General features: G+C 41.8%; 2 protein-coding genes across 2 annotated transcripts; one reads left to right on the plus strand and one right to left on the minus strand.

Moving 5' to 3' along the window:
* Window positions 1-28,547: 28,547 nt before the first annotated feature.
* LOC143218196 (uncharacterized) lies at window positions 28,548-33,842 on the minus strand. The gene has a single exon (XM_076443241.1). It carries the CDS (start codon window positions 33,840-33,842, stop codon window positions 28,548-28,550), a length of 5,295 nt encoding a protein of 1,764 aa, XP_076299356.1.
* Window positions 33,843-36,441: 2,599 nt separating this feature from the next.
* On the plus strand, window positions 36,442-37,521 carry LOC143218197 (uncharacterized). Its single transcript, XM_076443242.1, has 3 exons — window positions 36,442-36,930; window positions 37,105-37,297; window positions 37,409-37,521. The coding sequence occupies exons 1-3, from the start codon at window positions 36,442-36,444 to the stop codon at window positions 37,519-37,521; spliced, it is 795 nt and encodes a 264-aa protein (XP_076299357.1).
* The last annotated feature ends 34,568 nt before the right edge of the window (window positions 37,522-72,089 follow it).

Genomic DNA, 72,089 nt, shown 5'->3' on the forward strand with positions numbered 1-72,089 from the left:
ATTACCAATGGCTTTTGATATGAATTCTTTGTATTGATCGTATCGTAGGATATATGTGTCAGGATGTTGACTAAGAATATGCTTAATTGGTTCTAAAACTTGATCCAATTCATCCATTTCCTTAGAACTAGCCAATTCACTAGAGTTTTCAATTTTTTTTCTCTTTTTCTTAGCTGGCATGTCTGATTTTTTTGCTGAGCTAGGATTTATGAAATTTGCATCAGCTAAATCTTTACCTGAAGTAGTGTTCAAGGATGCAGTAGTGAGTTCTTTGTTAGGTTCCTCCGAGATGCTGTATGAAGTATTTGACGTGGTTGAGCAGAGAGGTCTTTTACTAAGGCCTTTGGTTAATTCAAGATTTTTAGTTTCATCAAGATCAGGAATAGGTTCTTGAGATTCTTTTTGGCTGAATAATTGAGAATAGTTCACTGTGTTCACGTCAGGATCCTCTTCATGAGTCGATAAGGAAGAAGTGTTATTCTGTTGAACTGGATTATTGATAGAGCAATGTTTGGCCACATGAACTTCCTTCTTACACAGGAAGCAAGCTGGACTATCCGTTGAGATGAAAATCCAGTATGACGTATCCTCAAAGTTAACTTGTATTTTCTCGGTAAGTTTGCTTACATCATCTGGATGGATGTAGATTTGTCGACGAAAACTAAGGATATGTGAGAATCCTGGTTCAGAGAATCCAATTCTAATGAAGGACATGGGTGAAACTGTTCTAATTCCCATTTGTTTAAAAGAGTCCAATATCACAGAATGTGGGATACCAGGGCACACATTAGAAAGAATAATGCGTTTAGTTTTCATGATACAAGGTCTAACAGATACTACACGGCCTTTAATATTTATAGAGTCAGCTTTTGACGTGATTTCGGTTACTAAGGATTTCTCCGATAAGTATACACATACTCTATTATTAAAGATTCTTGCGCCAAACCTTATATTGATAGGATTGGTGACCTTTGCAACTGCGTATATGTATTCTTTGATGGTGATGTCATCATGTGCGTCTAGAACTATAGCATATTCTTTCGAAAGGAAACAAACTTTTTGCATTACACTGGCGTATGTAGCTACTGCGTCGTTCTTAACTTGCAGTACATTTTCTGTGGCCATGATTTCTGTGGGAGAGATTCCTGTACACAGGAATATATCTCTCGATTATTACAGTTGAGAAAAAAAAACTCGCGATTCCAACCGTGACGAGCAACGGTATAAGGAATCGCAACACTCACTATATCCAATGGTATACTATAATACGCGTACCTCGTGGAACAAAACAGACGTCTTGACTACTTGAACGTCAACACGCGACTGATCCTTCATCCGTTACCACTGTCCATACACTTTAACTATATAATATTAGTTACTATACACTGCACATTCGCTAATAATAAATAATAATAATAATGGTGGTTATTATACAGGGTGTCCCAAGATTCCTGAACTTCTCGGAAATGGGAGGTTCCTGAGACCATCTGAAGCGATATTTTTCTTTGCAAAAATGTTATCCGCGGCTTTGTTTAGGCGTTATTAACGAAAAACACGGACCAATCAGAGCGGGACCTAGACGCGAGTTGGCACAGTCGGCCCGGCGCACAGTGGGTAAAATCGACGTTCTAGCTGTTCACGGGCTAAAAACTCAAAGTCCTCATATCGATTTTTACCGAATGCACAATGTTTCTTAAATGTCTATTACATTCGAAAACGATAATATTAATTAAAGCTATTAAAAACTCTCGTTACAATAAACGTTCAAAGATCAAACTTTTTCAGATACGATTTATCACCGAAAAATTCCTTGTCTTCATAATGATGTCCTGGAAAACCTACTGAAGATTAAGTGACCAATTTTTTTTTATATGAAGAAAGTATATCTATGCAGAGAACGCAGCAGGACCTAAACAACATTGTTCATAATTTATTATAAAAAAAATATTTAATCAACTAAGGAAAATTGTCGAAGTTTTTCACCTTTGACAAGGGATAAGTTAAAATTCCGGGGATGTCCATGTTCTGACAAAGTGGAACATTTTCGGCAAGATCTCCTCTAAAACATCGTGCAAAATGTAGATCCGTTATAATCCATTATCCGAAGTTATGATAGTTTAAAGCGTCGCGTGACACGCGCACAGTGGTGAGTTCGATCGAAATCGTGGCCAAATTATTCATTATTCACACGAGTTTTCAGACATTTCCGGTGGTGTGACAAAAAAATGTTTCCTACAAAAAGTAATCAGTACACAGTCTTTTACAAATATCAATACAAAAAATTTCAAAAAAAAAATTTTTTTCAATAAAAAATTGCGGTCACCTTCATTATTTATTTATAACTATATATTTTTTATTCAATAATGTTGTAGCTGACGGCAAGACGAATCCAACGACCTATTTAATGTGGTCTTTATGTATTGAAATAATGGTGAAATAGGCGTGAACAGCTAGAACGTCGATTTTACCCACTGTGCGGCGCGCCAACTGTCGATTCGCCGACTGTGCCAACTCGCGTCTAGGCCGCACTCTGATTGGTCCGTGTTTTTCGCTAATAACTCCTAAACAAAGCCGCGGATAACATTTTTGCAAAGGAAAATATCGCTTCAGATGGTCTCAGGAACCTGCCATTTCCGGGAAGTTCAGGAATTGTGGGACACCCTGTATACAAAGTACAAGTATGTTATTGATGAAATAATGTTAATATACTTTTATTTTTCAGTTACCGTATAGAGGACGCAGTTAACAATATGGTAAAGTCAATTACGTCGGAAAAAATAGACGTACAATCAGCTGTGGAATTACACCAGCGAGCTATTGAGTTGGTATTTTTATTCAAATATTTGAGTAACGATGGTGTGCATTTCATTATACTTTTATTGCGTCTTTTATTCGTCTTGCATCTGCCGATGGCCAACACGCTGCAATATTACAAATTCGTGAACGGAGGTTGACTGGCACACTCTCGAACAGCTTGATGTATTCATATTTACTGTCCATCGTAGCAGTTATCCTCTCATTCTCTATCAATCTATACCGTGTAAGCTATCCATATAAAATTAATGGTGACTTTCTGTGTTTTGTCGAAAGGAACGTAATAAAACAGTTGGTAATTATGTATAAAAGGATCCTCCTCTTCGATTTTGATGATCTTGAAACATGTTGTCAGAGACATCATTCTGAACAACTTTTCTCAATACACGTTTACTAATGCTCGGTCTTATTTTTAGTCTTCGAGATACTTACAAAAAGCTATGGTAAGTCCAACCATTTTGGTAGAACTTGCATTTACAGGAGAATAGGGAAGAAACTTTTGGAATAACCTAATACATAATTTGTAATAATGAATTGTAGAAAATCATAAAAATCCACGAAGCTGTTACGATCAGTGAGTTGGACCATGTATATTTTTCACAATTTTTTCATTATTCTAATTACACTGTCCAACCAACGTTTTTCGACGTTTCGATTTTTTCACTATGCGATTCTTATAGAGTTTTCTACGCTAATTCCAAATCTGCCCTTAATTTTCCTCCTTGAAGCACAGTTTTTAAGAAATTTGATTTTGAAAGAAGACAAATTTTTCAACATTAAACAAATATTGTGACGTTATTATAAAAAATATTGAATTGTTCTTTACAGCAAAAGATTCTGTAGACTTTCCCGAATACAGTGATATCCAATATTAATATGTATGTATGTATGTACTTTATTGATTCCCCTTAGGGTTACAATTTTTCTACATTTTCACCTCAACCATATTTCCTACTTTACCCGTTTCCCGTCTTCCTAAAATAACTTATATCCTACCTTATATCTATGCTTATATCTAAATTATATATATATATATATAGCGAGAGAGAGAGAGAAGCAAACTATATACAAAAGACGCTAAGTACACTATTTACAAAGATTTACATACCTTAACCTATCACTTAAGCTTTAAATCTTACATACTAATCTTACATGCTAAAACGGGCCTCCTCTTCCGGTTGCTTATCATTCATTCCATTCTTACCATTCATACCATCCATTCTTTCTCTCCATTCCTCTAATTTCCTCAGCCACTCTTCCCCACCCCCTTCACCTTCTAACACTTTCTCTATCCACTCCTGCCAGCCTTTTTCTTCATCTACTCTCATACATACCTCCCATACATGTTCCCATGTTTCCCTCTCCCAACCACACACTCTACATCTTTTCTCCTCTTCATCCTCCCAGTACTTCTCCCCCCTCATTCCATTGCCTAGTCTAAATTTCGCCATTCTCTTCCATCTACTCTCCCCCCACCCTTTCTTTAGATATCCCGGCAGCCCCTCACCCTTTACCCTCCCATACCAACTATTAAAATTCGCGTTCCTAATTCTTTCCCATCTTTCTTCACTCTGTTTTATCTTCTCCCTTCTTATTATTTCTTCGCTTAAGGACTCTTGCCTTTCCTCTATCAGTTTCGAAATCTCCTCTTCCGTCCACCCCCTCTCCCTAAAGAAATCCCATCTCTCTTTTTCCCATCCGTCCCTCTGCCCTCCCTTTCTATCTCTTCTTCTCAATTCCTCCCAGCATAGGCGCGCTAACTCCCCTCCCTTACCTTGCCCCAATTTATTCTCATACCCCCATGCCCTTATGCCTGCCCTCCCTCTAAGTAGTTCCCTTTGTAATTCCTCCCTTACCATGTACCCCGGCGTAAATTTACCTACTCCTAGCAACCATCTCAAATATCTTTCTTGAAGTCTCTCTAGACCTGCCCTCTCCTTCCAGCCCCATATTTCTACCCCATAGCTTATCACCGCCCATATTAATCTGTCGAATAGCCATAATCTCCTACCCCAATCTTTGGCAAATCTCCTTTTTCCTATCGCCCATATTTGTCCCATAGCTGCCGCCCCTTTCCTTAACCTCTCCTCTACATGAGCTCTTTGACCCCCATCTCTTGTAATCGTGTAACCCAGATACCTGTATTCTTTTACCTCTTCTAACACTTTCCCTTTCCACCTCCAAGACATTTTTTTCCACCTCCCCCCACCTCTTCTGCATCTCATCACCTTGGATTTCTCTGTGTTGAGTTCTAGTCTCTTCCCTTCCAGATATCTCTCTAATACCCCGATCATGCCCCTCATATCATCTTCGCTTTCCGCTAGCATGGCCACGTCATCGGCGTATGCCAGTGTGAAAACTTTTCTATCACCCAGCTTTACCCCACCCCAACACCCCTTCTCTAACTCCTCATCCAAGTCCGCTAGTAGCAGGGTAAATAGTAGCGGGCTTAACGGGCACCCCTGCCTTACCCCCCTTGTAGTCCAAAAGTTGTCACCTTCTTCCTCCCCCACTTTCACCCTACTTTTAGTTTCCCTTAAAACCTCCTCACACCTCTCCACCAACCCTTCCCTCACCCCTCTTATCTTCATTGCCCTTATTAGTACATCCCTGTTCACAGTGTCAAATGCCGCCTTTAAGTCCACAAACAATATAACTAACTTCCTTACTTTTCTCTTCACCTGTCTATTTACTAGATAATTAAGCACGTAAATGTTATCAATACATCCTAATCCTTTTCTAAAACCGGTTTGGCTTGCCGGCAACAAACTCTTCCCTTCCACCTCTTGTCGTAACCTTTCCGCTAACACCGCCGCGTAAATTTTGTAAGCAGTTTGTGTCAGAGTTATCCCCCTGTAGTTCTCTACAACACTACTGTCCCCTTTTTTTGCTACTGGTATCACTACCCCCTCTGACCAATCCTCCGGCCATCCCTCCCCCCTCCAAATCTTATTGCACACCCCCATTAACCACTCCTCTATCTCGCAACCTCCATATTTCCACACTTCATTCGGGATTCCGTCCCCTCCCGCGGCTTTCCCATCTTTCAGCCCCTTAATTACCCTTCTAATTTCCTCTATCTCTATATCCCTTTCCGCGTCCTTTCTTCTTCCCGTTATTTCTCCCCTTCTAACTCTCCATCCCACCCCTCCCAATACCTTCCTAAAATGCTCCTCCCATTCTTCCATCCCTATGTTTTCGTCAACCCTTGTTCCCCTCTTTCTTTCCCTATTCACAAGCTTCCAAACCTGACTTTCTGATTTTATTTCCCCCACCTCCTTTTCCCATTTTTCCCTCTCCTTATTCTTTTTCTCCTCACATAATCTCTGGTATGCTCTTTTCAACTTCTTAAACTCTAATCCCTCCCCTCCCTTCCTTCTCCAATTTCTTAATTCCCCCCTCACTTTCCTTTTCTCTACTTTACATTCTTCATCCCACCATCCTTTCCTCTTTACTTTATCTTTTATATCTACCTTCCCCAGTACTTCCTTTATTTTATCTTTCAATTCCTTCCAATCAGTCTGACTTCCCTCCCCTATGTTTGCCCTTTTCCCAAACTTTTCCCTAAAGTCCCGTATTCCCTCTTCCGACCAGCAACCCCTACCCTTCTTTTTCCCTTTCCCCTCCCTCCCTCTTTCCTCCCCCGCTTCCCCTTTTAGCCACACTGTTATGGGAAGATGATCAGAATCTATTTTGTCCCCTATTTCCATCTTTTCTACTCCTTCTCTCGTTTCCTCGTTCCCCAATATGTAATCTATCACCGAGTTTCCTCTTGCCCCAACATATGTCCATTCCCCTTCTTCGTCTCCCTTTTTGTTCCCATTCATAATTCCCCATCCTTTCTCTCCCAGGTAACTACACAATTTCTTCCCATCCCCGTTTAACTTCGTATCCTTTGAGTTTCTATATCCCCTACCCCCCTCCTCCTCCCCTTCTTCTATCTCTCCTCCTTCCCTTCCCGTTCTCGCGTTAAAATCCCCTCCTATTAACACCCTTACCCCTTCTTCTCTCCGGTCCGTCCACTCTCCTAATTCGTCTAACTTAGCATCTAGGTCTCCGTTTACATATACCCCAACCACCCACCACCATCCCCCCTCCAACTTCACTTTCGTCCCTATCATTCCCTCCTTCATTCTTATTTCCCCTTTTTCCCTCTCTAACTCCTTCCTCACTCCCATTAGCATCCCCCCCTTAGCCCTTCCCTTACTTTCCTCCCTCTTCGCCCACTGCACCTCCCACTTGTACCCCTTTGGAAGCCTATATCTTATTCTATTCCATCCCTTTTCCTCTAGCCACGTCTCTAGTAATATAATCACCTCCCACTCTTCTATCCCTCTCCAAAAATCCTCCCCCTTATTAGTCAGTCCTGCCACATTCCAGAATCCTATCCTATAACCTGAATTATTCCTATTTTCCCAACGTACCCCCCCCCCTGATTCCTCCCTTATTCGTTTCCCTGTTCCCCCTCCCATTTTTCCTCTATTTCATCCCATTTTCTCATTTTTCCATTTACCCATATTTTCATATACCCTACCTGTACATTTTTACCATTCATCCTTTCTTTTTCTGCCTCTCTATCTATTTTCCACCTTGCCCTCCTCTCCTCTTCTGTAAGATCGTCAGCTATCAATTCTTCTTGCCCCCTAAGCTTTTTCTTGCCCTCCATTACCCTTCTTTTGTTTTCTCTGTCGGTCAATTTCACGAGTACCATACCCCTTCCGTCTTTATCTACCTTCCCTATTTTCCTAATCTCCTTAATTCCCTCTTCATTCAGTTCCATCTTTTCCCACAGTCTCCTAATCTCAACTTTTAAATCTTTTCCCTCCACCTTTATCCTCCTAACTATTATGTTGTTCTTCTTTTCCTCTCTTTCTCGTTTGTCCTGCCTAATTTCCAAAATCCTAAGTCTTCTCCTATTCTCATCTAAAGCCTCTTCTCTCCTTATTTCATTACCCTCCCCCTTTTTTCCTATCCAGTCCTCCACTTTCCCCAATTTTCCCTGTACTCTATCTATCCTCTTGTCTGTATTCTCCCACCTACCCTCGTCCCTCTCCTCCCTCCCTAATTCCTCTAGTCTCCCTTCTATCTTTATTACCCTTCCCTCTACGCTTTCTATCCATTTCTTCATCCTTTCCCTATTTAACTCTTCCTCCCTCCTCTCTTCCCTCCACTTTTCCCTTTCCTGCCTCCACTCCTCTAATATCTTTTTTCCTTCCTCCCTTTCCCCCCTAATCTCTTCCCTCATCCTCTTCACTTCTCCCATTAACCCTCTGAACATTTCCTCCATTTCTTTAAAAACCCCTCCCCCTTCACTTTTAGATTCTTGCGGAGATCTTTTCGTCGTGTCACTTTTCTTAAAGATTATATTTTCAACTCCCACCTCTCCCTCTACTTCCCCTATTCCCCTTTTTCTCCCCACACTGTCCACACTTTCAGTGCTGAACCACCTCTCTATAGTGCTATCCTTTAGAATCAACCCCAATCTTCCCTTCCCTTCTTTCCCCTCCTCCTTTCCCATCCCCTTGTCTACCTCTACTCTCTCGCTCATTTTCCCTATACTTCTATCTTCCCACAATTAATAAGACCCTTTTCAAAAATTCCCGCTTCTTACTCTATCTATCTCCCAGTCACACTTTCTCCCACTAGTTAGCGCCACCTCCCTCCTTCCTTTACCCGCGCCCGCCTGTCAACCGCCACGCGAACCTAACCTCCACTTACTTAGTCCTTCCCTACTGCTCCTTCCCTCGCTCCCTCACCCTTAGCCCTATATCCCACTCCTATCCCTACACCCCACTAACCCCTCACTACCACTTTCTCCACTCACACTTCTTTACCTGCTCTCTTTCACACAAAAATCACGCTCAGCTAGTAACTCACCGCAGCCTCTCACACAACCGGAAACGGAAGTCATCCAATATTAATATATTATGAATATTTAAACATGTTCAAACAAACATTAAAGATGGAGAGTCACCACTTTTGCCCCAACCTTGGGGGATATTTTTCAGTTTATCTTAAAAAATAAAAATAAATTTTTTAAAAATACCACGATTTTAACACGGACTAAAAAGTATAAAATAATTTAACTAAAAATATGTTTAAAAAACGGACTAAAAAGTATAAAATAATTATAAATACAAATAAATTTTTAAAAACATATGTTTAAAAAACGGACTAAAAAGTATAAAATAATTTTTCCTAGCCCCGTACAGGTTCCTAACTCCATACAGATTCCTAACCCCATACAGATAGTCCTGAAAATTTGTGACTGAATTTTTAATAGCTATGAAAATACTTGTAAGATCTGAAACGCGAAAAACGTGGGGAAAAAGATAATAGTAAGGAGTGTAGAGAGTAGCTGCGCCCGTTGAGAAAACACACAACAGTTCATATCATTTGCAATGCAATAAAATTGTTAGTGACTTACGTGAACAATTCATTCATCAATTATCTACATATGTATTGCATACGCCCCACGTTTTTCGTTTAAAATTTTTTTTTTTAATTATTTGGTCCCCTCAGGGTTTCAAATCCATTTACTAACTCTCCCTATGTTTCCACTCTCACTACTTATCGCCTTTTCAGCGGGGCCTACAGTTTTTTTTTTGTAAAGGTGGGTTCCGAACCACCTTGGGTCACCACAGTTTTTAAAAGGCACATGGAATATTTCCAGAGGTGCCGGCATCGGGGATTGAACCTGCGACCACGGAGTCAGCAGGCGCGCGCTTCATCCACTGAGCCACTGCGAGCCCTTTCGTTTTAAGTATTACACAAGTATTTTCATAGCTATTAAAAATTCACAATCACAAATTTTCAGGACTATCTGTATGGGGTTAGGAATCTGTATGGAGCTGGGAATCTGTACGGGGCTAAGAAAAATTATTTTATACTTTTTAGTCCGTTTTTTAAACATATTTTTAAAAAAATTTATTACCACGTTTTTATTTGTTCGCTTTCTTGTTTGTTTGTTTGTTTGTTTGTCTGTCTGTTCGGTGGCAAATTTTGCAATTGATTTTAAACTAACTCCCTGATGAGCTAGAGACTTGAAATCGGTTACATGGCTCAGAACTGGATGACACACACACACACACACACAATACATTATACAAAAAAAATTTTTTTTAAAAGTCTATCCGTTTCGGAGAAATAACAATTAAATATTTACCTATTCACCTCCCCGCAAAACCTACGTCATCGCGTTCAGCGATCGCCACGCCGCACAGTGCGGACAAATGGCCTAATATTCGGCACTTCTCTAAATTTGGTTATTAATGTATATATAGGTAATTTTTTTACAGAAAATGATATTTACCAATATAATTAATAAATTTATTAAGAAATTAACAATTTTTATTTAAACAAAAATATATTTTTAAAAACTAAGATATTTAAAACGAAATTAATAATAAATGAACCATATTTAATACTAATAATAATAAACTTAGACAAATTATAATAGTATAAACAAAACTAACAAACTTAACAAAACGCTATTCGCTATCCGAGTCATCCTCGGTACTTTGAATGTGATCCAAAATGAATCATTCAATCCCGTGATCTTGCACATTTCTGATTAAATATTGATGAATTTCAGTAAAATCGCAAGATTTGCTTTTTGTTGTCGTTTCTCGAGATATTTCAATCTCTTCAGATAAATCGTCCACCCTGTATAATTATTGCAAAATTGTATTATGCATAAAAATGATTATTATATGATTATTAATAACAATTTCCACCCTAATACGCATTTTTTGCTAAAGAAATGTATTTCATATCGTGATATACACGAATATTCAATTTTTCTGTGGCGGACAAATGGCAAAATTTTGTACAAAAATCCAAATTTGTTTACGAATGTATATGTATTGTGGTAATTATTCGCAGAAAATGAAATTTAACGATATAACTAATAAATTTAAAAAGAAATTAACGAATTTTCCACAATACAACATAAAGGCAAGGTACGGGCACTTATTAAAACGTTTATAAAATTAAGAGTAGCAGTTAGTTGCAGGCTAAACTATGAAATTCTTAAACTACAACAAGTGATATATCCGAATATGTCAAAATCTCAGGATATTTTTTGCCTTTCTCGAGATATGTTAATTTGAAGTTTTATATGCAAGTAATAAATAAAACCACCGTTGAAAATTTATACAAAAAATAAATCTACTTTATTAAATGTAAAAAGAATGCATATACCTTGGTGAGCATTTTCCATTGTACAGAATTATTATTGTAACACTGATTTACAATTAATGTAATATTATTTGATTTTTTGGACTCTAGAGAGTGCGACACATGGTAAAATTTTTTATAAAAATCTAAATTTGGTTACTAATGTCAATGCAATAGTAATTATTCACAAAAAAAATGTAACAATAAAATTAATAAATTTAAAAAAAAAATTAACAATATTTATGCATAAAAATTATTGTTATATGATTAATAATATCAATTACCACCTAATAAAACGTTTTGCCAAAGGAATTTATCGTACATCGTGATGTACACGTGTAGTGAGATATGCCACGTTTGTCCGCACTGTGCGCCGCACAGTGGGCCAGATCGACGCGCTAGCTGTTCATGAGCTAAAAAATCAAAGTCCTCATATCGATTTTTAACGAATATACAACGTTTCTTAAATGTCCATTACATTCGAAACCGATAATATTAATTAAAGTTATTAAAAACTCTCGTTACAATAAGCATTCAAAGATCAAACTTTTTCAGATACAATTTATCACCGAAAAAATTCCTTTTCTTCATAACGCTGTCCTGGAAAACCTACTGAAGATTAAGTGCCCAAATTTTTTTGTATGAAGAATGTATATCTATCTTGAGAACGCACCAGGAACTAAACATTAATGTTCATAATTTGTTATAAAAAAAAATACTTGGTCAACTAAGGAATACTGTCAAAGTTTTTCACCTTTGACAAGGGATAAGTTAAAAGTGTTACATAGTGTCGTGCTCTAACAAAGTGGAACATTTGCAGCAACGTCTCCTCTAAAAGATCCTGCAAATTTCCCACCCAAATCGAAACAAGAATGGAAATTATGTTGGTTTAAAGCGTCACGTGCACGCAATTCCGCGGCGAGTCGCGTTGCACGAGACGCATTGACGACCAGTGGTCGACCACTTCAGACATTTCCGGTGGTGTGACAAAAAAATGTTTCGTACAAAAAGTAATCAGTAGCAAGTCTTTTACAAATTTCAATACAAAAAATTTCAATAATTTTTGTTTTTTAATAAAAAATGGTGTGCACCTTGATTATTTATTTATAACTACATATTTTTTATTAAATAATGTTATAGCTGACGCCAAGAGGAATCCAACGATATATTCAATGTGGTCTTTATGTTTTGAAATAATGGTGAACAGCCAGTTTTCAAATATTATTCATTATTCACACTAGTTTTCAGACATTTCTGGAAGTATGACAAAAAAATGTTTCGAACAAAAAGTAATCAGTACTCAGTAGTCTTCTACAAATCTCAATACAAAAAATTTGAATAATTTCTTTTTTTAAATAAAAAATTGTGGTCACCTTCAATATTTATTTATAACTATATATTTTTTATTCAATAATGTTATAGCTGACGTCAAGACGAATCCAACGACCTATTTAATGTGGTCTTTATATTTTGAAATAATGGTGAAATAGGCGTGAACAGCTAGCGCGGCGATCAGGCCCACTGTGCGCCGCGCCGCGCGACAGCGCTCCCTACTCCACTACGCGTTCCCACTCTGCCTCATCCCCACTCCACGGACCCACTTCGCCCCAACGAAGCTCAGTATATGAAAAGCGAGCTAATAGTACGTCGCCGTGCGACGATCGGTAGTACATCATCGCTTTGTTTACCAAGTGAAAGAATCGTTACACCTGTCTGTTATAATTTCATCAAAATGTTTAAAATCGATTGAAATATACGTGCAAGAAGGAGAGGAAGCCATTTGACGGTGGGGAGCATGTATGATATAGGCAATAATAATATCGAGTACGAGATTATAATTTAAAGAGTCTATATTTGAAAGTGTCAGAAATAATGTCTACAAAAAAAATAAATTTTTTAAAAATACCACGTTTTTAAAATGGACTAAAAAGTATAAAATAATTTTTCCTAGCCCCGTACAGATTCCTAACCACGTACAGATAATCCTGAAAATTTGTGATTGTGAATGTTTAACATCTACGCAAATACTTGTAAGATTTAAAACGAAAAACGTGGGGCGCAAGATAATAGTAAGGAGTGTAGAGAGTAGAAGCCGTTGAGAAATCTCACACAACAGTTCATATCATTTGCGAAGCAATAAAATTTTTAGTAATTTAGATGAACTATTCATGCATCAATTATCTATTGCATGCGCCCCACGTTTTTCGTTTTAAATCTTTCAAGTATTTGCGTAGATGTTAAAAATTCACAATCACAAATTTTCAGGATTATCTGTACGTGGTTAGGAATTTGTACGGGGCTAGGAAAAATTATTTTATACTTTTTAGTCCATTTTAAAAACGTGGTATTTTTAAAAAATTTATTTTTATTTAAATAATTATTTTCTGCTTTTTAGTCTTGTGTGTGTGAAATTTTTGAATCGATTTTAAACATTTTTATGAGATTATAACAGAGACACGTAGTAAATTTCAGACGGTATTGCAACCCCGTCCTATCGAAAACAAACGCCATGGTAAAATGTCAAAGATAAAGGTTCGACGTTCAGTGGAGTGGGGATGAGTCAGAGTGGGAACGCCTAGTGGAGTAGGGAGCGCTGAACACGTGGACGTAGGGTTTCGCGGGGAGGTGAACAGGCAAATATTTAATTGTTATTTCTCCGAAACGGATAGACTTTTTAAAAATTTTTTTTTGAATAATGCATTGTCATCTAGTTCTGAGCCATGTAACCGATTTCAAGTCTCTAGCTCATCAGGAAGTTAGTTTAAAATCAATTGCAAAATTTGCCACCGAACAAACAGACAAATAGACAAACAAACAAGAAAGCGAGCTAATAAAAACGTGGTAATAAGTACGTACAAGTGTAATTGGTAAAAGAAAGGAAAAATATGATATTAATAAAGTAATTTGATTTATTTGTCAGTAATATTTAAAACAATATTTTCTCGTCAAATAACATGATAATTGTTTATATTTGTTTGTTGTACATGACGAAAATTGTTTAAATAATAAATATTTATTTGTTTTAACAATCGTTTAAGTAATCAAATATTATTGGTTTAAACATTTGATCAAATAATAAAAATTTAACTGTTTAAACAATCGTCTGACGTATCTGGAAACATACGGATGTTATTTGGATGTACGGCTGGATATATTCAGGACGCAGGACATTTATATGAGGTTTATAGGACATTTAAATTTAATTTTAATTTAACATTTAAATTGATCAAAATTCCATTTATTACAAACACATTAGGTACATAGTATAATACAATACAATCACGCATATAGGTATAACACTAATATATACAGTAATACATAACAATATATTTGTAACAATATACTTATCTATATGTATATGTATATTTATCACAATATATTTATCTATATAATTATAAAATATAAATTTTAAATTTTATTATTAATATAAATAAAATAAAAACTTACCTGAAATGGCAGTGACAAGTTTTACCAACACAATACCAAGTCATCGCAAATCAGGAATTGACAGGTTACCTGAAAAATGGCAACATATTGTTACAAACTAGAGGGGTGTTGTTGCTCGCTCGCTTCGCGAGCTTCGCAAGTAGGGTTGTCGTAGCTCGCTCGCTTTGCGAGCTCGCGAGAGGGTTAGTGGTACGGATGTTATTTGGTGTGTGACTCTCCACGAGCCACACAAAGAACTTCCCGATTCGTTAGTTGCAGTATATTATTATCATTATTAAGTGTACGTTTTAAGAAGATTATACGTTTTCAGGGAAATTCAATAGTTTTCTACTTATCAAAATGTTTGCTATATGGCGTCGCATTAAACCAACATCGTAGGCTCGTTGCTCGCTTGGTTCCTTGTTATAGCATACTAATGTTGCAAAATAAATTGTCTTAATTAGTTTTTCGCAAACGATACAACTCCTCATTATCCGGGTTTGCAGTATTGATCTTGGTTTTCTTCGATACTGTTAATTTAAATTGTCCCAAGATATATAAACCGCGCTCAATTTTGAAACTCTGCTCAGTGCTACATACAAAATTTGTAAAGTTCGCCTTTCTGATTTTTTTAAATCCAAACATACTTTCTCGTATGTTTGTCCCTGACTTTTATGAATCGTAATCGCTTCAGCAGGAACCACTGGAAATTGACTACGTGTGATTTGATATTTTTCCTCTCTCGACATATTTACTTGATTCGATATTTTTATTATTGGTGCTAAATGATCAATATTGGCATTTTTCATATAATCACGATAACGAGTTCTTACTTTCACTCCTACTCTGGCCAATTGAAAATCTAACCAAAATATAGACGGAATTTTAGTATTTTCTTGAAAAGTAATAAATTTTAATATTCCGCATGTGTGCTCCATTAACCAATCCGTTTTCAACATCAATGTTATTAATAATTATCATATAGTTTATATTAATTTTCAATTTAATCTCAGTTAATAATTTGTTTTGAACTGATTGTGTTTTTAAAGATTGTAATATACATTTTTTTTGTACTTTCATCGATATTCTTCGAAAATGTATTCTCGGCAGTAGAGATGATTAACTCACTCTTGCATTGGGATAATTTTCGATTATTGTAAGAGTAAAATTCGTCGTAAGACAAAAAAAATTTTTTTTTTTTTTAAAATTGAAAAAAAATTTTTTGTATAATTACGTTTGTTTCTTCGGTGGAAACTTTCCGTTCTCTCGTATAAATTGCATTGTTGAATGAACTTCTTTCGAAAAAAACTAAAAAAACTAAAAAACTACTTGACCAAAATGGACCAAAATCTAATCAGCTCTAAGTTACAGCGGGGCACATCGATTGCATCATTCATCATCCTGATCGCGTTGTTACTTTTTCTGAAAACGTTAACGAAAAATTTGATTACATAGAAACGGCCATACGCACACACACACACACACACACACACGCGCGAACATTTTGCTGAAAATAGTCTAATATGTCTGCAATGACCTTGAAACGTGTAGATCTGCTAAAAAATCGATTTTCGATTTTCGGGGTCATTACAATAACTTCCCTATAAAATCGGGAAGTTAATAATGGAAATTATATCATATCAATAAAATAAAAACTTACCTGTGACAGTGACAAGTTTCACCAATACAATCGTGTGACAGGTGGCTGAAGTTACCGGATCATTCACACACGGTTTTTATATTATAAACACGTGCACAAGCGTGTGCTAAACTAACGTAAGCTTATTTGTACGGTCCCCGATATGTACATAAATTAATATATACATAAATTAATATATATATAAATTAATATATATATATACTTTTTAGTCCGTTTTAAAAACGTGGTATTTTTAAAAAATTTATTTTTATTTAAATAATTATTTTCTGCTTTTTAGTCTTGTATGTGTGAAATTTTACAATCGATTTTGAACATTTTGATGAGATTATAACAGAGACATGTAATAATTTCAGACGGTATTGCGACGCGTCATATCGAAAACGAACGCCGTGGTAAAATGTCAAAGATAAAGGTTCGACCAAAAATCTCGGTGTAACTGTCCGTTCGATTGGTAAACAAACATTATAGTATAATAATACGTAGTAACTTTGTAAAGACCGCACGGAGCTCAAACGCACACTGACACACACGGACGCACACTGAGCTCCTTCGGTGCGAATCGGGTCAGTGGAGTGGGGATGAGTTAGAGAGGGAACGGGTAGTGGAGTAGGGAGCGCTGTCGCGTGGCGTGGCGGTCGCTGAACGCGATGACGTAGTTTCGCGGGTGGGGTGGGGGGGTGAACAGGTAAATATTTAATTGTTATATCTCCGAAACGGATAGACTTTTTAAAAATTTTTTTTTTGAATAATGCATTGTCATCCAGTTCTGAGCCATGTAACCGATTTCAAGTCTCTAGCTCATCAGGAAGTTAGTTTAAAATCAATTGCAAAATTTGCCACCGAACAAACAGACAAACAGACAAACAAACAAGAAAGCGAGCTAATAAAAACGTGGTAAAAAGAGCAGTTCGTTAATGATGATTTTCACAGGGAAGCCACCAAATCACCAGGTATGTCATTGAATATTTTCCGTTAAATATTTCCTTGAAAAAGTTGCAAAATTTGTTGAAAGTATTGTGGGATAAAAATAACTGGCTACGTGCAGGGAGAAATAAATAAAACAGTATATATATATATATATATATATATATATTTAAAAATAAAGACAATCAAAACAGTTATACACAACGCGATTGACCGCACCTCGCAGGTCAAAACTCAACGTAATATGTACTCGTTACTCTTAACTCTGACCGCAACTAGCAGGCCGAAGTTGTCTCACGTGCGCTTTTCTCTCGACTGCCTCGTCGTTTTAAGAAATCGCGTCAAGCTCGCACTCTACGCACACACGCACATACACACACACACACACATACAGTTCCTTAAAGCTAAACAGTCCAATGCTGTATCTTAGGCCGTTATTAGACTAGGCCACTGGTGGGCAACTTGGTGGCGCAACTTGGTGGCGCCACCGAATTGAAGAGCTTTTATGAATCGGTAACTGGTGGTACCACCAAGCGTTCATTCCCGCTGTCGATGTAACGCTGTGTCGTGTTCTTATGTATTTTACGATAAATGTGGTGGTAATTTGAACGTCAATTGTTCATGTTTTCGCGATGCTGGTGGCGCAACTTGGTGGCTTTGTCTAATAGGCTACATTCAAATCAATACCCCGGCTGGTGGCGGCGCCACCAAATGTTGCCCGGCCGGTTGCCGATGCCGTCCACCAGATCGGCAACTATTTTTGGTGGCTCCACCAGTTACCGTAGTCTAATAGGTTACATTTGTTTCAATGCCCCACGACGTGCTGAGCCACTGGTGGCGCAACTCGGTTGCGCCACCAGTGGCCTAGTCTAATAACGGCCTTAACCTAAACAGCCGAAGAGTATCGGTCCTCGACGGCGCCGAAATCACTCGACGGGGTGTCGTTTTCGTCTCGACGTTTCGACACGGTCCCGACGCCCGACATCCGACACCACAGTATTATATTATCAACGCAGCCATCCATTTGAATATGTTTAAAAATTGAACTGTATCAATTTTAGTTAACAAACTGAGAATATTAGTAAAACGTTAGACTGAATTTTTGTAGTAGTAGTGTGGGATCAATTGCGGAGGAAAACAAGTAGACGATTTTGTGTTTAGAGATAAAAATGAAAAAACAAGAAGTATATTCTGTATGAAATGTTATACACTAGGGTGGCCCTAAGCTATACTTGGCGAAAAATTTTTGTCGAGATACAAAGCACGATGCCCCCCCCCCCAGAATGGTTCCTTTTGGTGAAAAAAATTTTGTGCAAAGTTTGAGATCGATCGGAAAATAGGATCACGTGGCGCATTTACATTGAAAATTTTGAAAATTTTTTAACTCATCGTAACTATAAAGTATTATCGTTGGATTTGTAATTTTTTTTAAAATAAGAATATGGAAAAATTATATGACCTTAATTGAAAAAAATAACGATGACCTTGAAATTTCGAAAATTTGATTTTGAAAAAAATTTTTATTATGCCATAATATTTACCATATTGAACAGTGCAACTTTCTCCTTTGATATTTTTCGTATAACCACAAATAACAGAGATATGTCATTTTGTATTGTACTATTGTACCATACAGGGTGTTTACCTACAGGTGGGAGAAAATTTAAGGGGTGGTTCTCGACGATAATATAAGACGAAAATGAAGAATAAAAAAATTGCGATTTCGGCTTCGTTATTTAGTTATTAACAATTAAAAATCCGCCTAAAATGCTGCAACACTTCCAACAAAAGTATACGTTGCGTACGTCAGACAGGCGCGCGACAGTCTCGTATCAAGTGACAAACGCATGCATACCTTGGTTCTCATTTGGGGCCCCAGCGAGGTGAAAATGTTTAAAAAATCGGAGGACGACATTGAACCTACCTACTCGTTAAAATCCACAAGGGCATTTTTAATATCCGCCCTATGGAATTATCGAGTAGAAGGGGTCAATGCCCTTTCACTATTAAATTCTTCTCACACATATCCACAAATCCTTATCCTGCACTATAATTGTTCATAACACCGTACCTAATATACTGGAATAAACGCTGTATCACTATTTACAATATCATACACACGCACTACGAGTTTACAGAGTCATGCGATTTCTGCAAACGGAAATCTTCGACGCTTGCGAGTAGAATCGTCCGTACAAGCTATTTAGTATCCGTATGCACACTGATTCAAGACAGCTAATGTGGTCAATGCACACACATGAGATATTTCGCGGTCACAGACAGAATGAGAAAGAATCACGAAATTCGTGAAAACAGGATAGACAATGTATTGGTATAGCAACGCACGATGTTTGGGCGGTAGTTTGCTGTAGATCTTCATTTGTTTATCGATCTGGCATCGACCTCATCAGCTGTCTTGAATCAGTGTGCATACAGATTTCCGTTCGCAGAGATCTCACGACCTCAAGATGTCCGTTCCGTCTGTGAGCGAGTCTCGCGGCGTAAATCAAGTTCAATAAAGAGCAGTGTTTCAACATTAAAGGATTACCAGTTCTTCACATTCTCCTCATTCCCCTCAGTAAACTTGTACTCTCTGTAAACTCGTAGTGCGTGTGTATGATATTGTAAATAGTGCTAGAGCGTTTATTCCAGTATACTAAGTACGGTGTTATGAACAATTATAGTGCAGGATAAGGTAAAAAGATAAAGATAAAAAGATTTGTAGATATTTGTGAGAAGAATTTAAAAGTGAAAAGGCATTGACCCCTTCTACTCGATAATTCCATAGGGCGGATATTAGAAATGCCCTTGTGGATTTTAATGAGTAGGTAGGTTCAATGTCGTCCACCGATTTTTTAAACATTTTCACCTCGCTGGGGCTCCAAATGAGAACCAAGGTATGCATGCGTTTGTCACTTGATACGAGACTGTCGCGCGCCTGTCTGACGTACGCAACGTATACTTTTGTTGGAAGTGTTGCAGCATTTTAGGCGTATTTTTAATTGTTAATAACTAAATAACGAAGCCGAAATCGCAATTTTTTTATTCTTCATTTTCGTCTTATATTATCGTCGAGAACCAACCCTTAAATTTTCTCCCACCTGTAGGTAAACACCCTGTATATGCGAATGAATATTTTGAATATACTCTACAGAATAGAGAGAGTAATAAGGAACTATTTCTTATATTCTAATGTAAGTCTATCCGCTTTTAGGATGGGAAGGACAGAGCGGGTCACCAAATTATACGCCGTTCAACGGTGAAGTCGCTCGCCAAGAATGCATTTTATTAAATGAACAGACAAACAATACAAAACCTAGAGAGAGAATCCAAACTTGACAACAGTCACTGGAAGAACGGGTCCTCAGACCCGAAGTGGCTGTAAGGACCCGCGCTGCCAGCGTATTTTATGACGCTACCCCTCTGAGTTTTTCCTGAGAGGGAGGTAGCTGTGTGGTTCGCCTGTGCTGCGGACCCTCGACGTTCGATTTACATGTTTTTCGTTACTGTCGTTTTCGTTGCGTCAGGATATTGCTGGCGGTACTCTTTTACCATTTGCAGTACCAACTGCTTTTCTTCCTCATTGCGAGCTAAAATTTGATTGTAATCTTGTATTAGCTGTAACGTTCCGATTTCGCGATCCCCCGTAGCTCAGGAGTCGACCGGGGATCTGACGGGTATGTTAATGAAGTGAAAGCGAAATCGGGTAAACAGAACTTTATTCTCGCTCAGCGAGTTTTAGAAAGAATGTATAATATAACAGAAAGTCTTCTCTGCAGGCCGGCGAATCCGGCCGCGTAACAGAACATATATATATATTTTTGATGGCCGCGTTGGCAGCGGCTGGAGCCTACGGCTACTCGTTAGCTGGGTCGGCGTCCCTGGTCTGGCGGTGGACAGAAAAGATAATCCGGCGATAATTATAAAGCGATCAGGCGGTCAGGAGCAATTAATAATTAACCGGTACGCGGCGAACGCTTTCGCAGTATCGGACGGCGCGGGGACCTCGCGGAGTCGCTTCGGATTTACGCTGGGAGGTGGGAGGTGACAGGATACGGTCGGAGGTCACGGCCCGACGCAGCGTAGGCGCCGCGGTTTTCCCTCAGAAGCACCTGGGGGACAAACCACGGTCCGTACGTATCTCAGAGGCACCTGAGAGTTTCGTACCCGCCGCCGCCACACCAAATCGCGACGTTGAACCGCGGAGGTTCGACCCACGGACAGGGCCGGAGGCCAGTCGCTCCGTGCTGGACGGTCGGAGAGCCGAGTGGTGCCGCAACTCTCACACAGAAGCACCTGAGCGACGGGTTACAGATGCACGCACCTTAGAGGCACCTAAGGGTATTCGTGCCGACCACACCGACACGACGGGTCCGGGCCAGCCAAGGCGATGGCACGGCGTCCTCCGGGAGCCGGGAACACGGGGGAGAGTCGCCTCCTGGAACTCGTGCTTCCAGCCTGCGCTCTGGACGGATGTATAGCTCTGAAAAGGGCTCGTACGATCCGGTGTGCACGGGAGTGGTTCCAGGCGGACTCCGCTCGCTTGGTATACCGGCGCAACTTATATAGCGCGCGAAAGCGCGGACCATGGAGAGTGCCGCTCTCGGTCGAGCGGCCGCGGCGCTCTCCGATTGGCGCGCGCTTGGTCTCGGCGGTGATTGGCGCGCGCATGTGTCGAAAACATCTATAAATAGAGGTGCGAGCAGTCGCTTCTGTTCAGACGATGTTCGCGACGAGGTATCGCCTCGTCGCAAGCTTAACGGCTCTTTCTACCGAATCATTGGCCACAGGTAAAGCCTTAACTATATCTAAACCTAGTTTGTAAGAATCTTCATCTTGCCAAACTATTGGATTTTTTTTTAAATTCTGTCAATATATTAAATCTGCTACAAAATTTTCGACTTTCGTCTGATATAAAACCTGAAATGTCCTCTTGCATGTGATCGGCCACATTAGTTGGTAAAATGACAAATTTTTTATAATAATCGCCGCTACTAAAAGATCACTAATTGATCAAGAAACTCTTGTTCCTATTGATCTTGTATCTGGGATCGTCGTTTACAACTCTGTTACGAGCCGGGGCCGTGAGCAGCACGAGTGGCCGGCGAAGGGTTATTACCCCCTAGGAATATGATATAAATTTGCTAGTCAAGGAACGCGGACGAACCCAATGCGAAATTGGGGAGCCGCTAGGATTATTGACAGCGAGGACGAAACTGACGCGAAGTCAGGGAGCCTCTAGGAATGGAGTCAAACGCAGACGAACCCGATGCAAAACCGAGGAGCTGCTAGGAGGTTGTATAATAGCACAGACGAACCAGATGCGAAATCAGGGAGCTGTTAGGATGCGGACGAACCCAATGCAAAACTGGGGAGCCGCTAGGTTGGATAAATCTCTGTTTGGACAATTGGAATGTCGCGAAAGAACCTGATGCTTAATCAGGGAATTGCTAGGATAATTAGTAAGCCTCGTAACTAGTATAATTTAATTGATACAATCCGAGCGGTAAGATTGTATTATGTGGGGACGTTCAATTACTTGGAAAGGATATTGGACGATAATTATGCGTTTAATGAATTTGAGTTAATTATCAAAGAAGACAATTATATTCTTACTATAGAATTTCGTATTACAAGTGTGTTTGTGTCGCGAATGGACTGAATTTAGAATATAAAGAAATTGAAATGTGATATTACCTAAGCTAAGATGCACGGTGTGACGCACTGGCAATGCGGGGGACTCGGAGCAACCTTGTTCCTCGACCTTGAACCTAACAGATTTTACACCGAACTCACGGAATCTGTACGGTTAAACTTTGATTCAAAAGGAACGAACGTCCGATCTCACTGGTAGTTGACTTCCGAGATGCAGCACGACGCGACACTATTCGTGATTACGACAGTACCAGCCCACGAGAGTAGAAATGTAAGGGCTTATATAGCCCTGCAATGACGGGTGGTACTTGTCAGTACCCTTCAAGTGAACATTCGTATTTTGTCAACGACCAGTTGGTCGTGCGTACGTTTTGGCCCTAAACTAACCTAAACAGTTATGTAGATTTATCTAGGGTAGCTCTGTTCGTTTATCTAGGACGGTTCCTGACAAAGATGATATTGAACACCTGTTCGTCATCCGTAACAACTCTTTTGGAAGACCTTCCACTTGTGGTATAATGACTCCAATTTCTCGACGCAGCGACTGTTTAACTGAACTGGAATTCTGGCCTTTTCCCACAACACTTCCACTTCTTTAACAACAAGGTATGCACTAGACCGAGGGTTCAATTTCACTTTCCGCAAATTATAAAATATTACTCGTAAAACTTGTCGTTTCGATGACAACTTAGCGTCAATTATCTGATTTTCATCATGTTCTAATAAGAACAGTTTTTCGCGACTTCTACTCTCCACTGGGCTTCTCAATTTATATAGAAATTGAGTAGTCTTCCTGTATGACTACTGTAACGTCTCGCGTCTGCCGAATCCGGATTGAACGACGATGATCGCGAGTCCAATTTTGTAAGTTGAGGTGATAGTTGATCAAAGACAACACTTGAGTTTGTATGTTCGCTTACTCGATACTGATGATTGCAGTTCGTTAGCTCAGACAGATCTAATCGGTGGTTCCCTGATACATCTAAATCTTACTTCGGTGTGGATGTCGTTTGTTTGAAAATGCGTGATGATTGGTTGATGGAGTTGAAAGTTATTGGTGGAAAAACTTGTAAGGATAGGAGTAGGAATAGGAGTGGGAGTTTAAGTACGGGTGGTTATAAATTTTATAACGAGGGTTTACATCTGTTTCCTGGGTGTGCGCTTACGAATTTCAAGATAGGTAAAATTGTAAAAAAGTGGGCTTAAGGTCCACGGGGTACATCTGGAGGTAACGTAATAAATTATATTCGGTCATAGATAATAAATGGATATGTTTAAATATCTGTTATTTGTGGTTATACGAAAAAATGTCAAAGGAGAAAGTTGCACTGTTCAATATGGTAAATATAATGGCAAAAAAATTTTTTATTTTAAATCAAATTGTCGAAATTTCAAGGTCATCGTTATTTGTTTTTAATTAAGGTCATATAATTTTGCCATATTCTTATTTAGAAAAAAATTACAAATCCAACGATATATAATACTTTATAGTTACGATGAATTTCAAAATTTTCAAAATTTTCAATTTAAATGCGCCACGTGATCCTTTTTTCCGATCGATCTCAAATTTTGCACAAATTTTTTTCTCACCAAAAATAACCATTCTGGGGGCGTCGTGAAAAAATTCGTTGGTCAAAAAATAAGGGCCACCCTATTATACACATTCCCATGGCAAGCTCAAGTCTCTGCGCGCTACGCTCAACGTTCAACTGCGCTTCTCGGGGCCCGCGCGCCCCTCCACGCTTCGCCTCTCGCACTCTCTCACTCGCTTACAGTGGCACGCGCCACGCACTCACTCCGCGCGCCACTCACGCACTCCGCACGCCACACACGCACACTCCACGCGTGTCGGACTCGATCACCGGCGGATCAGTCACCACACTCGGTCATGCTGCTTGTACACATGTCCTCATGTGTGTCTTCGTCACTATGCAATGATAGGTCGTGGTTTTCGCAAATCCATGGTTTCATAGAATCCCTGGAAGTGGATGTCGTTCGCGGTCCCTCGTGCTCTCCGACCTTTTCAACCAGATAACGATCGTTGCGTAGTACTTTTATTATCTGATACGGACCGAGGTATTTAGGACAAAGTTTTAGTCCAGGCCTTAATTGCGTTCTACGTATTGCGACCAGATCACCCTCTTTAAAACCTATATAGTCCTTTTTTCTTCTTCTGTTGTATGACTTTCGGTTCTCATCTTGAATTCGCTCTATGGCTTCCTTTGCCTGAATACGTGACTCATCGCGTGCCTCCTGAAACACAAAAATCGCTTCTCTCTCCAAGATCTCCTTGACCTGTGGATCATCTTGTAACCTCATTCGAGTGCCTATCAACAATTGGAATGGTGACACTCCTGTACTTCTACTTGGTACATGGTTCAAGTATTGTTGCGCTCTTCCAACGTACTTGTGCCATGTTTCTGCTTGTGGATGCGCGAGTTTCGTCAAAAGTGGAATAAGCGTCCGATTCACCCTTTCCACTTGTCCATTGGCTCTAGGCATGCCAGTGGTTATCATGATGTCATTATCATGATCATCATGATACAATTGATCGAACCAGTGCGCCAATATCACAAATTTTAGTTTAAACAATTGTCGATCGAAATACGAAAATCATAGTTATCATGATGTGTTGTACATCTTCTTTTTTACAATAATCCGCGAATTCGTTTGAGGAAAACGCAGTTCCTCGATCTGAAATTATCTTTCGCGGGTTTCCGAAAATTAATGCCTGTTTGCTGAGGCGATCAATTACCTCAACCGAAGTGGTTGACTTAGTGGGATATATGTAACCAAACGAATTTAGTGAAACTATCGACGACCACCAATATGTGCCGATAATTCTTTTTCGTGGACACAAGTGGACCCAAATGGTCTATATGATATGTTTCTAAAGGACGATCTCCTTTATTAATCGGATGCAAATATCCCTCTAAGCGACCAGTTTTCCGTTCTGCTAGCACGCATTGGAGACAGCTCCGTATTATTTTTTCGATCTTCGGACGCATGGAGTCAAATCAATAATCACGCCTCAACAGCTGTTCGGTTTTTGCAACGGCAAAATGATCTCGTTCATGCACGAGACGAATAACATACGCTTGCATAGCCTTAGGTACAACAAGTAATTGTTCGTTATCAACTAACCTATACAACAATCCGTTCTCTCTAACATACTTTTCCGCAACATTCACTCTACTTATCCGTTCTTGCAATTCTTTATCATCGGCCTGCGCTTTTCGTATTTTGTGGATCACACTCGCTTCTTCTTCGACAATCGACATAGATACAGGTAACGGGTATCTACTTAGGGCGTCGACGTGACGCATAGCCTTACCCGAACGATGTTGTACCGTGTAATCAAAATCTTGCAAAAATAGTGCCCATCTGGCCACGCGCGGACAAATATCTTTTTTCTTCAGGGTCATTACAAACGCTTGGCAGTCAGTTATAACCTTGAACGGTATACCAATTAAATAGACTTTAAACTTTTTAAGGGATTTCACCACCGCCAACACCTCGAGTTCGTAACTATGGTATTTCTCCTCACATGGATTTATTTTCCCGCTCGCGTAATGTATAGGATGTAGCAGACGATCCTAATTATCTCGTTGTAGCAGAAACGCGCCAAAACCCAATGCAGATGCGTCGGTGTGGAGTTCCGTTTCTGCAGTCGGAGAATAAATTCTTAGAAATGGATTGTTGGTTAATATTAATTTCAACTCTTTAAACGATGCTCGCTCCTATTCTCCGAATTGAAAATTCACTCCACCCCTTAGTATATTCGTCAATGGACGCGCAATCACGGAATACGCCGGTACAAATTTTCGAAAATACCCGGGACGCCTAAAAAACTTTGCAACGCTCGGACAGTTGTCGGTTCCGCGAATTGCCTGACTGCATTCGTCTTTTGCTCGGACGGCTTTACACTATTATTCTCTATTATGTGTCCGAGATACTCGACACAGGTTTGCAAAAACTGGCACTTACTCCATTTAATCACTAACAGGAGACCCCGCGTATCGAGACACCCAGATCTGAACGAAATTTTGTGTGAACATAGCTTAGACATCCTCATGAACTATCCCATTGGCTTTCTCTTGAATGGGCACCCGTTTTTGAGATAATCGATATTGAAATGCGACATGTAAGTTATATTCAATGAGTGAAAGCCTCTTGTCACAGCGGTCCGCGGCCGAGTGGGATGAGCGAATGTCTACCACGAGGTTGGTCGGGGTTCGCGTCCCGTGTCGGCATTTTTTAAAAATATTTTTTTTCACTTTTTTTTTATTTTTCTACGTTCTACACATTATTTCTAATATAATAAATGACAAGTAATCTAGTTTTACGATAGACAAGATATACAGGGTGTTTACCTACAGGTGGGAGAAAATTTAAGGGGTGATTCTCGACGATAATATAAGATGAAAATGAAGAATAAAAAAATTGCGATTTCGGCTTCGTTATTTAGTTATTAACAATTAAAAATCCGCCTAAAATGCTGCAACACTTCTAACAAAAGTATACGTTGCGTACGTCAGACAGGCGCGCGACAGTCTCGTATCAAGTGACAAACGCATGCATACCTTGGTTCTCATTTGGGGCCCCAGCGAGGTGAAAATGTTTAAAAAATCGGTGGACAACATTGAACCTACCTACTCGTTAAATTGCACAAGGGCATTTCTAATATCCGCCCTATGGAATTATCGAGTAGAAGGGGTCAGTGCCCTTTCACTTTTAAATTCTTCTCAAACATATCCACAAATCCTTATCCTACACTATAATTGTTCATAACACCGTACCTAATATACTGGAATAAACGCTCTAGCACTATTTACAATATCATACACCCGCACTACGAGTTTACAGAGAGTACAAGTTGTCTGAGGGGAATGAGGAGAATGTAAAGAACTGGTAATCCTTTAATGTTGAAACACTGCACTTTATTGAACTTTATTTTCGTCGCGAGAAGGCTATTCACAGCCTTCGAAAATTCAGCGCATAACGACTGCTTCAGTTCGTTCCACGTACGCGTGCACCTTTCGTAATTCACGTATAGTTTCGCTGACCCACACAAAAGTCGCCTCGCATAAATTAACTTTTGTATGTCTGTCCATTTACACAATTTCGCCGTATCTTCGAAATCTTTCAGCCAAGTCCGCAGGCTTCTCTTTCCACCTCCGCTAAATTTCTCCATCGACTCTTCTACGTCCTTGAACGTGGGAACATACGCAGCCCTGTGTCCAGCTTCCTCTTCATAATAGTCTGATTGTTTCGGATGGAGGCTGGTTGGATTCGGATGAGGAGACTGCGAGATGGGTGCCACGTGTTGTAAAGAAAAGTTCACTATTGAATTGGTCCACAAACACCGAGTTTATTCTGTTGGTGGTTTCTCGCGAGGCCAGGTTTCGATACGAGACACTCGCGTACTTGTGTTCTGAATCGCGGGCACAATTCTTTAATACGGACGGTGATAAGGCCGACACGGTCACGGTTTATTCGCACTGGTCACAAAAGGTTGCTTTCGCTAACACGTCCGGAAGGCAAGAGAGCGCGATCGACGTCGCGCGGAATATCGAGAGTCGATTCTCGTGGTGGGGACGATCAAAAAAAGTGACCTAAACGGTTGTCTGTTCTCGAATATTCTGTTTGTATGTGCGATACTGAAACGGCGTAAACGGCGGTGCTCATCTTCGCTGAGCTGGTCGCTGGACTATCGCGGTTTTGTTCACGACGGCATCGAACATACCGCCCGCCTCGAATGAGTACATTCGACAAGGATGCAGGCGCTGGTTGTTGAACGCACCGTGTCGGACTAGACGTTGGTCGAATACGCGTTGAAATGGGCTACAGTACAAACAAAACCCAAAAAAAAACAAATATACAATTTTACTTAAGACGCACCGGAAGGGGGGTCATCCGGGCAAGTGGGCGTTCCGCCCGCCATGACAGCTTGCGTCTCTGCGTTAATTTCTACTGGGAGAAAGCACAGTTTCTCAAGTGGTCTTTTGAATTCGGACAGCTGAGTCTTGACAGTTACTACTCGGGTGAGTCCGTCCTTGCCCGGATGACATTCGCTGATCCGACCGAGGGCCCAGTGGGCCGGAGGCGCGTTAGGATTACGCAGTAGTACGATTTGACCTCGCTTGGCCAATTGTTGCACGACACGCCATTTCGGGCGTTGTTGCAGCGTATGCAAGTAGTCGCGCGACCAGGATTTCCAAAAACCTTCGGACAGGCGCTGTACAAGCTGCCAACGCGACAGTCTGTTTTCTCGGAAATCGAGTACGCTCGGTTCAGGATGGCTGATGATAGGAGCTCCGATTAAGAAGTGTCCAGGTGTTAACACTCCGTAATCGTCAAGGACATCGGAGACGGCACCTAATGGTCGCGAGTTTAAGCATGCCTCGATCCGACAGAGCAGTGTGGCCATTTCCTCGGACGTGAGAGTGTGCGCGCCGACACACCTTTTTAGGTGGTGTTTAGTGCTGCGCACCGCGGCCTCCCACAAGCCACCGAAATGTGGCGCTGCGGGGGGTAAGAAATGCCATGCTACTCGGTTAGTGGCTACTTCGTTTAGGAAGTTTGATTGTCGGATGGCATCGCGATGGTCTTTGGTTAATTCGCGATCCGCGCCTTGGAATGTGGTTCCATTATCGGAATACATGCTATGAGGTAAACCTCGACGCGCGATGAAACGGTGGAAGGCGCTTATAAACGCTTGTGAGCTGTAGTCTGAGACTAGTTCTAGGTGGACCGCTTTCGTGGTCATGCAGATGAATATGGAGATGTACGCTTTATGCGTTTTGTGACCGCGGCCAGACGATAGTCTCACAAGTATGGGTCCGGCATAATCGACGCCGGTGTGGGTGAACGCTCGCGACTGAGGGTTGACTCGCATGCTCGGCAAGTCCCCCATGAGTTCTGTCGGAACCTTAGCTGCTTCGCGCGTGCATGGGACGCACCGATACAAGATCGACCTCACTGTCGTTCGAGCTCTCAGGATCCACAATTCTTCCCTGAGGGAAGCGAGTGTGAGTGAAGGTCCTCCATGCAATGTTTTTTGGTGATGGTGCGCGATTATGAGGTTGAGCAGATGGTGAGAGCGGAGAACTATTGGGTGCTTCCTCGCTTCTGGAAGGTTGGAGTGTCGCATCCTGCCCTTTACTCGGATCAACTCGCTCGAGTCGAGGTAAGGATTTAATTTGGACAGCGGGCTGGAGCTCGGTACTGGCGTTTTCGCGACGAGTTTGGACAACTCGCTGGGGAAGCATGCCCGTTGAATGGTTTTATACCAATAATACTTGGCGATTTGAATCTCGTCCGGATGCAACGAGTGGTCTGCTCTTGGACTCTTCGGGCAATTTCCCGTGAGCGACAAGGTGAGAGGATGGTGGCGAATTGCCTCAATGAACCGGATGACATATGCGGTCACCCGAAGGAGTTTGGTCCACGATGAGTATCGAGTCTGGATATCCCATGGCTCGATCGTGGTTGATACAAGAATTGGAACAGGATTCCTCTTTTCGTCGAGAATGTGTGCCTCTGCTATTGCAGGTTGAGATGGCCAAAATTCAGGAACAAGTCGCAGCCACTGCGGACCGTTCCACCATAAAGGATGGGAAACCAATTCCGGCGCTGAAACGCCACGCGAGGCGCAGTCTGCAGGGTTGTCCTCTGACGGGACATGGAGCCATTGGCCAGTTGGAACCAGTGAGTGGATTTCGGACACGCGATTTGCAACGAATGTTTTCCACGTCGCCGGCGGTTTGCTGAGCCACGCTCGCGTGATGGTCGAGTCTGTCCAGCATACGCATGGAAGGATACGCTTGTGGAGGGCTTGCTGAATGCAATCCAGTAATCGTGCAAGCAGGTGGGCGGCTGTTAACTCGAGACGAGGAATGCTGATTGTTTTCACAGGAGCTACCTTTGACTTCGCCATCAACAGGGAGACGTTGATACTGCCGTCGGAGGAAACGACGCGAAGGTATACTACCGCAGCATAAGCGACCGAGGACGCGTCGGAGAAGCCATGAAGCTGGACGTCAACTGTATCGGCTGTTTGTCCAGTCCATCGCGGAATGTGAGCTGACTCTAAGTGGTGGAGGAGGGAGCGATATCGTTCCCACTGAGTTTGAAATTCGACTGGAAGGGGATCGTCCCAATCGCATTTCAACTTCCAAAGCTGTTGAATGAGGATTTTGGCGGTAATGACTACTGGTACTGCCCACCCTAGCGGGTCGAACAGTTTTGCTATGAGCGACAAGAGCCCACGTTTTGTGGATTTGGAGTGGCTTGGAATGGAAAGTCGAAACTTGAATTGGTCACTTTCCGGGCACCACGTAATACCCAATATTTTTAAATATTCGTCGCTCCGGAGTTCTTTGGCGCACGCGAGTCCATGGTCGGACGGATCCAAGTCTGCAAGGAGAGTCGACCGATTGCTTGCCCACTTGCGTAGACGAAACCCTCCCTTTTGTAAGAGAGTGATGAGCTGATCACGCGTTTGCCGGGCCAGTTGAATATTGTCGGCACCAAAAATGCAGTCATCGACGTAAATTTGGTGTCGTAGCACGGGGACGGCTAGAGGGAACAAAGAGCCTTCGTCCTCAACCAGCTGTTGGAGGACCCGTTGAGCTTGGAATGGGGCTGACGCGGTGCCATAGGTGACAGTACTAAGGCGGTATTCTTGTACTTGATTAGACGAATTGGTACGCCACAAAATGCGTTGATAATCGCGATCTCGTGGGTCAATCAATATTTGCCGATACATCTTTTCGATGTCGGCTGTGAAGACGAATTGACTTTGCCGCCATAATGAGATGACTGACGTTAAGTCAGTTTGCAGTTTCGGTCCTATTAACAATAAATCGTTTAGTGATATACCCGTCGACGTGCGACATGACGCATTAAACACCACCCGGAGACGGGTTGTGGCGCTGTCCGTTCGGGACACTCCGTGATGCGGAATGTAGTACGGTGGAGACGATTGCTCGTCGGTTTGTGTCACCTTCTCCATATGACCAAGGGATTCGTATTCTTGGAGAAAGCGTGTATATTCCGCCGCCTGGGTTGGGTTCCGCTTGAGACGGCGTTCAGAGAATAACAGGTGCGACAGCGCGGAGGATCGGGATGTTCCGAGCGATGTGGACGACTTGTCCTTGAAGGGAAGACGGACGACGTATCTGCCCTCCGGCGTGCGAAAATGCGTGGATGCGAAATGGTTTTCGCACTGGATGTCTTCGGGACTTGGGAGCGAGGTGCGAGGGATCTCCTCGATTTCCCAGAATCTGCTTAGTTCGGACTCGAACGTTTCGCGTACAGTTCCGTGGGAAATATGGATGGATGTGAAGGTGGAGGACGCATGAGTTGCAACCGGACCGGATATTATCCAACCCAATGCTGTGTTTTGGGCAACAGGTTCATTACCGGCGCCTTTTCGAATACCGTCGCGAATGATTGATCCGTATAGATCGGCACCGATCAATAGTTCGATTGGGTCTGAACTCATGGGGTCCTTGTCGGCTAAATTGAGTCCCGAAAGGTGTGTATAGTGACACGGCGAATTGACTCGATTCGGTTTATACTGCGTCAACGATGGGAGCACGAGCGCAGTAGTGGGGAAGGCAGGAGCGCTGCTGGAGTGGGGAGTGATTGTTAGCGAGACAGCGTGACGACAATAGGTATGGGCATTTCCGATGCCCTGTATGCGAATCGATCTTCGTAATTTCGATAAGCGTAACAGCTGGACAAGGTTTTCTGAAATAACTGATATAGCCGAGCCTTGATCCAGGAGCGCTCGAACCTGCACAAAATTGCCCGATTTCGAGTAGACTCGTACATACGCGGTGGCAAGAATGACGGTCGTGGGTCGGGCTATCGCGCTTGTCAAGCAGTGAGACGGTGTTTCTGCCTCGATTGGCTGTTCGATTGGATTGTCGGTCGCTGTCAATAGAGAGACCGAGGGCGGCGCGGGTGCGTCGCTGGTTTGGAAGTGCAGCATCGTATGATGCCTTTTGTGACATTGCTTGCAAGCGCGCGTGCTTTTACAGTCTTTCACCGCGTGACTCGCGCTAAAACAATTAATGCACCGGTTGGTCGCTCGAACGAGCTTGTATCGCTCCGATGGAGTTTGATTACGAAATTGATCGCATTGGTACAACAAATGATTGGACCGACATGCCGGACATGTCGTGTTACTTGGCGTGACGGTGTGCGAGGTAGTCGACTTCAAATTTAGACGGTTAACGGATGGTCGCGACACCTGTTTGTTTACATCAACAGCACCGGGCTTCGAATCGTCGAGCGCGTTAATTTGTTGACCGAGAAACTGGTCTAGCTTGGCATACGACGGGCACTCACGACTCTCGCCGAGCGTGAGTCTCCATTCTTTTCGCAACGATTCGGACAATTTAGTGGTGACGCAAAATACAAAGATGTCGTCCCAGTGTTCGACTGGACGACCGAGGTTTCGAAGAGACTCGATTGCTATGTTCGCGGTGTCTCGAAGGCGGCCAAGATTTATGAAATTGTCTACTGTGACTTTTGGTAGATCAAACAGGGTTTGAAGGTGCACTGAAACGAGGCGACTTTTGTGTTCGCATCGTTTCACGAGTATCTCCCACGCGACGCGGAAGTTCTTCTCAGTAATTGCGAGACGGCTGATCGCGTTGCTTGCATCGCCTTTGAGACAGGTTATTAAATACTGCATTCGATCTACGTCGCTAAGAGTACTGTCGTTAAACACCATCGATTTGAAATTATCGCGAAATTGTTCCCATTGGGATAAACGTCCGTCGAACGTAGGCAACTGCAATTTCGGAAGGCGCGACACCGGTCGGTAAGGAAGATCGGCAACCGATTTACTGGAGGCAGATGACTCACCGGTGGTGGATCCGAGTACCTCTGCCATGAAATCTGCAGCTTCGTTGAAGGCGTCTTCACCAACGCAGAACTGGTCCTGCGTGAAATACGGATGAGCTGCTTTGGTGGACTCGCTTGCATAAGCGACAATGGCTCCGTCCAATTCCTGGGACTTGGCGAAGTTCTCCTTCAGGTTTGCGAGCCGCTGGCGTGTTACCGATGCGGTCATTTTGGCTTGACCGAGCTTCTTAAAATTTCGAAGAGCTCGTTGGATTGAACTGATGAGTTGCATCTGTTGCGAAATTAATGCGTCGATGGTATCCATTGCGTATCGAACGACTGCGTGTTCTGATGACGTAACAGAAAATGGCGTGCTCTTTTCCGGCGGAGATTCCACGTGCGACGTGGTGTGGTCTGGTCTTTCCAAGGGCTCGAACTGAATCTTCACGACGTGGACGGATTCTCCTCAACTATCCGGCTCGAAGAACCACAATGTTTCGGATGGAGGCTGGTTGGATTCGGATGAGGAGACTGCGAGATGGGTGCCACGTGTTGTAAAGAAAAGTTCACTATTGAATTGGTCCACAAACACCGAGTTTATTCTGTTGGTGGTTTCTCGCGAGGCCAGGTTTCGATACGAGACACTCGCGTACTTGTGTTCTGAATCGCGGGCACAATTCTTTAATACGGACGGTGATAAGGCCGACACGGTCACGGTTTATTCGCACTGGTCACAAAAGGTTGCTTTCGCTAACACGTCCGGAAGGCAAGAGAGCGCGATCGACGTCGCGCGGAATATCGAGAGTCGATTCTCGTGGTGGGGACGATCAAAAAAAGTGACCTAAACGGTTGTCTGTTCTCGAATATTCTGTTTGTATGTGCGATACTGAAACGGCGTAAACGGCGGTGCTCATCTTCGCTGAGCTGTTCGCTGGACTATCGCGGTTTTGTTCACGACGGCATCGAACACTGATTCATGTTCGGATTCATGTTCAGATTCATCTGTCTGGGCGTCTTCAAGCAACAAAGCCGCTTTGAGTCTCTCTATCAGGTCCGCCTTATTACCTGTTGTTTTCAACTTGCGAGATATCAATTCTTCCTGCAGTTCGACCAACTTCATACGCTCTAGATCGCAATTGTTCCTATTTATCTCAGGATGGCCTTCACTGCCATCATTGTCGTTTCCTTGTGAGCTTGCCATCTTTTCGCACTTCCTTTTTCGCAATTCTCTTTTCACAATTCTCTTTTCGCAATTCTCTTTTCGCAGTTCTCTTTTCGCAGTACTCTTTTCACAAATCACTTTTCACACTTCACACTACGCGTCACGCAATTCGCATGTAATCTACGTAACAATTCGCACAAAATGTCGACCGTTATCCTTGAACTGATCCCGGACGAGCCCCCAAGATTGTGGGATCAATTGCGGAGGAAAACAAGTAGACGATTTTGTGTTTAGAGATAATGCGACGAGCCGTACCTCGTCGCGAGCGCCGCGTAAATAAGGAGCGAACGACGGCGACTTATATTTATAAACTCCAGCGACACAAACGCGCGCCAATCAGAGAGCGCCGCGGCCGCTCGACCGAGAGCGGCACTCTCCATGGTCCGCGCTTTCGGGCGCTATATAAGTCGCGTCGGAATACCGAACGAGCGGAGTCTGCCCGGAGACGCTCACGTGAACACCGGATCGTCCAGCACTTTTCAGAGCTGAGGAACCATCTGTCCAGAACGCAGGCTGGAATCACGAGCTCACACAGGCGACTCCCCTCCACAACCCCGGCGACCGGAGACCGCCGTGCCACCGCCTTGGACCGGGTCGGAGCCGTCGTGTCGACGTGGTGGGCACGAATACCCTTAGGTGCTTCTAAGGCGCGTGCGACGGTAACTCGTCACTCAGGTGCTTCTGTGTGAGGGTTGCTGCACCACTCGGCTCTCCGTCCGACCAGCCTGAGGCGACTGGCCTCCGACCTTCTTCGCTAGTCGAACCTCTGCGGTTTGACCTCGCGGCCTGGAGTGGTAACGGCGAGTACGAACCCCTCAGGTGCCTCTGAGGTACGTACGATCCGTGGCTCGTCCTTCAGGTGCTTCTGGAGGAGCGCCGCGGCGCCCGCGCTGCGTCAGTCGGTGACCTCTGACCGCCTCCCGTCACCATCCTACCCTCCAGCGTGAAATCACGAAACACCGCGCCGCGAACGCGTCACGCCGCGACGTCGTGATACCGGTCGACCGACATTGTCCGCCGCGCCGACGTTACCTGTACCCGGATACTCGCGTACCACCGTCCGCCTGATCGTTTCATTAGTCACTCCGCGATCACAATATATTCTTTCTGTCATCATCTAGACCGACACCGTGGCCCCCGCTGACGCGATTGAGGTTCCTTCATAACCACCGGCCCGCTAACCGGACACCGTAATTATTTAAGTATTGTTACGCGGTCGGACTTGCCGACCTGCAGGGAAAGTTTCTTTGTATTTACGTTTGGTACCGCACTTCGCGGAATAAAAGTTTAGTTCACAGTTATCCGATTTCGTCTCCACCTTATTTATCTACCTGCGAACCCTGTTCACTCCTAAGCTACAGGGCATCTACGAAATCGGAACGTTACAATAAAAAGGAAAAAACAAGAAGTATATTCTGTATGAAAGGTTATACACATTCACATGGCAAGCTCGAGTCTCTGCGCGCTACGCTCAACGTTCAACTGCGCTTCTCGGGGCCCGCGCGCCGCTCCACGCTTCGCCTCTCGCACTCTCTCACTCGCTTACAGTGGCACGCGCCACGCACTCACTCCGCGCGCCACTCACGCACTCCGCACACCACACACGCACACTCCACGCGTGTCGGACTCGATCACCGGCAGATCAGTCACCACACTCGGCCATGCTGCTTGTACACATGTCCTCATATGTGTCTTCGTCACTATGCATCAGCAGGATCTGTATACGCTACCGTGTGAGAGTTTCTCGTACATTGAAGGAAAAATCATTTTAGCAGAGGCTCCACCTCAAGGAACAAGAAACAATGTTATTCTCGATACCAATTGTGCCGCTTTCATGTTTGATGAAATTCGATATGAACTGAATGGAGTTGAAATAGACCGCTGTAGAAATCCTGGAATAACGACCTCGTTAAAAACACATGTATCCATCTCTCCTGGAAAAAGTAAAGCATTGGCCACCGCAGGCTGGCATCGTAAACTGGATGGCGCAGATTTCAATTTCTGCATACCATTCAATATGCTATTTGGCTTCGGTGAAGATTATAACAAGATTACCGTTAACGTGCGTCAAGAGTTGGTCTTAATTCGATCACGAAACGATCTAAACGCGTTGAATGGTTCTAGTACTTTAAGACCTGAAATCGAATTATTCAAAGTTCAGTGGCGTATGACACACATAAGTCTGGAAGAAGTAACCAAATTGTCATTACTACGCATTCTCGAGAGAGGATAAATGATACCTATGAGTTTTCGCTCTTGGGATCTATACGAATATCCACATTTGCAAACAACTACAAAGCATACGTGGGCGATAAAGACTGTAACACAATTGGAGAAACCCCGTTTTATCATATTCGCATTGCAGAATGATAAGAAGAATCAATTGCAGAAGAGTGCTAATCAATTCGACGATTGTAAACTGTTAAACATACGGTTGTACCTAAATTCCGAATCGTACCCATACGACGACCTAAACTTGGACTTTGAAAAGAATAAGTATGCGATACTTTATGACATGTACACAAGATTTCAAAACTCATATTATGGTAATCGATCCAGTGAGCCGCTATTGGATGAATTACAGTTTTTATCACAGGGTCCATTTGTGGTCATAGACTGCTCTCGTCAAAACGAGTCTGTCAAAAGTGCGACCATTGATGTGCGCATAGATTTCGAGTGCAGAGATAATGTGCCTGTGAACACAGCTGCTTACTGTTTAATCATACACGATCGTATAGTCGAGTACAGCCCGTTGACCAACGTCGTGCGCAGAATACTTTAACAAGCGGTGGGTACATGATGACCCATGTAACGTTCGTCGATCTACAAGGTTTCAAGACGGGGGCAAACGGTTTCATTGTAAAAGAAGCAGCCATTTTACGAGATGGAAATAAACTATTGCACTGGATATTCAAGCCACCATTTGAATTCCATCGATTAACTGCTACTGAAGCACGCCAGGTTCGATGGTTAACGCACAAACATCATGGAATCGGTTGGGCAGATGGATATGTTCCATACAAAACAGCCGGAAGTTGTTTGAAACTGTCTCTGGAAAATACGCAGCAGGTCATTGTCAGGGGTTTGGAAAAGAAAAAATGGTTATGGAAATTAACTGGAATAGAAGCTCTTGATGTGGATCTGGAGGATGTGCCAAGATTATCGTTAATGCAAAAGGGATTGCATAGATGTGCATTCCATACTGGCGTTCGTGTCATGGAAAATGTATTTAAACTGTGTAAATTATATACTGATCGACAAGAATCATGTTTTTGAATAAAATGTATTAATTAACAAATTTTTTTTTTACTAGAACTTCGCTTATTTCTTCCCATATACCAAATAGCGTCTTAAATGCTGACACTACAATTTTTGCGAGTTTCCTGTTCGTTTCTAAGGGGTATCATATTTCACCTATTCGTTGCTGAGGGGTATTAAGGTCAACCAAATAGCGTCTTAAATGTTCACACTACAATTTCTGCGAGATTCCTGTTCGTTCCTAAGGATTATCATATTTCATAAAAAAAATATCACACATCCTGTGGTCTCCAAAAATGTTGACACTGCAGTTTCTGCATGCCTGTTGTCCCAAAGCTGTGAGAATTAGCGCGATGCCCTCCCCCCCAACACCACATGAATTTGCTATGTTTGCACTTTTAAAAACTGGAAAGAACGAGGGGTTAGCGAGAGGCTATGAAACGCCATTGTTGGTTCGATCGGCAAAGTATCAACTATGTGGTCCGCAACCGTCAACTGTCGAGCAACGCGGCAGAATAATGAGTTTAATCCCCCGCAATTACACACACAGTAAGTACTCCGGCAACCGCTAAGAATGCATTATTGTTTCTTTGCAATTGAAAAAAAAATTCTTTCCTAATTGTTTCATTTAATATCAGTGCAGATAATTCTGAACAGAGTATCAAACACACGGTGCGTATATTGGGTCGGAGATATCCCTTGACGAATACATGCTACAAATATCTTGACATTGGGGTTCGAATTGGTGGTTGGCGTCATGTTGAGTTGGCTATAGGAGACAATCACGGGAATGAAATTCAATTTTCTATGGCTACGTGGAAAGATTTTCTACGAAAGAGAGAAGACATTCTGCGGAACATTGCCAACTCAGGGAATGCTGTGCATGTTGGTGATATAACTGTGGAATTCTGTCAGTTAAACGATTATGTGAAGCTTGCAAAATTATCAACTTCAACTAAGTGCATACAGATTACCAGAAAACGATGAGAAGATTGTTTGATTTGGAATATTGTGTCGACCACATGTACTCATGGCTATCTGAGAACCTATATTCTGTACAAACAAAATATTGTAAGTTTATGCAAATAATTTCTAATGTTACCGATGATTTTGCAAAAGCAATTGTGGAACATGAAGATTTTGAACGCAATTCATTAATAGACACTGAATTGTTAGCTTTAGGCTTAGATGTAATGCTAATAAAATAAATCAAAAAGTTTATTTCAAACTATGATATTTTATGTGTGATTTACTGTCCCAAGATTCCTACCAAAAATGCTAACGCTGCAGTTTTTTTTGCGAAATTCCTGTTCGTTCCTAAGGGGTATCTCCTGTTCGTTCCTAAGGGGTATCATATTTCATAAAAATGGTCGATCAAAGATCAGTCAAATAACGTCATAAACGAAAAGATTTCGCACGCTCGGTATAATATTTCGCAGTGACTTCCTGTCGCCACAGTTTTGTGAAATTCCTAAGCACTGTCAAGGTCAACCAAACAGCATCTTAAATGCTAACAGTTTCTTGGATGCGCCGAGATTCCTGTTCCTTTCTAAGGGGTATCATATTTCATAAAAATGGTCGATCAAAGACCGGCCAAATAACGTCATAAACGAAAAAAAGAATGCTGCAGTTACTGGAAAAAATGTCAAGGTTGATCAAGTAACACGAATTAGTTATAACACGTTCGACATAATATTTCGCAGTATCTTCCTGTCGTACCAATAGCGTCTTGGACGAAAATATGCTGTCGCTGCAGTATTTGCATGCCCAGAGTTATTCTTTGACATATATACCAAATGTTCGCCATGTTTATGAGATCCTCGGTTGGCCAAGCGGCTAATGAGTTTGACTACCAAGCGGTAGACCGGGGTTCGAATCCTGTTCGAGTAAGACAGTTTTTTTCTTTAAAAAAAAATCGCAACCGCTTGTGACGTCACGGAAGTGGTGGGGGTTCCAGCAAAGGTGGTGGTATGCCTCGCAACAGCTCGTGACGTCACGGAAGTGGTGGGGGGGTTCCAGTGAAGGTGGTGGCGGTAGGCTACGAAACGCCATTGTCGGTATGGTCGACAAAGTGTCAACACGTCTCTGGTGACGTCACTTCCCGCGAGCTGATGTCACTTCCTCATGACCTCCCAAAAAAAAATTGGTGGGGGGGGGGGTAAAAAAATCGGGCAATTACCGGGGGGCAATTACAGGCAATGCCCCCCCGGGAGCTTGGTGGAGGGGGGGACCCCCTCCATCTGTGGGGGTAACCACCCTGGTCCAGAACCGGCATTACCTTACTACTACAAATAATGAAATCAATAAGATCTACATACTTTCTCAGAATTTGTGTGTGCAAGGTATATCTTTTATTTAACACACTATTCCTACCGACACTTCACGTATACCTATTCCTACCGCGACCGGTCAAATGACCGGTCGTGGTATTTAAGACAGATTACAAATTTTTCTGAGAAAATAAACAATAAATATTTCATATTTCTTTTATGGAAGTGACGCTAGCTGCTTCGTGGTGTTCTTCCGATTAAAAAAAGTCTAAACTCGATAGAATTTGGACTGTGCATAGTGGGTTCATTTGTAAAGTTATTCGTGGATTTATTCGAAGTCCCCGAAAAAATTGCAATTTTCCATGACATTCGGCCTTTTTACCACGTTTTTATTAGCTCGCTTTCTTGTCAGTCTGTCTGTCTGTTTGTCTGTTTGTTCGGTACAAATTTTTCAATTGATTTTAAGCTAACTTCCCGATGAGCTAGAGGCTTGAAATTTTAAACATAGCTCAGAACTGGATGACAATGCAATATCAAAAAAAAATTTTTTAAAGCCTATGAGTTCAGGAGATATAAATTATTAATAATTTGAACCATTGCACTCCCCGCCGCGTGACGTAGTACGTCTTCGCGGTCAGCGTCCCCAGTCCCCAGTCTACTATGTTACACCGATCGCGTAGGAGCAAATGGTATAATGATAAGGATGCCGGGCTCGAGTGCTAGGAATCTGAAGGAAGCGAAGTCTAGATCGTGAGGAATTCCCCAAATGAACGATTCACTGCTTTTGAGTCTTTGAACCGGGTCTCTCCGATTCGAGTCCACGTTTAATTGATATTAAACTATAGCTGTTACAAATCGTTTTTTGGTATGCGCACGGTCGCGTAACTCGGTTGAAACTATTGCGTGTACTCGCTAAGGAGGTTACAGTTGATCTGTATTCGGCGTTAACGGTTCTCGCCGGTCGAACAGGTGAAATTTCCCCACCATATCCTCGCACACGGGAGCTCGCATTGTTTTCAAATTAAGGCACCGTCGCGTCGGGACTTCGCTGGGCTTCGGCTGTCCTCTAATCGTCAGCCTTATGTGTATACATGATTATTCGCTTCAAACAACTACGTGTTCCCACTCTGACACATCCCTGCTCCGCTTCGCACCGAAGGAGCTCAGTGTGCGTCAGTGTGCGTTTGAGCTCCGTGCGGTGTTTACAAAGTTACTACGTATTATTATACTATAATGTTTGTTTACCAATCGAAAGGACAGTCACACCGAGATTTTCCGATATGACGCCAGTGTTGGGCAAATTTTATTTTAAAAATAATTATTTAAATAAAAATAAATTTTTTAAAAATACCACGTTTTTAAAACGGATTAAAAAGTATAAAATAAATTTTTAAAAACCACGTTTAAAAAACGGACTAAAAAGTATAAAATAATTTTTTCTAGCCCCATACAGAGTCCTGAAAATTTGTGATTGTGAATTTTTTAGTAGCTATGAAAATACTTGTAAAATTTAAATCGAAAAACGTGGGGCGCAAGATAATACATACATAGTAAGGAGTATAGAGAGTAGCTACCGCTGAGAAAACTCGCACAACAGTTCATATCATTTTCAGCGCATTAAAATTGTTAGTGATTTAGGTGTTCATGCATCAATTATCTATTTCATGCGCCCCACGTTTTTCGTTTTGTAGGATCTGATCGTCAACGTGGATGTAGTTTCGTTGACTTCGGACGAGACAAATTAATTTGACAACACGAACGATAATAGACGATTTATTACAATTAACAAAGGACGTTAACAATTTGCAACTCGCACAACACAGTGTTCTTTCGCTTCTCGTCTACTCTATTCGATACGCTATCTCGACTGCTCTATACAACTCTTTTCATCAGACTGCCTCTCGGTTTTCGAATTGTCGTCGGTTACGCGGCGCGGGCGTTTTTTGCCTCCGCAACTGCCGACGACAACTCCTTCGCGACACCGAGCGACAACCTTACTGTTTGTTGTCGCTCGCACATACACACACATTCATACGTCACGCAACACACAACATACAGTTTGGGGGTCTTCGACTCCGCGCTCGGATCCTACAGTTTTAAATCTTACAAGTATTTTCGTAGCTACTTAAAAATTCACAATCACAAATTTTCAGGACTATCTGTACGGGGTTAGGAATCTGTATAGGGCTAGAAAAAATTATTTTATACTTCTTAGTCCGTTTTTTAAACGTGGTTTTTAAAAAAAATATTTTATACCTTTTAATCCGTTTTAAAAACGTGGTATTTTTTAAAAATTTAATTTAATTTATAATTATTTTATACTTTTTAGTCCGTTTTTTAAACATATTTTTATTTAAATTATTCTATACTTTTTAGTCCGTTTTAAGAACGTGGTATTTTTTAAATATTTATTTTTATTAATAAAATTATAATGCATATATTACATGTCAATACACGCAAAAAGTACACAGGAAATTATAAACCTACGAGGGGTTCCGCCCCCTGTTCGCTTCGCTTACCAACCCCCGCGACGCCTCGCTCTGTCTCTCTCCCCATCTCTCCCTCTCTCCCTCTCTCCCTCCCTCCCTCTCTCCCTCCCTCCCTCCCTCCCTCCCACCCTCCCTCCCTCCCGCTCTCTCTCCCTCTCTCCCGCTCACTCTTTCTAATGTAAAAAGCTAAGAAAAAGGATTAAAAAAAGTTACTACGACGGGACTCGAACCCGGGTCCACGGCGTAGCAGTTCACCTCGCTGCCGCTACGCCACACCATTACTTGGTAACAGAGTGAACTATTTAAACTGACATGTTACGTCCACAAAACTTTAATTTGCAAATATCTCGAAAATTACTGAGTATTTGAGCCTATAATGGGGTATATTCGTAATCAGGGGAACGAGATCTATAACTTTGTAAAGTCTCAACTAAATCTGTGACGCGAAGGCTTTGCATTCTCCTTGTGAGCATAGTCACTTTTCATGACTGCAATAGGATCCTCGTATTCACGGCATTGAATATTGGTTGTAAGTCGTAAAACATCGTATCCCTCCGTAAATACGGGAATCGTGCTACTATGCGTCGTGTAACGCAAGCAGCCGGAAGGACGTGGTCACGCGGCGAGTACGGTAGCGTCACAGATGGGGGTAGGCGGCGCTAGCTGGAGACCCCTCTTGCCTCTGTGCCCCCCGGGGACAAATTATTAATAATTTGTATCTCCTATAAACGCATAGGCTTTTAAAAACTTTTTTTTTATTTAAATATTGCATTGTCATCCAGTTCTGAGCTATGTTTAAAATTTCAAGTCTCTAGATCATCGGGAAGTTAGTTTAAAATCAATTGTAAAATTTGTACCGAACAAACAGACAAACAGACAGGGACCAGCGTAAACTCGAATTATATTACGCGATAGAGCAGGCTTTTATCTTGAGAAATTGAGGTAGAAAGTGGCTTCATTTCCCCTCCTCTTTTTCCCCTTCCACTATTCCATTCCAGCACCATTTTTTTCCTCGTGAAAATCCGTTACGGATACTTCGGCATCCTGGGGGATGACCAAGGTTATGTGTGACTCTCCTCCAACACTAAAAACACACGCCCACCTAAGCTACATAGGAAGCGCCTGGATCACGCGAGTACTCAACAGGTCACTTACCAGCTTTCATCCACTCCGTGGGGGAGGGGTTGACCTCCCCCGGCAACCTAATCTAATCGGGACACCGGACGGAGGGACCGCCCGTTATCCCCATCCCTGGAACCTTCGACTTGAGCTTCCTGAGCCCCAGCTCGGTCAACTCGCAGCTCCCGGTGCCCTCGTGCCCCGCTCGGGGCGGGAGACCCGAAAGTCCCCGCCCACAGGCCAGGGAAGAGGGCGCCGACGTCGGTAAGGGAGGGTCGTCGAAGGTGTATCCGGACGCCCCGACCCTTCCCACACCACCCCCCACGCGGACATCCCATTCCAGCATCATGCGCACACTCCAACGTCCCCCACTAAGACCGTAGACCACAGTGCCCGTGCCGTAGACTGTACTGGTCATCAGAGAGGGGGTACTTGATTCCCCTCGATTGCTGGCGACCTGGCGACACTGCTTGTATTCCCCTCGATTTTCTCGACCTGGCGACAGTGGCCGTATCCCGTCGAACGATCGCGCTAGTGGTGAGCGCCACTGGCGGTACCTCGACGTTGCAAACTTCAAAGCGGGTTTCTGAAGATAAAAGTGCTCTATATCGCGTGATATAGTTCGATTTTACGCTGGCCCCTTATTTTTTAATGTAAACTGAAAAATATTCTCAAAAATTGGTGCAAAAGTGGTGTTAATGATTGTTTAAACATTCATAATGTATTAATATTGGATACTACTGGATTCGGGAAAGTTCACAGAATCTTTTAGGCCGTCCACACACGGGTCGATCGTCGATTTGGTCGACGCGGTTCCAGTCGCATGCGACTCTCCCCTCCACTTGACTTCCAATGCAAATCAATGGAGAGCCGCACACGGATCGACTCGTGGTCGACTGAAATCGGCTCGACTGAAATCTCTTCGATTCTAATCGCGTGCGATCGGAAGCGAAACAGAACAATCGCGTGGATCGTACGATTCGCGCGACTCATGGAGGTAAGTTTGTGCAGTTCATGTCATTTATACCATGATTTAGACGTTATTTTTTGTAGTTTGAGTGCATTGCACTCTTCCATGTGGTCTATATATTTAGGTTACATAGATTATTATTTATTTATTATCTTTTTTAATCGAGAAAAGCGTTTATCGGGAAGTATCGGGGAGCGAGATATCTCGTCCGTGGTAGCGAAAAAGTTAAAAATCAAAATATTCTTAAACGTGAGGGGTATAGTCAATATGATAAGTTAAATAAAAATAAAAGTATAAATATTGCTAATCAATTTAAAGATAGGAAATTATTAATAGAGTGGTCATAAATTGAGAATAAATTTAATATCATTTAGATTTTAACTAATTCTTTAATTTATTTGATTAATTCAATGGATAAAATTTTTATAATAAGTTCTTTCAATTACAATTGGTATAAAAGTATGCCGGTACCATAGAAACATAACGAAGTCCTCCTGATCACTAGAACTGCTCATTTTTAACCGACTTCGAAAAAGGAGGAGGTTACTCAATTCGATTTGTATGTGCCTTTTTTCCCTTTTTTTTCTATGTATGTTCACCGATTATGCCGAGATGGGTGGACCAATCGGAACGAAACCTTTTGCATCTTGTAGAATATGTCCCCGGGGTGGCCTCGTGAAAAAAATGTTGCATGTTTTTATTCCTTACGATTTTATTTGCGAAAAATGAATTATTTCATGTATGTTCACTGATTACGCCGAGATGGATGGACCAATTAGGACGAAATCAGCATTTTGTAGGGTATGTCTCTCGATTGGTCCCTTGAAAACAAATTTTGCAAATTGTGCTCGTTCCACTAAAGCTGTGAAATAAAAAAATTTTATAAATAAAAATTAAATCGACTTCGAAAAAACGCACTAAAAAGTATGAAATAATTATAAGTATAAATAATTATGTGAATATACACGAATTTAAATACAATACAATATTTCCGGAGGCGACGCAAAATTGAAAATTTTCCTTAAATTCCTTAAATTCTTCTACATGCCTGCACATATTAATGTATCTCTTCCCACCTACTGGTTTCCAAGTTCTCCATATTCTAATGAAATCAGAATCAGCAACGGGAGTCTTGTGTGGACAGCCGAACGGAGCGGACGTGTAATCGCGAGTGCCATTATATCCAGTCTCTGTTTACAATCGCGCAAGAACCTTACTAAGTGAGTCAATAAGTGGGAGTGTTTATGTACGGTACAAACCCACATAAGGGGATTTCTGAGTACAGGGATCCCTCAGTAAATTTTCGCAGTGAAGAACAACAAACAGATAAAAACCAACCGAAAATGCAATCATACGCAACAACAGCAACAACGAACCCGTTCCCCCGAAACGATCAAGCAATAATATTAGAATCAATTGGAGGAATACCTATCAAAGACTACTTGAATTCTGTCTCTAAAGTAACTAAACCGAATCAAATTATTTCCATCTCACGAATATCAAATGGTAGAGTATGTATATGTTAAAAATTGAAAAAGACTCGTTCGCTTCGAAGGTTCTGGGGTAAGTGCCGTGGGGTCTAACACAGTCCTCTCACCAAAAGGCACCCTTGCCTTCCCCACTCCGTGGCCAGATCCTCTTGGAACAAAGTCCCAATTCTTTATGGCAGCGTGGCCTTGGGTTGCATACCCTCGGCAAGTTTCACTCGTCACATCCTCATAAACATGACCTTCCTGAACGATAGCTGGATGGCCCAAAGTGCCAACCCGCCATCGTCCGAGGACGGTTCTGTTTATTCTCATCCGTCTCTATTCAGGGCATCACGTACGCCCATGTCCTACCATAAATCCTTCCAATCTTGAAGGTCGCCTCGACATCAGCCCTTGACTTTGCTTAAAACACGTTGACGCTACATATATATCTGGACTCTTTACAAACAGTATCATAAATAACTTCAAAATACAAAGAGCTAACAATTAACGACCACAAGATCCACCTGAGACCTCTAATAACCCCTTCTCAGAAAATGATATTATCAACCGTCTACACCTCAATACCACATGATGTTATTGAACTTGTCTTCAAACAAAATAACATCCGTACCACCTCAAGACTGGCCTTCATCGAAACGGGCTTCAAAGACCCCGAATTTGCACATATTATTTAGTTTTAGACGTTCAATCTATGTAAACTCGGAAGACGTTGGCAAGATTCCCCAATCTTTCCTAATCTCACACGATAACACGCAATACAGAATTTTTGCAAGTGCAGATAAATTAAAATGCTTTCTCTGTGGCCTCGAAGGACATATTGCCAAACAGTGTCCTAGAAATGACAACACCCAGCTGAACAAGGATGAACCAAGCAGCAAGGAAGACACAACACCGAAAACTGTAATCACCCCAACAAGGGGACAGACATCCCTCAATCTGTAAATTCCGAAGCAATAGACAAACACTACGTTGAACCGTCACCTATTTCTAACAAGAGGCCACTATCAACATCTGACAACAGTTCCCTACAAGGAAATAATGCCGATAACATCAATAAGCCGAAGTCTCCTACCTGCAACCCTAACAAAAAAAAACCAAACGCTCACAATCGACTGACACCGCAATTAAAAAAGTTGGTGAAATGCTGGAACCTGCCAAAAGTATCATCGAAGATGTTACTAACAATTTCCTACTGGATTTTATTCAATTTCAAAGTTTTCTAGAAAACGTTTTCGATGTTGAAAATGCAATAGCTGTTGCCCAAGTATACACTCACGATACACAGGCATTAGATCAAATGATTAAAAAAATATACCCGACACTAAAAGACCGTAGCATTAAGAACAGACTTCACAGAATCTGCAAAAAACTAAGTAAAGATCTACCTAATGTCTACCAAGACGAACCACTCTCTATGGATTACCTGTCAACTCCTGCTTCATCTGACTTCGAATCTGACATTGATACCTCATAACCCGTCTCTCGCTCCATTTATTTCTTCTCTTTGGTCTGTAATTCCTATTTACCTTTATACACCATGTCTGACATCATCCAGTGGAATGTCAATGGTTTTCGCCTACGCTTTAAATCCATTAAATTACTTCTCAACGATCTAAATTCCGCAATTCTTTGTGTCCAGGAAACCAACTTTAAGAACAATAACAAGATAGAACTAACAAACTACACGCTTTTTCACAAAAATAGAACTCAATGCTCCCATGCAAGTGGAGGCATTGCTATGTATGTGAAAAACAATTTCCACTGCGAAGAGATCCCACCATCAACGAACCTTGAAGGTATTGCTGTTAAGGCCTATATTCCTCATAAACTTCACATAGCTAATATACATATACCTACCAAATTCGCAAGACTTCACCAGCGATGATGTATCGGATGTATTGTCCCAAATACCAAAACCCTACATACTATGCGGAGATTTTAATAGCCACAACCCGTTATGGGGATCCTCGCACCTAGACTCCAGGGGAAAAGCTATCGGAATAGTGATGACATTGCTCACTTGAATAACTGGCAAGTTTTGGACTCCTCGTGGGACAGTGACCATTATCCTATTAGAATCCATATTGATTCTCCAAATTCGACTCAACCAATAAATTATAATCGAATTAAATGGAATTTTAAAAAAATGAATTGGTCCCTGTATGAAGAAGTGGTCCACAACAAAGTAACTTCCGACTATCAACTTAATGAAGAAGCCGATATCAACCACCACCTAGAAAAACTCATCCAGATTATAACTAAAACTGCAGATAACGCTTCCCCAAACACCAGCCCTAAAATTAAAAAAATGAAAATCCCTTGGTGGAATGAGGAATGCTATTTAGCTAGAAGAACCTTTAAACACACCCTAAATGTTCTCAAAAGACATCGTACCATGGAAAACAAAATTAACTTCAAGAAACTACGAGCAATTTTCCGCAAAACTATGAAGACTAGTAGGAAAAACTCCTGGATTGACTTTGTCTCCAATATAAATCTAAAATCCGACTCCAAACTTGCCTGGTCCAAGATACAGAGAATAAATGGAAACTACAGACGAACAGATATAACAGCAATAACATCGCCAGATAATCAAATATTAACCAATCCACAAGATATATCAAACTGTTTAGCTGAAACTTTTGCAAAAAAACTCAAGTGACGACAACTACAGCTCCAGATTCAGAAACATAAAATCTAGTTTCAAAGATCTGTCCCTTTCAGATATCCCACTCTCCCATATATCCCCCATTGACGACCCTTTCACTATATCTGAACTTCATGCAGTCCTGAGGTCCACCAAAATGTCTAGTCCTGGTCCTGATGATGTCCCTAACACCCTCCTGCAACATCTACCCGAATCAGGAAAATTCGCTCTACTTAACCTATACAACCGAATCTGGGATCAGAAAACTTTCCCAACTGCATGGAGACTAGCTACAGTAATCCCAATTTTAAAATCGAATAAAAATAAACTCGACTGTGCTTCATATAGACCAATTGTCCTAACCAACAATATCTGTAAAATCTTTGAAAGAATGATTAATGCGAGGCGCGCTAATTTGGAGTCTTGAATCAAGAAACTTACTTTCGAACCTACAGTTTGGATTTAGAAAACTACGATCCACGATGGACCACGTAACCACTATCCCCTCATCTATTTGCAGTGCATTTGCCAACAACGAACACCTGACAGCCATCAGCCTTGACATTGAAAAGGCGTATGATATTCTTAAGAAAGGGTATAGCCGGATAAGGTAGTCAAAAATGCCCTTGAACCGAATTTTATCGACGATGTGCCATTCGATAGAGCACCAAGAAAAAACATACTGTGCAAAATTTCAACCCTGTATCTCGATCGGGAGGGTAGTTATGGGGTAACATCGAAAAATCAGTTTTTGGCCTATTTTCCCTAGTTAATGACGTTTAGAAATTCTGAAAAAAATCTGACACATGTCAAGAACCCAAATACATACTTTGCAATTAGTTTCAGATTTTTAAAATGGAAATCCTGCTTGTAAAAAATCGAAAACCTCAAAAAAATCGAAAAAATGCAGCTTTCACATGGAAGTTCTCGAGTGTCCACTTTTATATTTTTACAGTAGCAGTATATTGTTATAAGTATTGTTCATGAATTTTTTCAGATTTTTCGGTTTGGTGCGCCGTTGTTAAAAAAAATAAAAACCGATTTTTTCGACGTTTTTTCCCCGAAGAACTAAGCTAACCTTAAAATTGTTACGTTCTATTTATTCTGTAAGTCTATCAGGCTCTGATAAATCTTGAGCATTCTACAGAAGTAATTAAAAAATGAAATCAACTTAATTAATATTTCTACAGTATAATCATTACATCTAGAAATATAAATCACGTTTCCAACAATTCAGTTGGCTCAGTGCGTTAGGCGTTCGATTGTGGACCGGCCTATGCTAGGTTCGCGCCCGTCGTAGGTCTATTTCTTTTATTTCATCATTTCTCTTCTTTTTTTATATCTAACTTCACACTAGTCAAGGATATTTTTGTAGAATTCTTTTAAAAGCAATATTGAAATATTTAAAAAGTATTTTAAGGTAAAATACACCAAATATAGTAGTTGTGTCTAACAGAGTCGTAAGGCGAGTAAAGAAAAGAAAAGGTAAACGTATAAAAGTAAACAAAGGTAAAAGTTAATGAAACATCAAAAGTTTGTCATTCTAAATATGCTTTTATAGATTCGTTAGTTTACTTTGACAAGTATCGGAACATCTGCTTTCACTGTGAAATATTTCATTAGTGTTACGGATAGAGAATAAATCTCTTCCAGATCGTCTCTGGCGGAAAGTGTCCTAGATAACCTTTCGAACCCTTTGATTTAGGACCGAGCTCTGGCTCCGGTTTCGTTAGAAGTGACAAAAATGAGAGTCTGGCCTTAAGCCCTAATCTCTAAGCGCGATTAGATAATGAACAAAGTATTCCATTCATTGTAGGGGTATATAAACCCTTAGATTCTCACTCTCGGGGGTTAGTACTGCAGTAGACACGTATCGCGTCACGTCGTGCTGCATTTCGGAAAGTTAACTTCTAACGAGATCGGGCTAAAGTACCTTTCGGATCAAAGTCTAACATTATAGATTCCGTTTGTTCGGTTTATAGTCTATTGGTCAGTGTTGAAGTTATTTCCGAGTCCCCCGCATTGCCAGTGCGTGAAAACCGAGCACCGTAGTTTAGGTAAATTCTTTCTTTCACATTTCATATCTTTTCCTCTCATTTCCAATCGCGACACATACACACTTGTACTACAGAATTTTATAAGTAGAATATATTTGTGTTATTGGTAATTAGAGCAAGTTCATTGAACCTATAATTATCGTCCAAAATCCTTATATAGTAATTGAACGTTCCCACACGATACAACCTTACCGCTCGGGTTGTATCACTTAGATTATATAAGTTACGAGGTCTACTAACTATCCTAGCGACTCCCTGATTTCGCATCAGGTTCGTTCGCGCCTTACCAATTATCAAATAGAGATTTTTCCTACCTAGTGGCTCCCCGATTTCGCATTGGGTTCGTCCACGAAAACTATACCATCCTAGCGGCTCCCTGATTTCGCATCAGGTTCGTCCGCATCCTAACAGCTCCCTGATTTCGCATCAGGTTCGTCTGTGCTTTTATCCAACCTCCCAGCGGCTCCCCAATCTCGCATTGGGTTCGTCCGCGCTATTCTACAACCTCCTAGCAGCTCCCCGGTTTAGCATCGGGTTCGTCTGCGCGTCATTTCCTAGTGACTCCCCAATTTCGCATTGGGTTCGTTCACGGAGTTTCACCTTCCCAGCAGCTCCCTGATTTCGCATCAGGTTCGTCTGCGTCTGATCCCATTCCTAGCGGCTCCCTGATTTCGCATCAGGTTCGTCCGCATCCTAACAGCTCCCTGATTTCGCATCAGGTTCGTCTGTGCTTTTATCCAACCTCCCAGCGGCTCCCCAATCTCGCATTGGGTTCGTCCGCGCTATTCTACAACCTCCTAGCAGCTCCCCGGTTTAGCATCGGGTTCGTCTGCGCGTCATTTCCTAGTGACTCCCCAATTTCGCATTGGGTTCGTTCACGGAGTTTCACCTTCCCAGCAGCTCCCTGATTTCGCATCAGGTTCGTCTGCGTCTGATCCCATTCCTAGAGGCTCCCTGATTTCGCGTCAGGTTCGTCCTCACTGTCTACATTCCTAGCGGCTCCCCAATTTCGCATTGGGTTCGTCCGCGTACCTTAACTAACAAATTGATACCATATTCCTGGGTTAATAACCCTTCGCCGGCCACTCGTGCTTCTCGCGGCCCTGGCTCGTAACATTAGCAACCCTGAGTAGTACATACACAACAATTGCTGTTCCGCATAAGAGACGAGGTACCAAATTGAATGCCCCAAAAGAAGTAAACAACAATAGAACCATTTCTACAACTTGAATTTCTTTCGTTTCTCTATAACAAAGTATTTAAAACTCGAAGACACATAAATGGAATTACTGCTGAAAATGTCGAGTACTGCCAGAAGTTCCTCCAATTTTCAACATAAATAAATCTTTCAATTCATCGATAAAATAAAATATGCTTTACAGAAAACACGATAAAATGAATCTGAGATAATTAAGATCCGCACAAGCTATGTATTATAATTTTTTTGCGAATTTCACCTATAATATTTTTGTTGAATATGTAGATATTGCTTCTAAAAGAAATCTACAAACACACCATTGATTATTATATAGTCAGACATAAAAAAAAAGAATTAATCAAGTAAAAAAAATGTATACCTATGCAGGGAGCGAACATAGCATAGCCCAGTCCACAATCGAACGCCTAACGCACTGAGCCAACTGAATTGTTGGAAACGTGATTGATATTTCTAGATGTAATGTTCATACTGTAGAAATATTAATTGAGTTGATTTCATTTTTTAATTACTTCTGTAGAATGCTCAAGGTTTATTAGAGCCTGATAGACTTACAGAATAAATAGAACGTAACAATTTTAAGGTTAGCTTAGTTCTTCACGGAAAAAACGTCGAAAAAATCGGTTTTTATTTTTTTTAACAACGGCGCACCAAACCGAAAAATCTGAAAAAATTCATGAACAATACTTATAACAATATACTGCTACTGTAAAAATATAAAAGTGGACACTCGAGAACTTCCATGTGAAATCTGCATTTTTTCGATTTTTTTGAGGTTTTTGATTTTTTACAAGCAGGATTTCCATTTTAAAAATCTGAAACTAATTGCAAAGTATGTATTTGGGTTCTTGACATGTGTCAGATTTTTTCAGAATTTCTAAACGTCATTAACTAGGGAAAATAGGCCAAAAACTGATTTTTCGATGTTACCCCATAACTACCCTCCCGATCGAGATACAGGGTTGAAATTTTGCACAGTATGTTTTTTCTTGGTGCTCTATCGAATGGCACATCGTCGATAAAATTCGGTTCAAGGGCATTTTTGACTACCTTATCCGGCTATACCCTTTGAAGTTGGAAACAATATGCTAGACTTTATACTTAACTTTCTTACAGATAGACACATCCAGGTAAAAGTATAAAACGCAATTTCAAACAAAACATTTATACAAAACGGATTACCCCAAGGCTCTGTAATTAGTGTCATCCTATTTATCATTGCTATTGACGAAATTTCCACTAACCTATATCCCCCAATCCAAGGCTGTCTTTTCGCGGACAATTTCACCATTTTTTGTCGCGGCTAAAACATAAATACCACCCAAAATATCTTCCAAAAAACTCTTGATAACCTATCCTCATGGGCCGACCGCACTGGATTTATTTTTTCCAAATCTAAATCCGAACATATTACCTTTTGGCGAGGTAGAAGAACACTTCCCGTCATAAACCTTAATATAAATTCCGACCCAATCTCTTCAGTAGAGAAAATTAAAATACTTGGACTTGTATTTGACAAACGAATGTCTTGGGTTCACCATGTCAAAAACCTTAAAAATAATTGCCTAAGAGGACTAAACATCTTGAGAAGCCTGGCTTGTAAGAATTGGGGGCCGACAGAAACACTTTACTAATGACTTACAGAGCTTTGATTCGGTCGAAATTAGACTATGGGTCAATAATATACGGTTCAGCAAACAAAAGCATCTTGAACATACTAAATCCTATCCAATCTTTCTGCCTAAGAATTATTCTGGGTGCATTCTGCTCCACACCTGTAACCAGTTTGGAAAGTGAACTAAATGAACCCCCACTAAGCATTAGACGCAAATCACTGGATATTTTCTACGCTCTCTCAGTCTCATCTGTCCCTAGTAACCCAGTCAGTAAATTCTTCCTTCCAAATAATCTACCAAACAATTTTTTAAAAAAGTACTATCCTAAACCCATTTCATTGAGAGTACACGAAATCTCAAAAGAACTCAATATGATTCTTCCAAATATTGAAGATCGGGTTCCATTCTTTCTTCCCCCATGGTCTTCTTTTAACATCCCTTCAACATTTTTATTTAATGAATCCAAGGACCAATACAGTGACACTAACAGCATAGTATTAAACACTATACTCTCCAAGATTTCATCCACCAAAACAACTTCACGCCCAGATATACCGACGGCTCCAAAAATGCTACCTCCTGTGGTTGTGCCTTTATCACCGAAAATTACGTTTTCACCAAAAAACTCCTTGACAGTTTTTCCTCCTGGTCTTGTGAAACCCATGCCATACTACACGCTCTATTATACATTCAAAATTCAAATAATAGTAGATTTTCTTATTTACTGATTCTAAATCCGCTCTTGATGCCATTGGCAACCCAACACAACACCGTATTATTCAAAGTATCAAAAAGTTTATAACAGAAATCCAAAACGATAATAAATATATTAACTTAGAATGGATCTCTCCCTGGACATGTTGGCCTCATTGGTAACGAAGCCGCTGACAAAGCCGCAAACGAAGCGTGCAATCTTCCATCTTGGGACGAAAACTATAAAATCAGCTTAATTGATGCAAAATCATATGTTAAAAAAGCCATCGTAAATCTTTGGAATACAAATTGGACTAATTACAAACCAAATTACATAAAATAAAATCAAATGTCTACGAAACCCTAAATGACTCTCAATTTTCTAGAAAAGATCAGGTCGCAATTACCCGTATCCGAACAGGACACACTAGATACACCCACAAATTCCTGATAACTAAAGAAAACCAACCGGAGTGCCCAATATGCACCGGGATCAATAGTATTCAACATATTCTACTCGAATGTCCCAGATTCTCTGTACAAAGATCCAGATTTTCCATCGAAAATGACCTCATGACAAATCTAAGCGAGGATAACATTGTAAACGTACTCCTTTTTTTAAATCTATAGATTTATATGAACTGTTATAAATTTTGCTGTCCACCATCAATGTACACAATATAACTGTAATCTCCACAAGTAAAATGTAAGATATATCTGATTGTAAACCATGTGGTCGCTAATGACCTAGCTGTTAATGCGACCACATTAAAATAAACCATGGAATAAAGAAATAAATAAAGAAAAGAATCAGCAACATCTATCATTTGGAAAATTTTCTATTTTGCGCCGCCTCCGAAAAGATTGTATTGTATTTAAGTTCGTGTGTATTCACATAATTATTTCATACTTTTTAGTGCATTTTTTAGTGCGTTTTTTCGGAGTTTTCATTGTTTTTATAAAATTTTTGTTGGAAGTGAAAACGTTGTGTTGTGAAAACCCGTTTCTTGAGGTTTGAAAAACACAAATCGACTGAGAAACAATCGACCCGTGTGCAGATAGCAATCGTGTCCATCGCATGAATCGTACATGACGATCAAGACGTACGAACTTCACAGCGCAATTACAATCGATTCTTGTGTGGACGGCCTTACTGTAAAGAACAATTCAAAATCTTTTCTAATAACATCACAATATTTGGTTAAAGTTGAAAAATTGGTCTTTTTTTCAATATCAAATTTCTCATAAAGTGTGCGTCTAGGAGAAAAATTTAGGGGCAGTTTCGGAATCAGCGCAAGAAACTCTATAAGAATCGCATAGTGAAAATCGAAACAGTTTTTGGCTGTTGGACAGTGTTACATACTACAGCCACTCGCAATAATATTCGGACACTCTTAAATAGACGATGACCTTTCTAACATTGGACTATGCAATATGTGAATTTTGTTTTAGAAGTTAGAATGATTAGTTTACTACATGGCGTGAACAAGAAACTTTGAAAAAATTGCAATTGGTTGTGATTGTAGAAAAAATACTGAAAGTTGTTTTTTAAAACTTTTATGTGGGAGTATATTAAAAATTTTTTTAATACATTTTGTCGCATTGTGTAAATTACATACAATACATTCCAAAATTTTCATCATTTAAATTTTATTTTTTTCCTCTTTAAAGAATGTTTATTTTGATTATAGGCAATTCCATGTTGTAGTAAGCAGTCTCACTTCCTAATAACAAGACAGACTACAGTTCCGCTTGAGTGTGCAATTGATTTTTGTTTTGGTAAGCTTGGGCTTTCTGCAAACCCACGCGGCTAACGCAACAGTGCCCGCGAATTTTCAGTGGCCGGAAACGCGGAAGCGAGAGAGAGAGAGAGAGAGAGAGAGAGAGAGAGAGAGAGAGAGAGAGAGAGAGAGTGAGTCGCCCCCAACTTTCTTCATCTTTTCTCCCGATCACGAACTCCTGCCTCGTGCGCTCTAATGTGGTGTGGCGGCCTAACTTCCTACATGCGCCTCAAGAGGGACAGGTAGTTAAAGACCTTTCCCGCAAGTACTCGAGTCCTCAATGATTTGTATATACATATACCGTCCTCGACCGCCTTCCGACATTCCAAACGTCTAAGACAGGGCCCGCTAGATTGCCTTACTGATGAGTCCTCTAGTGGGCCTAGGACGAAACGCTCCTTCCTTTTTCCTCCTCTCTTTCATATTGGTCGAGCTCCTTTCTTTTCACTTTCCATCTCTTGAGCTCCCACAGTGGCATAGGGGCCCCTTTTTCTTTTTGGATTTACGTCGCTTCTTCAACAGCTATGGTTATTAAGCGACGGGACCTACAGTTTTTATTAAAGTGTGTTCCGAACCACCTTGGGCACCACAGTTTTAAATGGCACATGGAATATTTCCAGAGGTGCCGGCGCGGCGGGATTCGAACCCGAGACCACGGAGTCCGCAATCGCGCGCTCTACCCACTGAGCGCCATCGGCATAGGTACCCCTTTTTTAAAACCAAATTTCCAATATTTATTGTCCTAAGAGACACCCTAATACAATTAGACGTATACGCAAGCCTAACGCTAAAAACGCTTAATTATCTTGTTAAAACACTAATCAAACATAATTAAATTATAACTACAATATGAACTATCACGCATAACCTTACAACTATGTATGTGGCTTGCTCTCTCTCAAAATACTTTTTGTTTTTACCTTTTCTGTTTAAAAAACTTCTTCAAGTTTTACAATTTTCGCAATTTGACCGGATAGTGTTATTCTCCTCTCTCTCACGAATTCAACAACACCTCGATCTTGTCTACAGACCGTTTCAGTCGCGAGTAAAAACGATTCAAAAATTTTCAAAATTTTGAAACTCCCGGCATAGGGACCCCTGACGTCGGCAAAATCTCGATTTTTCTAACGGCCGCGTTGTCACGACCGGGAACGTTCTGGGACGTTCAAGGATTAGTCGCGCCACACCGGCAATGAACCTTCTTCATTATTACCGGGCGAGGCATCAACGGGACGGTAATGTTAATTTCCTTAAAGGTCCACTGGTCCCTGGTCGACGTTGTCGTGGTCAGGTTTTTCGGGTGGCCCAAGCCGAGGGCAACAATAGGTTTTCTTTTGAGGGAAAAAAGGCATCCGAGCCCCCTGGTCCCGGACTACGGTTCTGCAATGTTTCGGCTTGTGTGAAAGGCGCGACGAACGAAAGGTCCTTACAATATGCCCTAATTGTTTCTCAAACGATCCAGTGAAAGCGCACACGACTAAAGAGTACGCGGTTGTTGGGTCAGAAATGTGCCACGTAACAGTATATGTACCACAATGAAGTAGAATTCATAGGAAATCTATTTGGAATTTATTTACAAATATTTTTCTAAATTGTGCTAACTTATTCTTAATTTCTAATATGCACTTATCTGTCCCTACTGAAATATCTGCCTTGTAACGAATACTAGGAGAGGTGTTGCCGACTGTTGTCTGAAGCTTTGGTTGGTGAGTATCTATTTATTACTCCTACGCGCGATGGGTGTCCCAAAACTCCTGCAGAACCCGGAAATGGGAGGTTCCTGAGGTCATTTAAAGCGACATTTTCCTCTGCAAAAATGGCGTCCGCGGTTTTGTTAATAAGTTACTAACGAAAAATACGGACCAATCAGAGCGCGACCTAGACGCGAATTGGTACAGTCGGCCCGACAAGCCAACTGTCTACTGGCCGACTGTGCCAACGGCACCTTCAGAATTTATATTCATGACTTTTTTTCTGGTAAATACGTAAATCCTGTACTATACAGGGTATTTCATCTAACTTGATCACCTTGAATATCTTTGTTGTTTTTAAAGATACGTCAAATGTCTGAAGGATAAAGTTGAATGGTAAAATGGGGCTCATACGATACCAAAAAATTTGTGTATTTATGTAATTTTTTTGTTACTTTGTATTTATTATTTTGTTGTTTATTTTTTTGTTTTGAAAATCTATCGCTAATACTGTATTGAATGTTCCGTATTCCTGCACGCTCTGCGGCCACGTAAGCCTGTCCCGGCGCGGCGTTTGTTTACATTTTGCTTGTAAACACGCTGCGGAGATGAGAGAAAAAGTAGGGTCTCACTCTGACCATACATATACAGGGTGAGCTTTCAGTTTTGGAAGACTACTCCTACATTTCCGTATGCGTGGTCACGCCGGCCTAACGGCCGACCTTCTCCGCCCCCCCACCACCTGACCGTAACTAATTCTGATCGCATAATCTTTTTACCACGCTTATATTAGCTTGCCGTGTCGTTGTATGCGTCAAATCTTGTAATCGAATTTTAAACCACTTTCCGATGAGCTAGAGACTTGAAACTTTAAACATAGCTCAGAACTGGGTGACAATGCAAAAACCATGCGTTTAGGAGATATAAACTATTAAAATTTTAACCACTACACCTCCCCGTGCGACACTCGTTAGTCCCTCATCGCGGCCTGCGATCCCCACTCCGCGCGCAAGCGCTTACCTACTCCACTACGTGTTCCCACTCCGACTCATCCCCACTCCACTGGCCCACTTCGCATCGTAGGAGCTCAGTTTACTTACTGAGTTGGTTAGGATTAGGTCGGGGTGGAGGGCGACAAGGACCGCCGATTCTGCTCGGTAAGCGGCTCGCGGTCGTCACTACAAACCAATATGGCGGCGTCCTTACCTGTCAAAAACACTGCAATAGCTCCTGAACTATTGATCCTACAGAATGGAAACTTCGATTTGCAACCGTCATGACACAATATTTTTCCTGTTACAAAAGATGGTTGAAGTGGTAATTAAAATCGATCACAAGAGATGTAAAGACTAAAAAGTAGAAAATAAAAAAATATATAAAAATAACTTTTTAAAAACCACGCTTATATTAAAGTGCACTAAAAAGGAGAAAATAATTTTTTTAGACATTAGCGACAATAAATAAAAGCGTGGAGCGCTAAACTATATTGACGCAATCTTCGTGGGAACGAAGATTGTTCCAGAGAACTATCCACCAATAATTTTTTTAGACATTAGCGACAATAAATAAAAGCGTGGAGCGCCCACGAAGATTGCGTCAATATGGTTTAGCGCTCCACGCTTTTATTTATTGTCGCTAATGTCTAAAAAATCTAGAGGGTTATTGTTGCTCGCTCGCTTCGCTCGCTCGCAGGGTTGTTTTTGCTCGCTCGCTTCGCGAGCTCGCGGATAGGACTGCTCTTGCGAAAGGGTTAGTGGTACGCATGGCTAGTAGTACCTATAGCTATTAATGTTTTTTTTTATTTGGTGTGTGACTCTCCACGAGCCACACAAAGAACTTCCCGATTCGTTAGTTGCAGTATATTATTATCATTATTAAGTGTACGTTTTAAGAAGATTATACGTTTTCAGGGAAATTCAATAGTTTTCTTCTTATCAAAATGTTCGCTATATGGCGTCGCATTAAACGAACATCGCAGGCTCGTTGCTCGCTTGGTTCCTTGTTATAGCATACTAATGTTGCAAAATAGATTGTCTTAATTAGTTTTTCGCAAACGATACAACTCCTCATTATCCGGGTTTGCAGTATTGATCTTGGTTTTCTTCGATACTGTTAATTTAAATTGTCCCAAAATATATAAACCGCGCTCAATTTTGAAACTCTGCTCAGTGCTGCATACAACATTTGTAAAGTTCGCCTTTCTGATTTTTTAAAATCCAAACATACTTTCTCGTATGTTTGTCCCTGACTTTTATGAATCGTAATCGCTTCAGCAGGAACCACTGGAAATTGACTACGTGTGATTTGATATTTTACCTCACTCGACATATTTACTTGATTCGATATTTTTATTACTGGTGTTAAATTTTGATGAATATTTGCATTTTTCATATAATCACGATAACAAGTTCTTACTTTCACTCCTACTCTGGCCAATTGAAAATCTAACCACAATACAGACGGAATTTTAGTATTTTCTTGAAAAGTAATAAATTTTAATATTCCGCATGTGTGTGTGTGTGTGTGCGTGTGTGTGCGTGTGTGTATGTATGTGTGTGTGTGCTCCATTAACCAATCCGTTTTCAACATCAATGTTATTAATAATCATCATATAGTTTATATTAATTTTCAAGTTAATCTCAGTTAATAATTCGTTTTGAATTGATTGTTTTTTTAAAGATTCTAATATAAATCTTTTTTTGTATTATACTTTCATCGATATTCTTTGAAAATGTATTCTCGGGAGTAGAGATGATTAACTCACTCTTGCATTGGGATAATTTTCGATTATTGTAAGCGGAAACATCATCATAAGGTACAAACAAAATTTTTTTTAATTTTTTCTTTAAATTTTTAAAAAATTGAAAAAAAATTTTTTGTGTAATTACGTTTGTTTCTTCGGTGGAGACTTTCCGTTCTCTCGCATAAATTGCATTGTTGAATGAACTTCTTTAAAAAAAAACTAAAAAAACTACTTGACCAAAATGGACCAAAATCTAATCATCTCTAAGTTACAGCGGGGCACATCGATTGCATCATTCATCATCCTGATCGCGTTGTTACTTTTTCTGAAAACGTTAACGAAAAATTTGATAACACACACACACACACACACACATACGAACATTTTGCTGAAAATAGTCTAAAATGACTGCAATGACCATGAAACGTGAAGATCTGCTAAAAAATCGATTTTCGATTTTCGGGGTCATTACAATAACTTCCCTATAAAATCGGGAAGTTAATTATTGGTGGATAGTTCTCTGGAACAATCTTCGTTCCCACGAAGATTGCGTCAATATAGTTTAGCGCTCCACGCTTTTATTTATTGTCGCTAATGTCTAAAAAAATTGTTTTCTCCTTTTTAGTGCACTTTAATATAAGCGTGGTTTTTAAAAAGTTTTTTATATATTTTTTTATTCTATATAGCCGTCATACAGAATTTGAACTAGTAATGGAAAAATCATGAGATCAGAATTAATTAAATTTCATCAAAAACGGTGAGGAAGCCCTGAATGTAAATAATTACCAAGTACTAACCTATGTATGTCGAAAAGTTAGTAGTTCAGGAGATATTTCAATTTAAATAACTGTAAAATACCATTACTGTCGTGTGTGTGTGTGTGTACTAAGACGTTAGTGTGTACTTACTAGTGTAACGTCTTAGTACGACAATGTTACGGATGACGAACAGGTGTTCAATATCATCTCTGGCAGGAACCGTCCTAAATAAACGAACAGAGCTACCCTAGATAAATCTACATAGCTGTTTAGTTTAGTTTAGGGCCCAAACATACACACGACCAACTGGTCGTTGACAAAATGCGAATGTTCACTTGAAGGGTACTGACAAGTACCACCCATCATTGCAGGGATATATAAGCCTTGCATTTCTACTCTCAGGGGCTAGTCCTGTCGTAATCACGAATCGTGTCGCGTCGTGCTGCATTTCGGAAGTCAACTTTCCAGTGAAAACGGGCTAAAGTTCCCTTCGAATCAAAGTTGAACCGTATAGATTCCGCGAGTTCGGTGTAAAATCTATTAGGCAGTAATAAGGTTGCTCCGAGACCTCCGCATTGTAAGTGCGTCAACACCGTGCAACTTAGTTTAGGTAATATCATCTTTTAATTATTTCTATTCGAAATTCAATCCATTCGCGACAATTACACAATTGTAACACGAAGTCTTATAGTAAGAATATATTTGTGTTCTTTGATAATTAACGCAAATTCATTAAACCCATAATTATCGTCCAATATCCTAATCGAGTAATTGAACGTCTGCACACGATACAATCTTACCGCTCGGATTGTATCAATGAAATTATACTAGTTACGAGGCTTCCTAACAATCCCAGCGACTCCCTGATTTCGCATCAGGTTCGTTCGCAACATATCAATTGTCCAAACAGAGATTTATCCAACCTAGTGACTCACCAATTTCAAATTGGGTTCGTCCGCGTCGTTATACAACCTCCTAGCAGCTCCCCGGTTTCGCATCGGGTTCGTCTACGCGTCGTTCCTAGTGACTCCCCAATTTCGCATTGGGTTCGTTCACGAAGTTTCACCTTCCTAGCAGCTCCCTGATTTCGCATCAGGTTCGTCTGCGTTTGACTCCATTCCTAGAGGCTTCCTGACTTCGCGTCAGGTTCGTCCTCGCTGTCTATAATTCTAGCGGCTCCCCAGTTTCGCATTGGGTTCGTCCGCGTACCTTAACTAACAAATTGATACCAGCATCCGTCGTTACTACGGAGGAAGGACGCGCTTCGTCCGTCGCAAGCAGTGTGCAGGCCTCGCGCCGCGAACAGCGCCACATACACAGGCCACGCGCATCGCGACCAGAGTCGCCAGAAAGTGAACACACTAGCACTCGAGGGGAATACAAGGTACCCCCTCTCTGGTCATGAGAGGGGGTACATCATCTCACCGTGACTCGCCTCATCTGGCGACACTGATCGCGACAAAGGCACGCGCTGGATGAAAGGGAGCTTGGTGGGGAAAGCAAGCGATTGAGGGACCCCAACCGTGCCCACCACTCTCTGTTCTATGTATATTATAATTACTGTGTGCTTCCCAACAAAGTATATTAATACATCCGTACAGTTTGTTATCTCGGTTACCGGTGTAATTACACCTAGTAATTAACCTAAGTAAGTAATTATCGTAGTAATTACTAGGTTAGGAGTCGCTAATGATCGACAGGTGGTACAAGTCGCGATCTCCACTCTTCAACAGTCTCCCTCTCTCTCCCTCCCCCGACCCCTCTATCACACACTCTCTCTCTCTTTTACTCTGTATCTCTCTCTCTATTTGTCTCTCTGCCATATGCGCGACCGTCACTCATGGGTGACAATAATATACATACACTACTAAACGGTTATCATATTACCAAAAATAATTTTCATCATTTCGATCATCATTTCATTCGAAAGAGAACCTATTTCCAAAATTTTACCCAGTTCAGATCATTAACGTTCTCGGAAGTTTAACCTGCATCTCTACTAAAGACCATAACCTGGTTAGATCTGAGTTAGGTTATTCAAGGAGGGGGAGGCCCTACTGTTACCTAAAGTAACAATTCCATATCGTTGCTATATCGTTGTATGTTCCAACAAATCCAAGTTTGAACAAAATTTTCACTTCTAAACTCGGACAAAAACGCGAAGTTTCAAGAAAGAAGTGTAATCATTTATCGTTAAGCACGACGACGCGACGGTCAGATCAGACAAGCGAAATATCAATCTCAGAAACCGTTAAATCAAAATGATATTCGTCATTTCGACGCTTGTTCGAGGTCGCGCCTATAAAATTTAATTAAAGTCACATTATTTCAAATGGGAGAACGTAATTCGATGTTCGAGCAACTCCAAGATGGAGCGGTTTCGTGGAAAGGAATGTGCTCAAACTTGAAGGGCCTACTATACAGGGTGAGTCTTACGAGACGTTACGACGCGACGTGACGATCTCAAGTAACTCGTAAGTTATTTGTTGTACGAAAAAATGTTTCCAACAGAAGTTGCATGGTTTCCTGGGGGACATACTTACTATTTTGCTTTTTTGTCGAGATATGAAGGTCACCTTCAGGTTTTAAATGGAATGTCTAATATTTTTTTCAAGTTCAAGTACATAAGTATCAGAGTCACTCTGTATAGGGGAAAGTTGTTAAAAATGCTGCCTTGACACCATATTTCAAGGTCATAACAATCGAAGAGGAGAACCCTTGTCTAAATAATTGCTAAACATTTCTTTTATATGTATGTGACAGCTTCTTCAAGCAACCAAGGATATGGAAAATGTGGAAAATCTTTTCTTCTCTACCGCTCTCGTCACACTGCAACTAATATTTATATTTTTGGTTAACTATTCTGGACAGAAATTGAAAGACACCAGTCGTGCGGTTTTTAATAAAACGTGAGTTCTCACTTTTATTTTATAAATTCACACTAACATTTTATAAATGTTCCAACTTTAAGCGATAAGATAAATTTTAAGACGTTCCCACACTTACTCTTATCAGGGTTCCCAGTTTAAAATAAACGAATTTTATTACTATTAGTATAATTAGAACTATTAGTATAATTGTAGCGGACCGATTTCGCTAGGCCCTTTTTTATTCTTTAAGGATGAGAGGAAAAATACTTTTATGTACACCTCAGAAGGGGGTAGTGTAGGATTCCGAGGGAACAGGTCTTCGGTTCCCCCAAATACCCACTAAAAAACCTCTCATCCGGGAGCTAACAGGCCCCATCCTCTCAGTCCGTACTAGTTCGATAAGGCAGCACAGGGACCCGCTTTTTGCATTACTACCTGCGCTGCCTTATGCATCGAACACATGCACTAATGTTCTTGGCTGTCAGATCGATTTCGCTAGGCCCTGTGCTCACGAGTATACCAGGGTGTGCAGGGAAAGTGAAATGAATCTGACGCGAAAACGGGTAAAAGAAACAGAATTTATTACGCCTCTGCGTGCATCAAAGAAACTATATATAGGTACCTACGGTTGTAGACAAGAACAAGAATATAAAAATATATGAATATAGATATGCGTAAGCCGCGAAAGTACAGCACGCCTACTGGCGATGAGCGACAGCAGGAACTGGCGCGGCGGCGTCTGATTTCAGCTGAAGCAGATGAAAGAATCACGGCGATTTAGTAAACGTAGTAAACGATTGAATAATTACGGAGGCAAGGCTAATTAACGGTCGGTTGGTACGGAAGATGCGGAATATGGTGGGTGATCTCGGACGGCCCGGACGAAACGCGGCGGATCGCGATGAAAATCACTGTGATATTCGGATCGAACCGATTCAGGGAACAGAATTCGGAACGATCCAAGACGCAGGACCCGGCACAGCAGAGGTGCCGCAACGCTCTTACAGACGGACCTGAGAGATGTGTTACGAAACGCACGTACCTCAGATGGACCTGAGGGAGTTCGTGCTCACCGCCGCTGCGTCGGAATCGCGGAATCGTGGCCGCGAGAATAGCCAACGTTCAGATGTCATTGGAGATGTCATTGGTTTCATCACTTCAAAGCGATGAAACCGAGCCAACGCGAATGACGACACAGCTAGCCCTGGTGCTGGAGGAAACGGTGGGGAATATTCTCCTGGACTCGTGATCTCCCAGCCTGCGTGTCTGGTAGAGTAATTACCTAGCGATGCTGTTTGCTTTGAGAAGGACTGGCAAGACTCTAATTGTCACGAGAGCGTTTCCAGGTGAAGTCCACTCGTACGGCGTTTCGGTGCGCCTTATATGTATAACGAGAGAACGAGAGCGCGGACCATGAAGAGTGCCGCTCGTTGTCGCAAGGTGACGGCGCTTCCTGATTGGCGCGCGCTCGTGTCGGGAGAGTCTATAAATATAAATGACTCTCGTCTGTTCCCGTTTAGACGCGGCTAGCGACGAGTCGATGCCACATCGCATAATAAATCTCACATTCAAGAAGAACGTACAAATTTTTCGTTGAAAAATATGGGCTGCACTTTACCTTGCGTATTCAGAAGTTTTTGCCTTTTTCTTACGTAATTCTGTAGACTTTGTCAAAAAAAAATAATAAAAATCCAAGTTTCAATCCTAGGAGATCAATGATTCAAAAGTTATGAGCGTTTAAAATTTAGCTATTTCCAGCGTTTTTGACAGGTAAGGACGCCACCATATTGGTATGTAAGTGGACCGTCCATAGAGCGGAGCCGCGAAAAGATCGGTGAGAGTTAGGTTCGTGTGGGGTGGGGGGCCGACAGACCAGCCCGACTACGCTTGCGAATCTACATTATCGACATCACCGCGTGCTTGTGCTGCCACCTAGCGGCTCTGTTCGGTAAGCGGAGCGTGACCGTCACTACAGACCAATGTGGCAGCGTTCCTACCTATCAAAAACACTGCAAATCACACACACACTCAACTTTAAACACTCATAACTTTTGAACCATTGATCTCCTATGATCAAAACTTGGATTTGTGGAGAAAGCATGAAGAAAGCCAAAATATGTAGAACAAATGGTTACACATAGTCACGTCGTCTAGCAATTTGTAGTCATCAGAAGGACGAGAACGCTGACGACACCGGGTATTTATAAGCCGGGAGGCCGGACCACGTTCGGTAGCACGAAACGCGGCCACCCGGGACAAAAGGTATTCGCAAGCTTAACTTTCTACCGCAACTTGGAAAGAAATTCGGATGCCAGGCACGTAGGTGCCGCGCAAAGTAATTCGCGAACACGTGCGAATTACGAACAACGGAAATTCGAGCCTGCGACGACCGAAATTCGTCCTGAATAGTCCGCGAACGGGAGCAAGGTACTACGCTGGACGAACACGAGGCGTTCCCTGCGGCAGGAAGGTTTCTCACGAAAGAATCGTACTCGAGATCTTGGCTAACAATCGTTTATTGAACGAACGGTGACAGAATCGTGCTTCCGATGAAAGCCGGCAGCGTGTTTTGAGGTTAGCCGGCGCGTTACAAATTATTTTGCGATGGATGTTGGTTGCACGCGCTTCGAGTCCCAAGGACGTGTTATTCACCGCGTCAAACCCGGCAAAAACGCGCGCGAGCTACGCCCGGATTCTGATGTAATACGTGTTATCAAAAATGCTGCTTTTGTCGGAATAAGCCACAGAGATGCGATTTGAACACGTGACGGTGTCCCACCGTGGAACGGAACGTGGTTGGTGCGAAATGAACGACGACAGTAGGTATACTATGGGGATTCTAACTCAGGAAGTGAATTTCCGGTGTCGTGAAATAGCGTTCGGCTCTGGCGCGTGGCGCGCGCCTTATCACTTGCTACCTTGTTATCTTGTGGTTTTCCCTATCATGTTTTTTTCATATCTTTTTCCAGGACGCATCCTGTCGCGGATTATTTTATCGTGTGTCTTATTAGTATTCTTAAGTAGTTGCAATATTATGTGGAGCAATTTCCTTATCTTTTCGGTGGGGGATCATGTTCGAACACATTTCGCATCCTGTCTTGCAAGGCCTGTAGGACCACGTATTTTTAAAGATTTTTAAGTCGTCGTAATATTATGTGGAACAATTTCCTTAAATTTCCGGTGTCGTGGTTTCGCGCTCTGGCGCGTGGGGTCATCGTCCTTGCCACCTTGTTATTTCATGCTACCTTGTGGTTATCCTTATCATGTTTTTTCATATCGTTTTCCGGGACGTCGTGGATTCACGCGTCTTATTAGTGTTCTTAAGTCGTTGAAATATTATGTGGAGCAATTTCCTTATCATTTCGGTGAGGATCGCGTTGTCTTGCATGGCGGTAAAGAGAGAGAGAGACTTTTATTTCTCTTAGGAGTATATGATTGTAGAAGAGGTATTTCTTTCCGATTATTTTTTTCGGTTTTTATCGACTTCTATTTCTCTTAGGAGTATATAATTGTAGAAGAGGTATTTCTATCCTCCGATTATTTTATTACTTCTATCAAGCGAGAATTATCGCTAAACCGCTGTTTCGTAAAACTGTAAGAGAGATCCGGTGGTATTGTCGCGCTGTTTCATAAAACGGTAAGAGAGGTTCTATTGTAGCGATCTCTCTCTTATGGTTTTGGATTTCCTTCCTCATTTAATCTCGCGTTTTCTACCGGTGTTTAAAAGGAGGCAACACCCTCTAATTCTTTGCATACAAATTTTCTCTCGACAATGAATCCATCCATGTCAATGATTTGGGTGATTTGATCCATCCAAATAAAAAAAGATGTTTCCAACCAATGATCGATTTCTGTATAAAATAAAAATTGTACTTACCGTTGATAAAAAATGGAGTGCGCGAAAATCAAACGTTCGCTGAATAACGTTGTATGACGACTGCGCGGAGAGAGTAATCTGTAGTATATAATACCCCTACCACTATACTTATCGCTACTGTAATTTGAAAATAAATATAAGTTAATTGGGGGGAGGAGGAGGATGGAGATTTTAATAAAAACATTTTTTTCCCATTGTTTATTTTATTCGATGAAAAATATTGTTAACGGTAGTTTAAGTAATTTTTCGCACAATGTTCGTCAATGGGTTGTACTCCACGATGCAGTCATGTATCATCAAGCAGTATGCGGTTGTCGAGGGGGCAACGTCGGTTGGACATTCGAATTCTATTCGCACGTTGATCGTGGCATTTTTCAGCGCTTCGTTTTGTCGAGAACAATCGAGAACGATGAACGGACCGTATTGTAGGAAATCCATGACGTCGAGTAGCGCCTCACCGTTTCCATAGTATGATTCTTGGAATTTTGTGTACATACCGTAGAGCAGCGCGTATTTGCCTATTTCGAAATCGACATTTAAGTCATCGTACGGATAGGTTTCCGAATTCAAGTAGAGTCGAATATTGGCTAATGCGCAATGGACGAATTGTGTAGCCGTTTTCGTTAAATTATTTTTTCGCGCGGTTTGTAAAGCGAATATCACGTATCGCGGTTTTTCCATTTGCGGAGCTGTTTTTATGGCCCATGTGTGCTTCGTAGTCGCCTGGAGCAGAGGATACTCGTACAGTTCGCATGATCGAAAGCTCATATCGATCAGCTTGTCGTTGTCCAAAATACGTAACATCGACAGCTTATGTATTTTGTCCAACGTGACGTGCGGCATTCGCCATTGAATTTTGTGTAGATCCAGAACGGGTTTCGCATTGTCGGAAGGACTGTACAATGCGTTTGTGTTGGTACGCGAGCGAATTAAAATCAATTCGTGGCGGGCGTTTATTACAACGCGTTTGTAGTCTTCGCAGAAGCCTAATAATATGCTCATAGGTACGCAAAAGTTGAAGTTTATCGCCGCTGTGGTTGTCGCGGTTTTCCTCTGCGTCTCGTTCTTATGCGTCCAGCCCGCGTTGGACAACGCGTTGCTTCTCGTCGCGGACAGGCTCACATAGTTCTTCAGAGTCGTTGTAGTACTCGGATTTCTGGACCGATCGATTTCAACACCGTTCAGTTCGTAGCGTATTTCCTCGAACATAAACGAAATGGCATTGTTATCGAGTGCCGCCGTCTCAATGGTCGCCGAATCGATCTGCGATCCCGATGGTAATTCAAGTTTCCCGGGCAAACTAAGTTTTCCCTCGACGTATAGGAAGCTTCTGCACGGGAGCGTGTACAAGTCTTGCTGTTGAATTGGTATGCGTATCTCGTCGTTGTTTTCAAACGTTGTGTTGGCATACGGATTGTATGTGTGCAGATCGATCTTCGTTATTCGATTGTCGAAGATCGGCGCGGCGCTTCGGAGATGCTCAAAATGTCCTCGAACATGGTGAAAAAAAACACTTTTCCTCTCTCTCACTTGTTTTTAACAATGAATCCCAACGATTTCAGATACTCTGCGTTTTTCGCGGTTAGTTTTTTACACTCGTTCAGTTTCTTATTAATTGGCGTGTTCTTCTGCAACGTCGTATTGTTATGAATTAACATTGCTTCGTCGCACGTGTAGTCGTACCGTGATTTCTTCGCCGCGAAAATCGATCAAACGTCCGGCTTGATCCACGATGCGAATCGTTAAATCGTCGATTACTCGCACAACGATTGGAAGGTAAATGACTCGCGCGGGCGTTTTCGACAATTTATACCCTGGCGGTACCTTGGGCGCGAACTCGTGTGTCGCGTGAACGAGTTTACCGTTGTCGTACGATCCGGTGGTTACGTTACATTCTACTCGAATGATGTTCACGTTAATGATATTCACAGACGCGTTCGATGCGTGCCACGTGTTCGGCGATAAATCACGGTTCGTGGAAAATCCCAGGATGGACCCCACGCTGCTAGGCTTCGCAAAGTTTATCCGAAACTTGCTGATAATTTCACTTTTCATGGTGTTGTTGTTAGCTCGCAGGACCAGCGGATATTCGTTATCGGCATCTTTGAGAGGATATCGCGTGCGTATTTCATGCCTCAAGTACGCGATGATCGCTTCCAATTCGTACGAGCCGTCGGGGATGATGATCTCTTCGTCTCTGTCGCCGAAATAGAATAGATTGTTACCGATGCTAGCGCTGATGTTCGGTATCGTGTAATAAGTTTGCAAATCGAGCAATCCCAGCTCGTATTCGTCGTTGTCCAGATTTATAGGCGGAAAGTACTGAGACGACAGTACGCTGCTTCTTCCCGACAACGTGAACGCGAATGACCTTTTCGCATGCATCTTTACGACTCGCGGAGAAATTTCACGCACAGTTGCCCGCACAAGCTTTTGTCGCACAGTTTTGAAAACGCCCGTGATTATACGAGATTGTCGCGTTCGCGCCGAAGTAGCGAATCAACTCGACCAGTGGGTGAAGATTCCCAAAACTATCGAAGTATTTGACACGCGAGCCGTGTTTTATGTATGCGAGCCAGTGCGTTCCCGGCCCACGACTATTATCTAGATTGACTATACATCGCTCGTTTACCCATGCGGGTTCCGGCAAATTGTCAAGCATAAAAACCCCGCGAAAATGTGGTAATCTTTCACACGCTGTCATCAATTCGACGTTCGTCGTCGTGTTGTCTTTCTTTTTTTTTCTTCTTAACCCTCCTCAAGCCTGTAATGCTCGCCGGTTGGGAGAAAGCCGACTCAGCCGATCGCACAGGGTTCTCCGAGCCGCGAATGAATACTCCTGGTGGGTGAAAACAGAAAGATATATTTATTAATTGCCAAGGTCAATAACCTACGTATGGTACAATGATACGTCTTGTCGGTCGAACGTTGGTACACCGAGTGATTACGGACCGGAGGTTTACCACGGTGACGGTACGTGATACGGCGACGGACAGGTTACGGCGAGCGCGAACGGACGCGAATGACGGCGAACAATGGTGTACCAACGCAAAACGGCGGCGAACGCAACTTAATGTCTACCTAACGCGACTTAACACTAACGCGGAACATTTACTGTCGACGGGCGAAGGTCGGCCATACACGGCTTATCTGCTAACGCGGACATGTACTTTGAATACGCGACTTATTGGCTAACGCGGATATTTACTTCGAATACGCGACTTATTGGCTAACGCGGACATTTACTGTCGACGGGCGAAGGTCGGCGATACGCGGCTTATCGGCTAACGCGGGCATGTACTTTGAATACGCGACTTATTAGCTAACGCGGACATTTACTTCGAATACGCGACTTATTGGCTAACTCGGACATTTACTTCCGTGGCTTATCGGCTACCGCGAGATGCTTACTATCTATCGCTTATACTTTCCGCTCGCAGAACATCGTATGCGCAATGACTCTATCGGCGAAGGCGCAGAGGGGAACAGGATAGCGTTTCACTCGCAGCTTTTCGCAGCTGAGTACTGTGGACTCCCGAGGTCTTTCGACTCCCGAGCACGTAGAGCCCCGGATGCTTTTCGCGTCTCGGGAAAGGATGTCCGGCAGCTCTCGCGGCTGGACAGAGCGAATACGTTTCGTATTTCGCGGAAGGGTCTCCCGGTTTCTCTCGAACCTCGGGCCTTGGACTAGCGGATCGAGGATGGGTAGAGGAGCGTTCCGTGCTTGTCGCTTGGTCAGGCGTGGTATTGCCACTACTGATCATGCTTCGGCTCAGAACGACTCTACTGGTATCGGAGAGCC

This window comes from Lasioglossum baleicum, chromosome 18 (assembly GCF_051020765.1).
Source record: "Lasioglossum baleicum chromosome 18, iyLasBale1, whole genome shotgun sequence".
Lineage (NCBI taxonomy): Eukaryota > Metazoa > Arthropoda > Insecta > Hymenoptera > Halictidae > Lasioglossum > Lasioglossum baleicum.

What these genes read in the sequence shown, in the direction of transcription:
- LOC143218197 (XM_076443242.1), top strand. Translation starts at nt 36,442, where the DNA reads ATGCATCAGCAGGATCTGTATACGCTACCGTGTGAGAGTTTCTCGTAC. An exon ending in CACACATAAGTCTGGAAGAA is followed by an intron (nt 36,931 to 37,104) that starts GTAACCAAATTG and finishes TTCGCATTGCAG; the next exon opens with AATGATAAGAAGAATCAATT. An exon ending in ATATTATGGTAATCGATCCA is followed by an intron (nt 37,298 to 37,408) that starts GTGAGCCGCTAT and finishes ATGTGCGCATAG; the next exon opens with ATTTCGAGTGCAGAGATAAT.
- LOC143218196 (XM_076443241.1), bottom strand. Translation starts at nt 33,842, where the DNA reads ATGGATACCATCGACGCATTAATTTCGCAACAGATGCAACTCATCAGT.